The sequence below is a fragment of the Dendrobates tinctorius genome, unplaced genomic scaffold (genome assembly GCF_039654945.1).
Source record: "Dendrobates tinctorius isolate UK_male_01 unplaced genomic scaffold, ASM3965494v1 ptg000065l, whole genome shotgun sequence".
Taxonomy (NCBI): domain Eukaryota; kingdom Metazoa; phylum Chordata; class Amphibia; order Anura; family Dendrobatidae; genus Dendrobates; species Dendrobates tinctorius.
Window position 1 is genome coordinate 26312460 of NW_027361733.1, and position 72089 is coordinate 26384548.

Here is a 72089-nt window from a genome sequence, read left to right on the forward strand (position 1 = left end):
TTTTGCATAATTGCCCCTATGTACAAGAATATAACTACAGTGCTGTGCAAATTAATTGGGACAAAGCATTTTTTTTAAGTAAAATCGTAAGTTGGTTACCAGTCAGTGATTCAAACCAGTTTTAACTGCATTGAACAGGCACTCACACCTGTTCAAAGCAGTTAAAACTGGTTTGAATCACTGACTGGTAACCAACTTACGATTTTACTTAAAAAAAAAAATGCTTTGTCCCAATTAATTTGCACATCACTGTACTATATTGCCGCTACGTACAAGACTATAAGGGTGTGTGCACACGATGCGGATTCTACTGTGAATCCGCTGCGGATTTGGCCCTGCGGATCTGCAGCAGAATCTCCTGCGTTGTACAGTACCATGTTATCCTATGTAAATTGAAAAACGCTGTGGAAAAATCCATGTGGAAATGCTGCGGGTTCATTTCCGCAGTATGTCAATTCTTTGTGCGGATCTGCGGTGTTTCTGCACCCATTGACTTGCATTGAGTCGGGCACTTCGCAGCAAAGCCGCAGGTCTAAAAAAGATCTGCGGTTTTGCCGCGGGTGAAACGCAGATCGAGAGGGGGTAAGAGTGTGGGCGGTGTGTGGACCTATGTGCGCGTGCGAGGGGTGATCAGGCCTCTGCAGTGGTGTGTGTGTGTGTGTGTGTGTGTGTGTGTGTGTGTGTGTGTGTATATATATATATATATATATATATATATATATATATATATGTTTGTATGTATGTTTTTGCAGGCATCGTCCGATGGGACTACAAGTCCCAACGGGCTATGCCTGCTACACTGTCAGTGAGTGACACATTAGCCAATGATGGGACAGTAGTAGAACATACATGTAACACTTAACATAGAGTACATATTCATAATATACACCTAATTCCCCGAAGCCATCAATCTCCTGTAATAAAGATAAAATAATAAACCAACCTATACTTACCTCTCTGCCGTAGTCCAGGTAATAACGAGGGTCCCAAGACGATCTCCCGTGGAGAGCTGCCACATCAGCTTTTTGCTCTGCCGGGAAACAGGTCCCATAACCCTTGCCCTAATTCTCACGCAGCATAGCGGTAAAGTGAGACCCTGAACTCGGGTAACCTCAGTGATGGACTGCAGGAGGCATTGTCTCCTGTCACTTCACTGGGAGGCCCTATAGAGCAGTCACATCGCTTGATGTCACTGTTCTATAGGGGAGATCGTCGTGGGACACTTGTTATTAATTGGACTGCGTTGGACAGGGAGTATACGGTTTAATTTTTTACTATTTATTACAGGAGACTGAGGGCGTCGCTGGGATCTGGGCGTGCAATAAAAAATATGAAAACCTTGTGTTTTATTTTGTTAAAATACTTTATTCTTATGTGTGTTTTTTTTAACCATTTATTACTATAAGATTAATAATGGATAGGTGTCTTATTGACGCCACTCCATTATTAACCGGGCTTAATGTCACCTTACAATAGCAAGGTGACATTAACCCCTTATTACTCCATATCCCACCACTACATGGGAGTGGGAAGAGAGGGTCTAAGTGCCAGAAATGGCGCATCTTAGAGATGCGCCGTTTCTGGGGCAGCTGCAGGCTGGTGTTTGCAGCCGGGGGGTGTTAGCGGGCAGTATCCATGGCCTCTTCCTAGGCTATGAATATCAGCCCACAGCTGTTTGCGTAGCCTTTCTGGCTATAAAATATAGGGGGGGACGTCATTTTTTTTGAGTGGGTCTCCCTATTTTAATAGCCAGTAAAGGCTATGCAGACAGCTGTGGGCTGATATTCATAGTCTGGGAAGGGGTCATGGGTATTACCCCCTTCCCAGGCTGCAAATATTGGCCCTCGGCCGTCAGATTCCCCCCTCTGGCGCAGAAAATTGTGTGGGAGACCACGCAATTTTTTTTTAAACTTGTATGGCTAAAGATATAGATTTATCTATGGCTATATCTATAGATAGATGGATAGATTGATCTATCCATAGATCTATCCTTCTAGATATCTATCCTATTTAGCTATCCATCTATCTATTATCTGTCTGTGTGTAATGGAGTGTGGATTGGACCAATGTAAAAGAGGAGGTTGGACAGAAATGACATCACAAATTTTTTTTTTTTTTTTTTTTGCTAAATAACATCTTTATTTAGCTTACAAAAACGCAGACATCCGCAGGCAAAACCGCACCTGCGTTTTCTGCCAAGAACTGCGTTTTTTGTGCAGAAAAATCTGCGGGAGAATCCGCAATGCGTGCACACAGCCTTACTGCTATAATACTGCCCCCCCCCCCCCCCCCCTGTGTACAAGAATATAACACACATTCCGCCTCCTATGAAGAATGTTGATATCTGCTCTATAACATCAGGCAATGGTGCAGATTACATGTGAATTGCTGGAATTATAAAGTGTCAAGAATGCAAACAGTTTTTCAGGGGAGGCCTGGGGGCTGCTCTGAGATGATGAACCACCTTTCTATTCTGTATATTGCTGTGTGCATGATTTGTTACTGGGGTTGGTCGGATTGGTTCTGACAGCATCATAAGCCCAATTACTTCAGGACGGCTGCTCCTAAATGAAACTTGTCTGCTTCAGCAAGCGCATTCTGTAACTTTCCCACACCTGCGGTAGGACGGTATGTGCGCATGAGCTGCATGTACCACACCTGTAACTCGCTGCTCCTTGTGGCCTTGTACATGGAACCCCGTCCTTTCTAGCCCCTGCACCGAGACCCTGCTACAAACCTGTAATATGCTGGGACTGTTCTCACACATTTTGCGGAGTCAGCAGACTAAAGTTCCTGATCGCAGAAGCGTCGCCTTGTGAAAGGCTTTCATTGTGTCAGTGATGGTCCATTGTGTACATGGGAAGTCACAAATATCCTGCAGACAGGTCTCCGGACTGGAGGATGACAAAGGTGGTCTCCAACTCTGACCATATCCTGGTAACTACAGGCAATAACATACATTCTGGCTTGTAATGCACACCACAACTGCTGCAGAACCTCTTTTTAAAGAAAAATTCTTCATGTTAGCTCATTTTTGTAATGACATGAAAAATATTCTCAGCTACTGAATGATGCAAACCCAAGTTTTGCAGAACCTCTATATGAAGAGGATGGTGCAGCAGTTGATTGACAGGGAATGCAAGTTCTGTCACATATTTGCCTTAAAACCATATCCCTTATGTCCTGAATACTGTGCACATTATCACATCCATAATCACATTAATCCTATCGTGAAAAGCTGCAGCCACCACTAGGTGGAGCTCCGGAGTGAACTGCTTACTGTCTCCATAATACTACAGTCATGGCCAAAAGTTTTGAGAATGACACAAATATTAATTTTTACAAAGTCTACTGCTTCATTTTTTCTAATGGCAATTTGCATATACTCCAGAATGTTATAAAGAGTGATCAGCTTAACAGCAATTACTTGCAAAGTCAATATTTGCCTAGAAAATTAACTTTATCCCCCAAAACACATTTCAACATCATTGCAGCCCTGCCTTAAAAGGACCAGCTAACATCGTTTCAGTGATTGCTCCATTAACACAGGTGTGGGTGTTGATGAGGACAGGGCTGGAGATCAATCTGTCATGATTAAGTAAGAATGACACCACTGGACACTTTAAAAGGAGGCTGGTGCTTGGCATCATTGTTTCTCTTCTGTTAACCATGGTTATCGCTAAAGAAACACGTGCAGTCATCATTGCACTGCACAAAATGGCCTAACAGGGAAGAGTATCGCAGCTAGAAAGATTGCACCTCAGTCAACAATCTATCGCATCATCAAGAACTTCAAGAAGAGAGGTTCCCTTGTTGCCAAAAAGGCTTCAGGGCGCCCAAGAAAGACCAGTAAGCGCCAGGACCATCTCTTAAAAGTGTTTCAGCTGCGGGATCGGGCTACCAGCAGTGCAGAGCTTGCTCCGGAATGGCAGCAGGCAGGTGTGAGTGCATCTGCACGCACTGTGAGGCGGAGACTCTTGGAGCAAGGCCTGGTCTCAAGGAGGGCAGCAAAGAAGCCACTTCTCGCCAGGAAAAACATCATGGACAGACTGATATTCTGCAAGAGGTACAGGGAGTGGACTGCTGAGGACTGGGGTAAAGTCATTTTCTCTGATGAATCCCCTTTTCGATTGTTTGGGACATCTGGAAAACGGCTTATTCGGAGAAGACCAGGTGAGCGCTACCACCAGTCTTGTCTCATGCCAACTGTCAAGCATCCTGAAACCATTCATGTGTGGGGTTGCTTCTCAGCCAAGGGAATGGGCTCTCTCTCAGTCTTGCCTAAAAACACAGCCATGAATAAAGAATGGTACCAGAATGTCCTCCAAGAGCAACTTCTCCCAACCGTCCAAGAGCAGTTTGGCGATCAACAATGCCTTTTTCAACATGATGGAGCACCTTGCCATAAAGCAAAGGTGATAACTAAATGGCTCAGGGAACAAAACATAGAGATTTTGGGACCATGGCCTAGAAACTCCCCAGATCTTAATCCCATTGAGAACTTGTGGTAAATCATCAAGAGACGGGTGGACAAACAAAAACCTTCAAATTCAGACAAAATAAAAGCATTGATTTTGAAAGAATGGACAGCTATCAGTCAGGATTTAATCCAGAAGTTGATTGAGAACATGCCAGGGAGAATTGCTGAGGTCCTGAAGAAGAAGGGTCAACACTGCAAATATTGACTTGCTGCATTAACTCATTCTAACTGTCAATATAACCTTTTGCTACTCATAATATGATTGCAATTGTATTTCTGTATGTGATAAAAACATCTGACAAACACACATAAAAACCAGAGGCCAGCAGATCATGTGAAAATATAATATTTGTGTCATTCTCAAAACTTTTGGCCATGACTGTACACTTGGCTCCTAAACTCCCTCTAGTGGTGGCTGCAGATATTGATGTAGCGTCATACAATGGATTTGGAATCCTATTAAAAAATGGTGCTTTGACTACTATTAAAATATTTTAAGAATTTTTTTTTTGTTTCAGTTCACCATTATGGCTGGGGTTAAGGAAATGTTTTTTTTCCTGATTCATCATTTACAACTTTTCATAAAGTCGCAACATTTTTGCACCAATTTACTCACCCCCCCCCCCAACCCGCAGCAGTTTTCTGAGTGTCATCAATTTTTGCGTGATTTTGCAAAACGTGCGACTTTTCAAAAAGTCACAAAAAAGGGGTTGGAGAAAAAAAAAGAGAAGCCCACGTTTATCTTTTTGCAAAATTCATAACGTAAAAAGGAAAGGGACTTAAAACCCCCCTCCCCCTGTAAATGGTGAGTAAGCTTCCCGGTAACTTAAGGGGTTGCTCAATCTATAGGCTATGTGATAGGTGGGGGTCCTCCACTCATCAGCTGTCATTTGCTTGGGCTTCAGATGTAAACGCTTTGAACGGATCTGCAAAGCGCAGCGCCTCAGTGTGTAGTGGTCGCTGCCTGGTACTGCAGGTCATCTCGGAGTAATAACTGCTGATCGGTGGGAGTACGTGGTAGCAGATCCCCCGCCGACCTCATGTTGATGACCTATCCTGTGGGTGGGTTATCAATATTCTGTGACCAGCAAACACCTTAAGTCTAAGGCCGGAGTCACGCTATGGCATCCGATGTGAGACCATCAGATGCGACATGCTAATGACCCTCCTCAGTTCCAACTCTGCTGCGAGCGGGGGGCTAGTGTCATGCTACTGTCCTCCAATCCTCACACATGAGACAATCGCTGCACAGGTGCGGAGTTGATGGAGAAAGTCATTTCTCCATCTCCTCCATGGCCTGTCTCAGCGTATATCGGACTGCAGTGGGATGACATCCGAGTGCAGTCCAATGTTTCACACGCACCCATAGACTTGTATGGGCGCGAGTGAGCTGACGATCACTGACAATTGCACGATGTTGATTCGGCAAGAGAAAATTGTCCCAAGTGCGATGTTTTCTCGCCTAGCACCCGCCGTGTTATACGGTAGATTGACTCCAGCCGAAGGCAGAGATTTTGTTTTCAATGACTGTATCTCCATCAGGAGCTCATTATCTCATTATCTCTCTACAATTACCGACTTTTTACTCTAAAGCATTTTCTACAGCACAATAATTGATGAACCCAGGTTCTGTCTCCACTTTTTGCATAAAATTCAGTTAATTAATTTTTTAAAATGCTTTTTATTTCTTATATATGATTGTGTGGGATCACGCTTCTGGCCACTTCTTGGGGTAATGACTAAAGCAATTCTTATCTTGCAAGTTAATCTACCTATTCAGCAGCAGCTCTGCCAGGACCCATTTGTGCTGTGTAATCCTTGGGTATGGGATAAGTAATGTAATGTATGTACACAGTGACTCCACCAGCAAAATAGTGAGTGCAGCTCTGGAGTATAATACAGGATGTAACTCAGGATCAGTACAGGATAAGTAATGTAATGTATGTACACAGTGACTGCACCAGCAGAATAGTGAGTGTAGCTCTGGGGTATAATACAGGATGTAACTCAGGGTCAGTACAGGATAAGTAATGTAATGTATGTACACAGTGACTGCACCAGCAGAATAGTGAGTGCAGCTCTGGAGGATAATACAGGATGTAACTCAGGATCAGTACAGGATAAGTAATGTAATGTATGTACACAGTGACTGCACCAGCAGAATAGTGAGTGCAGCTCTGGAGTATAATACAGGATGTAACTCAGGATCAGTACAGGATAAGTAATGTAATGTATGTACACAGTGACTCCACCAGCAGAATAGTGAGTGCAGCTCTGGAGTTTAATACAGGATGTAACTCAGGATCAGTACAGGATAAGTAATGTAATGTATGTACACAGTGACTGGACCAGCAGAATAGTGAGTGCAGCTCTGGAGTATAATACAGGATGTAACTCAGGATCAGTACAGGATAAGTAATGTAATGTATGTACACAGTGACCCCACCAGCAGAATAGTGAGTGCAGCTCTGGAGTATAATACAGGATGTAACTCAGGATCAGTACAGGATCAGTAATGTAATGTATGTACACAGTGACTCCACCAGCAGAATAGTGAGTGCAGCTCTGGAGTATAATACAGGGTGTAACTCAGGATCAGTGCAGGATAAGTAATGTAATGTATGTACACAGTGACTCCACCAGCAGAATAGAGAGTGCAGCTCTGGAGTATAATACAGGACGTAACTCAGGATCAGTACAGGATAAGTAATGTAATGTATGTACACAGTGACTGCACCAGCAGAATAGTGAGTGCAGCTCTGGAGTATAATACAGGGTGTAACTCAGGATCAGTGCAGGATAAGTAATGTAATGCATGTACACAGTGACTCCACCAGCAGAATAGTGAGTGCAGCTCTGGAGTATAATACAGGATGTAACTCAGGATCAGTACAGGATATGTAATGTTTGGACGCAGTGACTCCACCAGCAGAATACTGAGTGCAGCTCTGGAGTATAATACAGGATGTAACTCAGGATCAGTACAGGATATGTAATGTATGTACACAGTAACTCCACCAGCAGAATAGTGAGTGCAGCTCTGGGGTATAATACAGGATGTAACTCAGGATCAGTACAGGATAAGTAATGTAATGTATGTACACAGTGACTGGACCAGCAGAATAGTGAGTGGAGCTCTGGGGTATAACACAGAAGGATAAGTAATGTATGCACACAGTGGTATTTATATGTGGGATGCAGAATCATTATGACATCGCCTGCTATAGCCACACTGTTCGGGGTGCACTGCTGCCATATACCTATGGATTGTTTTGAATCTTTTTGTGCTGCGGGTCACTCGGGGCTGACATGAACTTCCAGTGAGGACACATTAGACTGATTGGGATTTAGTGTTTAGCAGCGGTGGAGGCGGATGGTGGGGAGGATGCTGGGATCTTTCTCTAATGGGTCCTAGATCATCCCTGGCTCAGAATCAGGTACTGTATGTTCTGTGCAGTCTGTGGAAAAGCTAAAACCCAAATGTGCAGCCACCATGAAAGACCTGTGTACCCCACTAAACCTGGCCTAACATGGCGTGCTGACCCACATACATACCTAAATTTAAACCTCACACTGCTAGACTGTCACATACAGCTACTGCCAGGGCATTGACCTATTTACAGACCTATCACTGCTTAAACTTTGCTGACCTCTGCTGGCCACACAGTAGAATGCATCCAGACCTGCTATGTACAACCCATGTATTATCTAGTATCTAATATTGCAAAGATGTCCTATCATTCACTGATCTGCTGGGGTCTCATCACCCCCTCTGATCACTACTATTGAGCGCTTACTGATGCACTGCTGCCCCTTCATTTTCTCTAGTTTCGGTACAAATCCCAATCGGCCACTGTGCAAGATACTGAAGCTCCGTTCCATTAATTTGCATTGGGTTCTGCTGCAATTTGCTACACACATGGGATCCGGATGATTATTAGTTTTTACGCTTCCGTTTTACATTCCCCTTGTTCCAAAAGTCATATTTTTTTTTTTTATTGTTCAGTTGACATGGCCGTGTTAGGGCTCGTTTCTTGGGGATGAGTTGTAGTTTTGAAAGACACCTTTCATTTTTTCATTTTACCATGCAATAATACTGGAAAACAGGAAAAAATCCAAGGGCGGTGAAATTATGTAAAAAAAAAAAAGAAAAACCATGATTCCACCATTGTTTTTATGGGTTTTGTTTCTACCAAGTTCAATGTCCGGTGCTCCTTCACTCGTAAGTGATTAGAATTTTTATAGATTTTTCTTTTACAATTAAATGTTGCTGTCGGTGATGGACTGTGGCCTTTAAATTGTTAAACAGCAGCGAGCAGAGCTAGCTTTGGTTGCTGCAGGTATAGATAGATGCTGGCTGCGTAACACAGCATCTGCCAGGTATGGCACAGGCTCAGCTGTCACACATCAAGAAGGGGTTAAATAAAGAATTAAATACAATTTTAAAGAGAACCTGTCAGCACAATTTAGCAATGTAAAGACATGGCCATAATGGCGCTGTTATACTACTTAAATTAATATGGTGAAGAAATCCGCATTTTGGCCCCATGTATTTGGCACTCCTGTGGGCCATTATTAGGTCCCTGGTTGACTGACAACCCATAACAGTGGGCATTTGAAGGGTTAAATGTCCACGATTAGTGTAAAATCCAGTTACAGCAAGGTGTTACCTGTATGTCAGTGCAGATATTTGCTGCAGATTATGTGGCTCCTAAACCTGCGTTGTAACAGGACAGAAAAGTCACAACATTTTTGCACAACTCGGAGTAAAGTAGAAAAAAAATTGCGACTTTTGGTGTTTTTATGCTAGTTTCCCCAACTGTCACCAAATTGGGCAGAGATGAGGTGCGGAGGTGACGTGACGCCGTGGCTTGTCTAATTCATGATGAGCTGTGACATTTCCTACGCTAGAGATCTTACTCCGGTCAGGGACCAGAGTATAATTTCTGTCATGGTGCACAGAGCTCACACCACTCGCCAGACACTTCTGAATTATTAAGAGGCATGCACACATTCATGAATCAGGAGCATCTGACGCCCAAATGCCCCCTCATTAAGAGCGGGAAAAAAATTGTCCGTATTGATGAGTCGGGGCCATAGTGCGTGGGTGATACATTGGGGTGGATTCACGACTGGCATAGAGCACACCCGCACTATACCAGTCTTGCTAGAGTACATGGCACCTTTTTCTTTTCCATGCGCTGTTCCAGAAGTGCTACTCTAGTCAGAGACTGGAGTAGGATTTCTGGAGTACAAATTTCTGATACCTTTGATTGCACATTTTTGAAGCTTTTACACCACTTTTCTAGCGTAAAAACGTTGATGAATTGGCCCGATAGAGTTTATTTGTAGTCTGCAACCTTAGTGATACACAGATCTACAGGAGAACTTTAAACACAAAACAATAGGATATTTTTAATTAAGACTATACATTTTCCTTTTCCTTGCAGAGGATGTAATACCAGGGACTATATGGTTATATATTAAGGTGAGAGAAATAAGGCGGCACATTTCGGTGACAATACTGATCAAATGACGACAGATATTGCAGCAAAATCACATTTAATTTACAATTAATCCTGGTTAAAATTACAAACATTGTTCCAATTTATAAAACATAATTAAAAAGATTAAAAAAACAAACACTGACAATGTATTTGTACCGCCCATAGATCTGTCCGGAAACAGAAAAGGCTCAGAAAATCTTAAAGGAATACACCAGTCCAAACACAGTGCTATGCCTACTGCAGGCCACAAGGGGGCAGATATACATGCCACCATGTATCATTTTTGTTTGGACTGTTCCTTTAAATCTATTCCTTACCCCATCCTAAAAGGCAAATAAAACATTACAATCTCTTAATAGTTTAAAAATGTATAAAATTTCTTCATAAATAGATAAAAATGTTAAAAAAGTGGCGAGGCAGTTAGCAAATATCAGTGAGGAGCTAGCAATCTAATGCTAGATACGTACAGATCCTGAATGTGCTGGTGACCATTGGGTAATGGAATGTTTTACGCAAGAATAAAAAGCTTCGAAAAACTGTAAGGAGACGACTAGCTGCTGGTAACATTATTTTTTGGTCCAAATCTGAAAAGTGCTTCATCTACCCCCATTCTTCTGGTCCACATATGAACACAATGAATGGCAGGGGTGTGGAGGGTAAAAAAAAAAGTCAGAAAGTGTAAAAAAAAAAAAATAATTTAAAACCTGCAGTTCCGTGTATGACCACAGAGTAGCAGCACATATCACTCCATTTCATGCTATCAGTGCCTGCACCGAGTTACATGTATAAAGTTTATCACTGAAGCCCCTATAGTTACCCCTCGGTCTGCCCCCATGGAAGGTTTATTACTAGAATATTGAGGAAGCAGTTACATCGGCTGGTGGGCTACTAAGGAATATTCCACTATTTCTGGAATATTTACATCCAAGATACATTAGTTCATTTCTAAAGTGGTTGGCGATTGTGTTCTCAACCAGTCCGGAGACTCTCAGTGACGTCGCGGAGCTCGAACATTGATGTCAGTACAATCTACGACTACCGCTTTCTGACTGTAGTGCTGGAGCAGCTGATCCCAGAGGCGAGAACATCTCAGGAGGAGAGGATTTCCTGCAGCGAGATAAGGTATGCAATAATGATTAAAAGGCAAAGAAATAGAAGACATGTTCTGCTCTATATACTGTGTAATCGGTGATGTGCTCCGCGCCGTATACTGTGTGATCGATGACATGCTCCGCACTGTATACTGTGTGATCGTTGACGTACTCAGCGCCGTATACTGTGTGATCGGTGATGTGCTCCGCACCGTATACTGTGTGATCGATGACATGCTCCGCACTGTATACTGTGTGATCGGTGACGTGCTCAGCACTGTATACTGTGTGATCGGTGACGTACTCAGCGCCGTATACTGTGTGATCGGTGATGTGCTCCGCACCGTATACTGTGTGATCGATGACGTGCTCCGCACTGTATACTGTGTGATCGATGACGTGCTCTGCACTGTATACTGTGTGATCGGTGACGTACTCAGCGCCGTATACTGTGTGATCGGTGATGTGCTCCGCACCGTATACTGTGTGATCGATGACGTGCTCCGCACTGTATACTGTGTGATCGATGACGTGCTCTGCACTGTATACTGTGTGATCGGTGACGTACTCAGCGCCGTATACTGTGTGATCGGTGATGTGCTCCGCGCCGTATACTGTGTGATCGATGACATGCTCCGCACTGTATACTGTGTGATTGATGACATGCTCCGCACTGTATACTGTGTGATTGATGACGTGCTCTGCACTGTATACTGTGTGATCGGTGATGTGCTCCGCGCCGTATACTGTGTGATCGATGACATGCTCCGCACTGTATACTGTGTGATCGATGACATGCTCCGCACTGTATACTGTGTGATCGGTGACGTGCTCAGCACTGTATACTGTGTGATCGGTGACGTACTCAGCGCCGTATACTGTGTGATCGGTGATGTGCTCAGCACTGTATACTGTGTGATCGGTGACGTACTCAGCGCCGTATACTGTGTGATCGGTGATGTGCTCCGCACCGTATACTGTGTGATCGATGACGTGCTCCGCACTGTATACTGTGTGATCGATGACGTGCTCTGCACTGTATACTGTGTGATCGGTGACGTACTCAGCGCCGTATACTGTGTGATCGGTGATGTGCTCCGCACCGTATACTGTGTGATCGATGACGTGCTCCGCACTGTATACTGTGTGATCGATGACGTGCTCTGCACTGTATACTGTGTGATCGGTGACGTACTCAGCGCCGTATACTGTGTGATCGGTGATGTGCTCCGCGCCGTATACTGTGTGATCGATGACATGCTCCGCACTGTATACTGTGTGATTGATGACATGCTCCGCACTGTATACTGTGTGATTGATGACGTGCTCTGCACTGTATACTGTGTGATCGGTGACGTACTCAGCGCCGTATACTGTGTGATCGGTGATGTGCTCCGCGCCGTATACTGTGTGATCGATGACATGCTCCGCACTGTATACTGTGTGATTGATGACATGCTCCGCACTGTATACTGTGTGATTGATGACGTGCTCTGCACTGTATACTGTGTGATCGATGACGTGCTCCGCACTGTATACTGTGTGATCGATGACGTGCTCTGCACTGTATACTGTGTGATCGGTGACGTACTCAGCGCCGTATACTGTGTGATCGGTGATGTGCTCCGCGCCGTATACTGTGTGATCGATGACGTGCTCCGCACTGTATACTGTGTGATCGATGACGTGCTCTGCACTGTATACTGTGTGATCGGTGACGTACTCAGCGCCGTATACTGTGTGATCGGTGATGTGCTCCGCGCCGTATACTGTGTGATCGATGACATGCTCCGCACTGTATACTGTGTGATTGATGACATGCTCCGCACTGTATACTGTGTGATTGATGACGTGCTCTGCACTGTATACTGTGTGATCGGTGATGTGCTCCGCACCGTATACTGTGTGATCGGTGACGTGCTCCGCACCATATACTGTGTGATCGGTGACGTGCTCCACGCCGTATACTGTGTGATCGATGACATGCTGCGCACTGTATACTGTGTGATCGATGACGTGCTCTGCACTGTATACTGTGTGATCGGTGATGTGCTCTGCACTGCATACTGTGATCGGTGGTGTGCTCCGCACTGTATACTGTGTGATCGGTGACGTGCTCCGTGCCGTATACTGTGTGATCGATGACATGCTCCGCACTGTATACTGTGTGATCGATGACGTGCTCCGCACTGTATACTGTGTGATCGGTGACGTGCTCCGCACCGTATACCGTGTGATCGATGAGGTGCTCCGCGCCGTATACTTTGTGATCAATGACGTGCTCAGCGCCGTATACTGTGAGATCGCTGATATGCTCCGTGCCGTATACTGTGCAATCGGTGACGTGCTCCACACTGTGTACTGTGTGATCGGTGACGTGCTTCGCACTGTGTACTGTGTGATCGATGACGTGCTCCGCACTGTATACTGTGTGATCGCTAATGTGTTCCGCACTGTATACTGTGATTGGTGACGTGCTCCGCACCGTATACTGTGTGATCGGTGACGTGCTCAGCGCCGTATACTGTGTGCTCGCTGATGTGCTCCGCGCCGTATACTCTGCAATCGGTGACGTGCTCCACTCTGTGTATGGTGTGATCGATGACGTGTTTCCCACTGTGTACTGTGTGGTCGATGACGTGCTCCGCACGGTATACTGTATGATTGATGACGTGCTCTGCACTGTGTACTGTGTGATCGATGACGTGCTCCGAGCTGTATACTGTGTGATCGGTGACGTGCTCCGAGCTGTATACTGTGTGATTGGTGACGTGCTCCGAGCTGTATACTGTGTGATCGGTGACGTGCGCCGCACCGTATACTGAGGGATAGGTGACGTGGGCCGCACAGTATACTGTGGAATCGGTGACATGCTCCGCACTGTATACTGTGGGATCGGTCACGTGCTCCGCGCTATATACTGTGGGATCGGTGACGTGCTCTGCGCCGTATACTGTGGGATCGGTGACGTGCTCCGCCATGTATGCATTTTCCTTACCTAGGACACACAGTCCCTCCTTTGCTCTTGTAAGCGCAACGTTTATCTGGTTTGGGTCTGAAAGAAAACCAAGATAGAGCCGCAGCCAACTGTACGTAGGTCGAGAATCAAACTCCTCAGCCGAAGTCGTACGGACGGTGGAAAAGATGACATATCGCCACTCACTCCCTGCAGGTGGAGGAAAGGCATATGTAATACCACTAATATAATACCCATATAATGGGCTAATAGTAAGACACCAATAATATAATACTCATATAATGGGCTAATAGTAACCTTGGCTCTTCATGATGGTGCAGGCGGTGACCCCGCTCAGTCCCTGTTCTTGCAGTTTCTTGGTGATCAATGCCACCTGGGCATTGTAAGGGGTCAGGATAACGATGTCTTTGGCAGAAACAGACCGACTGACCAGAAGTTTTGCCAAACGCACCTGAAAAAGTAATTGAGAAAATTAGTGCCTTTCCCCTGAATGGTCTAATTCTCCATTTGTGGTTTTAAGGTTTAGAGTTTGGGTTAGGCCATTCACATTCTTCAGAAGCACATTTAGTTTAATGTATTGCAGAACAAAAAGCCACCGGCTTCCTGCACCACAACAGTTAAAATCACCACCAGCCTATCAGAGGCTGGCAGCTGACATGGTGCGGTCGCCAGCATATGATGTCACTGCCATGTGCCAGCCCGTCCATGCAGTATATGGAGCAGAAAGAAAATTCTGTGAGCCCGAAGACAGGAAAAAAGAACCTTTTTGTTTGTTTTGTTACAAAAGACCGGCAATATTGGGGACATATGGGGGGGACATGGGGACCAAGATGAGGGACATTATAACAGGAAGGGATCCAGGATGAGGGATATTATAACAGGAAGGGGCCCAGGATGGTGGATACTACTGTAAGGGCCAATTAAGGGACATTATTACTGTGGTAATATATTTGACTTTTGAGGATACTGTTTTCAGTGGGGGAAGAGAGGTCCTGTTAGTGTGCAGGGCAGCACTATGTTGTATTTTTTCTTCCATTTAGTGACGTGTCGAAGTTGGGGGGGGAAAAGTGGGGAATGTGTCTCAGAAACGATCAGCTATAGATGAAAAAGTGATACCCATCTGTGCCAGATGAAGAAGAAAAGTGATGATAAATTACTTCAACTAGACATGTCACTGGTGAGTCACTGTATTACCTGTACACTTACACTATACAGTATTTAGTATATACAATGCTCCTGTGCACACTATACACTATATACAGAGCTCCTGTGTATAATATCACCAGAGATTACTGCATTACCTGTACACTCACACTATATACAACGCTCCTGTGTATAATGTCACTGGTGAGCACTGTATTACCTGTACACTATATACAGAGCTCCTGTGTATGTCACTGGTGATCACTGTATTACCTGTACACTATATACAGAGCTCCTGTGTATAATGTCACCGTAGATCACTGTATTACCTGTTCACTATATAGTGTATACAGCGCTCCTATGCAAAATGTTACCTTAGACCACTGTATTACCTGTACACTGGCACTATATACAGAGCTCCTGTGTATAATTTCACTGGTGATCCCTGTATTACCTGTACACTGACAATATGTACAGAGCTCCTGTGTATAATGTCACTGGTGATCACTATATTACCTATATACGGTATACAGACCTGTGCCTAGTGGTGGCTCAAGTGTGAACAAATTCTATAATTTAACTCTGCGTGAAGCCTGGCTCTTATAAAGATATGCAATGAGTCTAGTAAAGACCAAATTATGGATTAGAAATGTAATAGCCCTGGGTCTAATCCTATTTACTCCATTCAGGTCACCATTATATTGCACAGACCTGTGAAGAAGCAGTTTTATTGTATATGGGCTGTATACGGTAGTGGTGGCTACAGGATGACCACTTTAGGCAGCGAAGTAAAGGGACAGGGGGCGATGTATACATACCGCCTGCTCAGCCTCCTTAATGTTTGCTTTTGAGTTAATATTCCCTTCTTCACTGGTCACTGTCAGACTCTGCTCCTGCCCAAACACCTTTCCAAACAGCAGGGGGCAGCAGTAGTTTTGGTAGTAGAACAGACTGGGCTGTAGGTTGATTGAGGTTGAAGTGTGCAAGCGACCATCGTAGAACTGATTGGACGGGAATTCACAGATATCCGAATGCTGGAGACAGAGAGAAAGCAGAGGAGACATGAGCTTTATTACAATCCGCTACTTACAATGTGTCACCTGCTCAAGGCTAAAAATCTATTAAAAGGGTTGTCAACTCCTCGGACAACCACTTCTTCATCTAAACATTTGGCCCCAATAAAATAATAAAGCCTATACTCACCTCTCATGCCGACGCCATTCCCGCCGTGTCAGCACTCAAATTCTCGGGGCACTCGTGCGGTTGTTATGACACATGAGCCTGACGCCTAATCAGCGCTGGCATCACTGTCTCCACCTTTGGATGAATCGAACATCAAGAGGAAGTCAGGTCAGCCGCAGCCCGGACTTCCTCTTGATGTTCGATTCGTCCGAAGGCGGGGCCAATGATGCCAGAACTGATTGGGTGATAAGTCACATGTCATTCCACAGCACGAGAGCCTTGGGAACATGAGTGCCGACACCGCTGTTTACAGGAAGCGGGGACCTGAGCGGTACGACCAGGGAGGTAGGGCCCTGAAAGGTGCCGCAAATGAGGCCCTGAGCCGTTCCACTGAGGAGGTGGGGCCCTTAGCTGATCAAAAGATGAGATGGGGCTCTGAGTGGTGCCACCGAGAAGGCAGGTCCCTGAACAGTGCCATCGAGGAGGCTCTGAGCCGCACCATCGAGGAGGCGGGGTCCTGAGCTGCGCCACAGATGATTGTCACGACTCAGGGCCCCACCTCAAGTATTAAGTGATCTGCTCAAGCATCATTTCGCCAATTTGCTAGTGGCCCATCTAAGTGAGTAGCCTGGGGCAGCCATCCCCTTCGCTAGATACAACTCTGATTTATTTAAATTGAGCTGCAATATCAGACACTCCTTTTGGATAAGGTGGCGCTGTTCTGGGAGCAGCCATGTTATTCTAATCCTGGCAGCTGGTACGGAGAGCAGTATGACTCTGCTTTAGTGAACTCCCCCTAGTGGTGACTACAGGTAAAGTTTATAACACTTCGCTGTTTTGCAGTAGTGAGATCCGCCTCTACGGTAGGTAAAAGCCACTCACCATGCGGTACTGTGTGTCCAGCAACAGCGCCCTCTCCTGGTATCTCTCAAACAGTGATCGATCCATTTTCAGAGTACGGCAAACTTCATTCTTGATCACGGGCCGCAGCTGGCGGTGGTCTCCAATCAGAACAATCTGTGGTAAAGAAAGTCTATGAGTGACAATCACACCATAAGGCTTGGAAAGCGATGGGCAGCAGCTATAGGCTCACTTACGGATTGTGCATTCTTGTGGCTGACAATAGGAACCAGCGTCTCTGGCTCCGTGCACATCGCACTCTCATCTATAATAATCTGAGACACCGGCAAATTTGTCAGGGTTTTGCTGGATGAGGTAACGCAGGTGCACAGAATGATGTCGTGACGGTCAAGTTCCCATTTTCGAGCATCGCCCAGTAGTTTTTTGTACCTATTTCAGAAAATATAGATGAATGAAAAGGAAAGGAGTGATGGGCAGGTGCATACTGAGGGGACGGATGATGGGCAGGTGACTACTGAGGGGAGGAGTGATGGGCAGGTGCCTACTGAGGGGAGGAATGATGGGCAGGTGCCTACTGAAGGGAGGAGTAATGGGCAGGTGCATACTCAGGGGAGGAGTGATGGACAGGTGCGTACTGAGGGGAGGAGTGATGGGCAGGTGATTACTGAGGGGAGGAGTGATGGGCAGGTGATTACTGAGGGGAGGAGTGATGGGCAGGTGCCTACTGAAGGGAGGAGTAATGGGCAGGTGCATACTCAGGGAGGAGTGATGGACAGGTGCGTACTGAGGGGAGGAGTGATGGGCAGGTGATTACTGAGGGGAGGAGTGATGGGCAGGTGATTACTGAGGGGAGGAGTGATGGGCAGGTGATTACTGAGGGGAGGAGTGATGGGCAGGTGCCTACTGAGGGGAAGAGTTATGAGCAGGTGCGTACTGAGGGGAGGAGTGATGGGCAGGTGCCTACTGAGGGGAAGAGTTAAGGGCAGGTGATTACTGAGGGGAAGAGTTAAGGGCAGGTGCCTACTGAGCGGAAGAGTTAAGGGCAGGTGACTACTGAGGGGAAGAGTTATGGGCAGGTGACTACTGAGGGGAAGAGTTATGGGTAGGTGACTACTGAGGGGAAGAGTTATGGGCAGGTGACTACTGAGGGGAGGAATTATAGACAGATGTAAACATAAAGACGGGGATACAAAGATAATAAAGGTACGAGAGAAGGTTTAAGGAGAGGTAACAGATACAACAGATGAGAACATAGGGGAGGGGTTACATGGATATTTAAGCAGTAGGGTATAAAGGTGAGAAAGGGAAAGGATACACTGCTGTGTAAAGAAGAAGCTACACAGACTGATAAAAATGTAAGGGTAGAAGTACAGGACAGAAGAACATAGAAAAGCAAATAGAAGTGAATAAAGGTGAGGCGCTAGACCAGTTTGCTAAATACAGACAGGTGAGTGCAGGAGAGAGGAGATACAGACAGGTGCGTGCAAGAGAGAGGAGATACAGACAGGTGCGTGCAAGGGGAGAGGAGATACACAGAGGTGAGTGCAGGAGAGAGGAGATACAGACAGGTGCGTGCAAAGGGAGAGGAGATACACAGAGATGAGTGCAGGAGAGAGGAGATACACACAGGTGAGTGCAGGAGAGAGGAGATACAGACAGGTGCGTGCAAGAGAGAGGAGATACAGGCAGGTGAGTGCAAGGGAAGAGGAGATACACAGAGGTGAGTGCAGGAGAGAGGAGATACACAGAGGTGAGTGCAGGAGAGAGGAGATACAGACAGGTGCGTGCAAAGGGAGAGGAGATACACAGAGATGAGTGCAGGAGAGAGGAGATACACACAGGTGAGTGCAGGAGAGAGGAGATACAGACAGGTGCGTGCAAGAGAGAGGAGATACAGGCAGGTGAGTGCAAGGGGAGAGGAGATACACAGAGGTGAGTGCAGGAGAGAGGAGATACACAGAGGTGAGTGCAGGAGAGAGGAGATACACACAGGTGAGTGCAGGAGAGAGGAGATACACACAGGTGAGTGCAGGAGAGAGGAGATACACACAGGTGAGTGCAGGAGAGAGGAGATACACACAGGTGAGTGCAGGAGAGAGGAGATACAGACAGATGAGTGCAGGGGAGAGAAGATACAGGCAGGGGAGAGGAGATACACAGAGGTGAATGCAAGAGAGAGGAGATACAGACAGGTGAGTGCAGGGGAGAGAAGATACACAGAGGTGAGTGCAGGGTAAAGGACATACAGACAGGGGAGAGGAGATACAGACAAGTGATAAGAGAAGGGAGACAACCCAGGTGACGAGGCCTCCCCTTCCTTCTTACTTAGCCACATTTTCCGGTGATATCTCCTCCCTTCTCTGAATTTGTGCATCCATTTCTTGAATTTGCTTGGAATACGGATTTAAAGGCTGGCGGATCCGGTGATGCAAGGTGATCGGTCTGTGAGAGACAACATGCACTTAGTACTGTATGAGACTACTCCTCCTATCATCTGCCTGTACCATGACTAGAAGTCTATGCGTGCGTTACCTGAGACCTTCCTGTGGTTTACCCTCCCTGAGGTATCCGGATACTCTGAGGTTGCTCCCGGGGTAAGGAAATTCAGACAGCTCCATTTGCTCACTATAGACGCGCAGTAGGCGGAGTTTGTTACGAAGTGGGAGGAGCTTTTCTAGAAAGAATAATACCAATATGAGGATTGTCCCGTTCTGTCACCCCCGCCCTGACCCCATCTCCAGCTGTTCACACTTGTACTAAAATGAAGCATTGCCCATAGTGGCACCTGCCTGGTGAATTAGGCAACATCCTCACGTTTCCTGTTATATAAGCTCCTAACTTACCGGCTACGACGTCCACAGACTTATTGGAGGGGCCACAATACATGAGCACCTGCCGGTTGCCCACTTTCCCTTCCTCCTCTTCTGTTGTCACAATCTCTAGATCTTGATTCGCTTCATTGAACCAGTACACCAGGTGAGCGCCAACTATAGTTTTCCCAGTTCCTGATGGAAGGTAAGAGCCCATAGGTTACCTCTATGTACCCGGCACACCCTAGATACAGCAGCTCAGCAGACAGTATCACACATGATAGGCTTAGATACAAAAAGTAATCAGTCAGTATCACATAGGATAGGCTTAGAAATCAGTATTATACATGAGCTGCTTAGATACATGCCTGATCAGACGGTATCACACATGACAAGCTTAAATACACAGCTCAACAGACCGTATCATACATGGCTCACTATACAGTATGGCACATGACTGGATTAGATACACAGCTCAGCAGTTTCATATATGATAGGCTTAGACACATGGCTCCACAGACAGTATCACACATTATAGGCTTAGATGCATAAGCTCAGCAGACAAAATCACACATGATAGGATTAAATACAGAAGCTCAACAAACAGAATCTCACATGATGGGCTTAGATACAGAAGCTCAGCAGACAGTGTCACACGTGATCGGCTTACATACATGGCTCAGCACACAGAATTACACATGATAGGCCAGATACAGAATCTCAGCGCATAGAATCGCACAAGATAGGCTTAGATTCAGAAGCTCAGCACACGTATCACACAGGATGGGCTTAGATACAGAAGCTCAGCAGACAGTGTCACACAGGATGGGTTTAGATACAGAAGCCCAGCAGACATTATCACATGATAGGCTTAGATGCACTAACCTGGGGGTCCCTGTATGAGAGTGAAGGGCTGCATCAGGGCTTTGCTTACAGCTGTAGTCTGACTGACATTCAACCCAGCGGAGAGTTCGGGGACGGTGAAAGAGTTTTGCTTCTTGAACTTCATGTTCAGATCTACAATACAAGAAATCGGGAATGAATTTCTGTATCTGACTCGTGACGATACCATCACAGCGCACAGTCACCCCTGCCCTGATCTCCCGTCCATCCACACGTCCTCATCTTGTCTCCCCTCCTGCCGGTCATGACGCACCTTTATCAGGAACCTGCTTTCCCAGGACGATAGATTTCGCCAGGTCTGAGGCGCCATTTAGCTGATTCACTGCCTCCTCCTTACGTCTGAAGGAATAAACAACAGATATGACGCACATAGAAAAAGATTATGTGTATAAATATATATATAATATTAAAATTAAGGCATTAATTGTTAAAAGGAATCCTGTTCGGCACAGCTGTGGCTCACCGAGGCCTCATTCTGTAAGGCTGTGTTCACACTGTGAGCTTTTGGTGAGTCTTTGATGCTCCAGAATTTCTGCACCTATTATTTAAATTAGGATACTTGCTTTATTTTCATGAAGTTTTCATCGCGTTTTTGTTACGTTTCTGCAACGGAAACGCATATTCATTTTTTTTTACCTGTGGATGTTCCGCATCTAATATAAGTTTATAGGGAAAATCTGCATGGAAACCTCAGCGTACCCGCAAGAGAAATTCTCATGCTGTGGATATGAAACTCGCACCGCAGGTCAGTTTACGCAGAGTCAAATAAAAGCGCAAATGGCAGTAGATTTCTAGAAATCCCATTACTGGAACTGTAAGACTCAGCAAAAATATGAAAGATCAAAACCGCACCAAAATCTCATAGTGGGAATGTAGCCCAAATTGCAGAACAAGTATAACACGGGATTTGGGGCTGCGTTTTTGTGCAATTCAACAGTTGTGTTAAGCCGTCCTAATGAGGCCTTTAGAACCAGCCATAAAGGGGTTTCCAGGATATTGATGGTCTGTATTGTTTCTGCTGCTCAGCTCCTATTGAAATGGATATGTGTTATTGTGCAGTACTCAGGAACGGCCACTACACAGTGAATGGCGCTGTGCTAGTCAACTTCCTTCATTGCCCAACTGACAAAGCCATGAACAGTCTATCATTTTAAGGGTAGGTTAATTTTAACATTGAGACAGAATATCAAAAATAAAATCCAGAAAATCACATCGTATAAATTATATAAATTTATTTACATTTTGCAGTGAAAACTAAGTATTTGATCCCTCTGGCAAACAAGACGTAATACATGGTGGCAAAACCATTGTTGGCAAGCACAGCAGTCAGACATTTTTTGGAGTTAATGACGAGGTTTGCTACATGTCAGAAGGAATTTTGTCCACTCCTCTTTGCAGATCATCTCGAAATCATTAAGAATCATGCAAAACTCATCATCAACTACAAAAAAACGTCTGACTGCTGTGCTTGCCAACAAGGGTTGTCAGTGGGCAAACTTACAAAATCAGCAAGGGATCAAATACTTATTTCCTACACTGTATACAGCCCCATCAAGAGCTAATAATAGCTTATTGGTGGTTGTGACGGGTGTCGGACCACCAGGTCATCAATATGATAAGCCTGGAAAACCCCTTTAAGTGCCTTACAGATATTGACATCCGTACAACTGTACTCTTCAGCTCACATTCATTAAATGTTATTCATTATAGGAGTTAATCTTGGTACAAAAATATTCTGCAACTTTCCAATATACTTTGTGCTTCGAATTTTTAGTAATTTTCAGGTTCTCTGCTTGATTTCAGTGAGGGAAGACATTCCGATTACTTCCGGGAGCTGAAAACCAGCCCTGAACCAATACTTCTCATAGCTGTAGGTTTGTTACAATATATCCATTCTAGACAGTCCCGTCTAGGAGCGAACAGATCAGCAGCAGAAGTACAGATAAAATGTGTCATTCTGGGGACACAAGGGATGGTGTAAACTGGATACAACTGTAACATACCGTCAGACATGAGATAGATCAGGTCTCTACAGCATATATTGGAAGATTTACCATTTAGAAGTTTAGGATTAGGATTTTTGTACTTACATGTCTGGTAGCAGCTTTGGTATGATTTCCACAGTAAATCTGGCTTCCTGTCCGAAGGCTGCTTTGGGAACTTCCTTCATGGTGGCCTGGTGTATATAGAAGGTCACTCTGCCACCTTCCTCTTTGGAAATATCGTTCCTGCCTTTAGTCAGGCCGTGTGCGACCCATGTGTAGGTGTCATATTCTGAGGGGTCTGAGGTGATGCATCTCTTCAACCCTTCCATCCGAATGCAAAGGTAGCAATTACGAAAGTCCATGTCAAGGTCGCAGTCTTTAACTATATGAGAAGACAGTTTAAAGGATCCAGTCAGTCCCACCGCTTCCATGCTACCACCCATTTTTGTCCAGTTCACAGGGACATCTCTCAAGATTATTCCACCACCTTCACCGACAGCTGAATCCACTGCTTCCATGGCACATAGTGGTAACCACACTGACTGGTATTCTTTAATGGTTCGGTATCGTTGAAGAGGCGCTTGTTTGGCCAGACTAGAGAAACAGTCAATGGGTCGAGATGTATGTTCCAAGCAAAGTTCTATTCCTGGTGCAGGAGAGCAGAGCTGAGGCCTGGGCAAAGGTAACCCGCGGTCAACAACGCTGCACAGCTGTATAGGGAAACAGTTCCCCGGGTGCAAATTGAGTGTAACTTCCAAGTAGTGACCACAGGGACTGTGGTCCACAAAACTCATGGGGTCAAATTTTTTGATACCTTGTTTTAATGCATTTATTGCCTGAATTGACTTCCCCTGGCTTATTGCGGAGACTGCTTCATGCCAGGCTTTGGGATTAAAGGAGATCATGTCTTTCCGTACATTTTGTTTCAGAGGTTTTTCTCGGTAGGTTGAGTAGGAATATACCCTGCGTCTCCAAGTCAAACTGGAGCCATTTTCTATGGATGTTGGTTGACCTACTGGCTGCAAACTGCTATAATCTATTGACATTGGACTCGACAAGGAATCTCCATTTAGTGGGAAAGCTACCTTAACACTTTTATTCCAGGCATCGGCATTAATGATCACTGCCATCTTTTGCTGCACTTCTTTGTGGAGGGATATTGCCAATTTGAGTGTGTGCCCCCTCTTTTCATAGGATGACTGCTTTTTAACCCTCAAATCAAAGTCAAGGCAGACTAAGTCCATCTCCTTAGGGGAAATGAGGGATGTTGACATTTTTGCTAGATCTCCTCGAAGCAATCTCTGTACCACAATATCCATGTAACGTCGAAGAGGTGATGAAGCCCAGGTATAGGCACATAGTTGGAGGGAGTAATGACCACTGGCATTTGGTGAGCCCGCCTGGATGAAAAAAGAGCGGCCCAGTTGGGTTCTAAATTCTCGAACGGCATAGCTCAGCTGAGGGTGCAGGTCTTCAGTGGCTAGAAGGTTAGTGATTCTGACATGGTCTTTCTTTTCTGCTGCATCTTGCAGCTGATTCCAGACTGAGGTCAGCATGTTGACTTTATGTTTAGATGAAGGACTTGGTAATTCGGGAACATCCAGCAGATGGTGTGACAAGAACGGAGAAAATGGTAAAAGGTGCTGAAACTTGGTTCGTAGCTCTTCAATCTTTGAAAAGCTTGGCCCATTCTGGCATCGTACTGGTGTGAGATTCATCAGTTTGTCTTTGCTGGTTAGATAGTCTGCCACCCAGCTGTTATACATTATCATCAATTCCTCAATCATCAGCTGAGATTTCCTAAAACCCATGGGAAGATCTTCATCAGGCTGTTTGTAATTGGAAGCTTTCTCAAGACGGAACAAGCGATGGACATCTGAAAACTTCCCAGCAATACACAAGCATCCTTCTACTGTGCTAAATATTTGAGGATCTCCTGCCTTAGCTTGCAGAATGGAATTGGCCTCCTCATAGGATAATTGACGTTTAGAGCAGATAATGGTGTGACAAAAATATCCATTCATCATTTCATCAGTGTCCTTCTTCACTTTCACAAATAGCGATATTGCCAGCCGGTCCACATTTGGCTTAAGGCTACATAGATCTGAACACAATTTATGTGGTAGCATATGAACGGCATCATGTATGGCAGAGTAGAAGGTGACTCCTCGTCTTCTGGCTTCAGTGTCTAAAGCACTACCCTGGGGAATCACAGCAGCCAGGTCCGTGATATGGACACCAATCTCATAGTGGTCACCTAAGTCTTGTACAGAGATAGCATCGTCTAAGTCTGTGGCATGTGCAGGGTCCACAGTGAAGGTAAGAATCTTTCTGCAGTCCTTTCTGTCTTTGTCATTGTTGAAATAAATAATTTTTTTTACTTCTGCCATGACCTCGTCAGGGTAATTACTGCCATTTTCAATCCCATATTCCAGGTTTAGGATGTTAAGGCCTTGTTCTAAACTTAGCACAGGAGGTAAAATGCTGTTTACAATGCCAAAGGGATAGTAGAAACCTTCCCGCCAACTTACGACTTCCACAAGGAACAATTGGTCCATTCCCATTTCCTTGGTCAGCTTCTGAAAACGTTCTGTAACAATTTGACTACCTTTCAAGTTACGAATTGGGATTAGATTTGGGTCTTCTTTACAAGGTGGACAAAAAATCTTGGTGACTGATCTGTCAATGGGAATCATAATCTTATGATCCCTAGGGTCCATGACACATACATAGCGGCGATTTTCTTCTCCTGCAGCTAAGATTCCAACCACTTTTCCAGCTGGATTATTAGTGTTTGGAAACAACTGGACAACCACTTTGTCCCCACTAAATGCGAGTCCACAGTTGAGGCGGCCAGTAATATTTATGCGTCGAGGTGGACGTTCTTCAAGAGTGACAGCATAGCCACGGTCAAAGTTTTCCTTGATCAATTGACAAACTTTGTAGGTATTGGGTTGCAACTTCAGGTACTGCTCAAGTTTATGAGTAGAAAAGTGGGTATATTGGTCTCTTTTTTGTACTACATTGGTTCTTGGCTCAATTTCCACCATTCCTTCCTCTGTCACACTGACAAAAGTCTCTGATTTAATATCTAGCAATTCCTGAAGAATGGCATCTTCAGCACTGACGTCCAAGTCAGATAGCCAAGAGTCGATGTCTTCATCAGTGTATTCTTCTCCTTGCGGTAGCCTCCAGGCTTCCAGGTCACACACAACCTGTTTTATTTTCTCCACATTAAGGTCTGTCGGTACAGCGCTCCCTGCCTTCACACAATCCCGCAGGTAGTTCCTCCAGATACGGCTGCACCTACCAAATGAACACAAGGCCACTACATCTCCAACAACTATGACCTGGGCACGAGCACGTGTCAGAATCGTGTTCAAAACTCGAGGATCGCAGAAAAAGTCTAAGCTGAAGGTAGATGTCGATGGAGGTTGAACAGGCAGACCGTCCCGAGACCGAACAGTGCTAAGAATGATGACAAAGTATTCATAACCTGCAAAGGAGAATTGTAAAGAAGGTTAGTACATTTAAAGGCGAAAGCTGAATAAAATGTACTATAAAATAAAACACAAGTAATTGATCAAAATTGCCATATGTTGAACAATTGGGCAGTAGGTTGTTACAGGGGATCTGCATTTAAATATAAGTAGAGCAACATTAGCTTGGAGTTCACATGGTAACTCTTTGGTTATATAGTTTTCAGTGAAACTAACCCTACACCTGTCACTTAGGAACTTAAAGGGGTATTCTCCTGACTTCCTGGTTTCTAGAAGGGCAGCCTATCCTCCTCGAGTGACAGCTCTGGTGAATAGAACTGTAGTATTAGTAGATCTATAAAGCTCAGCACATGTTTTGCTGTAACACATTCAGCTATTAGTGGTTTGTTCTGAGTCTACACCGTTATACCTGCATTTACACATAGCGATAACAAAGCATTTAAACAATCATACAGCTCTCAGAAGTGGAGACTTGCTCTGGAAGCTGCCGACAGGTGATTTACAACTATATCTCACCAAAAGATGAAAGAGGTGGATAGAGGTGAGCAGCTAACTGAAATAAATGGTCTGGAGAAAGGTGGCTGGTATGTTAGGAGCTAACTTCTCTCCTGGGATGTAGCTACTGTGTACTCTCCAGGCAATAGAAGCCGAGCTAAGTGCAAGAGAATGATAGCAGATAGAAAAAGCAAGTCAAAGGCAAACTTGCTTATTTTCACACAGTCTAACTAATTAAAGCAATTTAAAAACTTCTGAAGAGCCATTTAAACAGTTGAAATTTTCATTATAGGGAAGGCATACCAATAATGTTGCTGTAGTTTGTTACTATGACATCAGATAGCTTTAATTTACGAAGCTCCTGTCGGATCACCTTCACCTTAGAGTGAGAAAAAAAGAGAAAGACACAATTTAAAACATCCACTATAATACTGCCCCTATATACAAGAATAGCTACTATAATCCTGTCCCCTATCTACAAGTATAAAACTAATACTGCCCCTATGTTCAAAAATGTAATTACTATGATACTGCCTCTTATTTACAACTTATAACTACTATAATACTGCTTCTATGTACAAGAATACAATGACAATAATACTTCTGCTATGTACAAGAATATAATTAATATAATACTGCCCCCTATGTGTAAGAATATAACTACTATAATACTGCTCCATATGTACAAGAATATAACTACTATAATACTGCCCTTATGTACAAGAATATAACTATTATAATACTGCCCCAATGTACAAGAACATAACTACTATAATACTGCCCCTATGTACAAGAATATAACTACTATAATACTGCCCCATATGTACAAGAATATAACTACTATAATACTGCTCCATATGTTCAAGAATATAACTACTATAATACTGCCCCTATGTACAATAATATAACTATTATAATACTGCCCCTATGTACAAGAATATAACTACTATAATACTGCCCCCTATGTACAAGACTATAACTACTATAATACTGCTCCATATGTCCAAGAATATAACCACTGTAATACTGCCCTTATGTACAAGAATATAACTATTATAATACTGTCAAAATGTACAAGAATATAACTACTATAATACTGCCCCTATGTACAAGAATATAACTACTATATTACTGCCCCCTATGTACAAGAATATAAGTACTATAATACTGCTCCATATGTACAAGAATATAACCACTGTAATACTGCCCTTATGTACAAGAATATAACTATTATAATACTGCCAAAATGTACAAGAATATAACTACTATAATACTGCTCCATATGTACAAGAATATAACTACTATAATAGTGCCCACTATATACAAGAATATAACTACTATAATACTGACCCTATGTACAAGAATATAACTACTATAATACTGCCCCCTATGTACAAGAATATAACTACTATAATACTGCTCCATATGTAAAGGAATATAACCACTTTAATACTGCCCTTATGTACAAGAATATAACTATTATAATACTGCCAAAATGTACAAGAATATAACTACTATAATAGTGCCCCCTATGTACAAGAATATAACTACTATAATACTGCTCCATATGTACAAGAATATAACTACTATAATAGTGCCCACTATATACAAGAATATAACTACTATAATACTGACCCTATGTACAGGAATATAACTACTATAATACTGCCCCCTATGTACAATATAACTACTATAATACTGCTCCATATGTAAAGGAATATAACCACTGTAAATACTGCCCTTATGTACAAGAATATAACTATTATAATACTGCCAAAATGTACAAGAACATTACTAAAATACTGCCCCTATGTACCAGAATATCACTAGTATAATACTGCCCCAATGTACAATATAACTATTATAATACTGCCCCTATGTACAGGAATATAACTACTATAATAAAGCCCGCTATGTACAAGAATATAACTGCTATAATACTGCCCCCTATGTACAAGAATATAACTACTATAATACTGCCCCTATGTACAAGAATATAACTGCTATAATACTGCCCCTATGTACCAGAATATAACTATTATACTACTGCACCTATGTACAGGACTATAACTACTATAATAGTGCCTGCTATGAACAAGAATATAACTACTATAATACTGCCCTCTATGTACAGGAATATAACTACTATAATAGTGTCCCGTATGTACAAGAACATAACTACTATAACACTGCCCTTATGTACAAGAATATAACTACTATAATACTGCTCCATATGTACAAGAATATAACCACTGTAATACTGCCCTTATGTACAAGAATATAACTATTATAATACTGCCAAAATGTACAAGAATATAACTACTATAATACTGCTCCATATGTACAAGAATATAACTACTATAATAGTGCCCACTATATACAAGAATATAACTACTATAATACTGACCCTATGTACAGGAATATAACTACTATAATACTGCCCCCTATGTACAATATAACTACTATAATACTGCTCCATATGTAAAGGAATATAACCACTTTAATACTGTCCTTATGTACAAGAATATAACTATTATAATACTGCCAAAATGTACAAGAATATAACTACTATAATAGTGCCCCCTATGTACAAGAATATCACTACTATAATACTGCCACCTATGTACAAGAATATAACTACTATAATATTGCTCCATATGTAAAGGAATATAACCACTTTAATACTGCCCTTATGTACAAGAATATAACTATTATAATACTGCCAAAATGTACAAGAATATAACTACTATAATAGTGCCCCCTATGTACAAGAATATAACTACTATAATACTGCCCCCCTATGTACAAGAATATAACTACTATAATACTGCTCCATATGTACAAGAATATAACCACTGTAATACTGCCCTTATGTACAAGAATATAACTATTATAATACTGCCAAAATGTACAAGAATATAACTACTATAATACTGCTCCATATGTACAAGAATATAACTACTATAATAGTGCCCACTATATACAAGAATATAACTACTATAATACTGACCCTATGTACAGGAATATAACTACTATAATACTGCCCCCTATGTACAATATAACTACTATAATACTGCTCCATATGTACAAGAATATAACCACTGTAAATACTGCCCTTATGTACAAGAATATAACTATTATAATACTGCCAAAATGTACAAGAACATTACTAAAATACTGCCCCTATGTACCAGAATATCACTAGTATAATACTGCCCCAATGTACAATATAACTATTATAATACTGCCCCTATGTACAGGAATATAACTACTATAATAAAGCCCGCTATGTACAAGAATATAACTGCTATAATACTGCCCCCTATGTACAAGAATATAACTACTATAATACTGCCCCTATGTACAAGAATATAACTGCTATAATACTGCCCCTATGTACCAGAATATAACTATTATACTACTGCACCTATGTACAGGAATATAACTACTATAATAGTGCCTGCTATGAACAAGAATATAACTACTATAATACTGCCCTCTATGTACAGGAATATAACTACTATAATAGTGTCCCGTATGTACAAGAACATAACTACTATAACACTGCCCTTATGTACAAGAATATAACTACTATAATACTGCTCCATATGTACAAGAATATAACTACTATAATAGTGCCCACTATATACAAGAATATAACTACTATAATACTGACCCTATGTACAGGAATATAACTACTATAATACTGCCCCCTATGTACAATATAACTACTATAATACTGCTCCATATGTAAAGGAATATAACCACTTTAATACTGCCCTTATGTACAAGAATATAACTATTATAATACTGCCAAAATGTACAAGAATATAACTACTATAATAGTGCCCCCTATGTACAAGAATATCACTACTATAATACTGCCACCTATGTACAAGAATATAACTACTATAATATTGCTCCATATGTAAAGGAATATAACCACTTTAATACTGCCCTTATGTACAAGAATATAACTATTATAATACTGCCAAAATGTACAAGAATATAACTACTATAATAGTGCCCCCTATGTACAAGAATATAACTACTATAATACTGCCCCCCTATGTACAAGAATATAACTACTATAATACTGCTCCATATGTACAAGAATATAACCACTGTAATACTGCCCTTCTGTACAAGAATATAACTACTATAATAGTGCCCACTATATACAAGAATATAACTACTATAATACTGCCTCTATGTACAAGAATATAACTACTATAATACTGCTCCATATGTACAAGAATATAACCACTGTAATACTGCCCTTATGTACAAGAATATAACTATTATAATACTGCCAAAATGTACAAGAATATAACTACTATAATACTGCTCCATATGTACAAGAATATAACTACTATAATAGTGCCCACTATATACAAGAATATAACTACTATAATACTGACCCTATGTACAGGAATATAACTACTATAATACTGCCCCCTATGTACAATATAACTACTATAATACTGCTCCATATGTACAAGAATATAACCACTGTAAATACTGCCCTTATGTACAAGAATATAACTATTATAATACTGCCAAAATGTACAAGAACATTACTAAAATACTGCCCCTATGTACCAGAATATCACTAGTATAATACTGCCCCAATGTACAATATAACTATTATAATACTGCCCCTATGTACAGGAATATAACTACTATAATAAAGCCAGCTATGTACAAGAATATAACTGCTATAATACTGCCCCCTATGTACAAGAATATAACTACTATAATACTGCCCCTATGTACAAGAATATAACTGCTATAATACTGCCCCTATGTACCAGAATATAACTATTATAATACTGCACCTATGTACAGGAATATAACTACTATAATAGTGCCTGCTATGAACAAGAATATAACTACTATAATACTGCCCTCTATGTACAGGAATATAACTACTATAATAGTGTCCCGTATGTACAAGAACATAACTACTATAACACTGCCCTTATGTACAAGAATATAACTACTATAATACTGCTCCATATGTACAAGAATATAACCACTGTAATACTGCCCTTATGTACAAGAATATAACTATTATAATACTGCCAAAATGTACAAGAATATAACTACTATAATACTGCTCCATATGTACAAGAATATAACTACTATAATAGTGCCCACTATATACAAGAATATAACTACTATAATACTGACCCTATGTACAGGAATATAACTACTATAATACTGCCCCCTATGTACAATATAACTACTATAATACTGCTCCATATGTACAAGAATATAACCACTGTAAATACTGCCCTTATGTACAAGAATATCACTAGTATAATACTGCCCCAATGTACAATATAACTATTATAATACTGCCCCTATGTACAGGAATATAACTACTATAATAAAGCCCGCTATGTACAAGAATATAACTACTATAATACTGCCCCTATGTACAAGAATATAACTGCTATAATACTGCCCCTATGTACCAGAATATAACTATTATAATACTGCACCTATGTACAGGAATATAACTACTATAATAGTGCCTGCTATGAACAAGAATATAACTACTATAATACTGCCCTCTATGTACAGGAATATAACTACTATAATAGAGTCCCGTATGTACAAGAACATAACTACTATAACACTGCCCTTAAGTACAAGAATATAACTATTATAATACTGCCCCAATGTACAAGAATATAACTACTATAATACTGCTCCATATGTACAAGAATATAACCACTGTAATACTGCCCTTATGTACAAGAATATAACTATTATAATACTGCCAAAATGTACAAGAATATAACTACTATAATAGTGCCCCCTATGTACAAGAATATCACTACTATAATACTGCCACCTATGTACAAGAATATAACTACTATAATACTGCTCCATATGTAAAGGAATATAACCACTTTAATACTGCCCTTATGTACAAGAATATAACTATTATAATACTGCCAAAATGTACAAGAATATAACTACTATAATAGTGCCCCCTATGTACAAGAATATAACTACTATAATACTGCCCCCTATGTACAAGAATATAACTACTATAATACTGCTCCATATGTACAAGAATATAACCACTGTAATACTGCCCTTCTGTACAAGAATATAACTACTATAATAGTGCCCACTATATACAAGAATATAACTACTATAATACTGCCTCTATGTACAAGAATATAACTACTATAATACTGCTCCATATGTACAAGAATATAACCACTGTAATACTGCCCTTATGTACAAGAATATAACTATTATAATACTGCCAAAATGTACAAGAATATAACTACTATAATACTGCTCCATATGTACAAGAATATAACTACTATAATAGTGCCCACTATATACAAGAATATAACTACTATAATACTGACCCTATGTACAGGAATATAACTACTATAATACTGCCCCCTATGTACAATATAACTACTATAATACTGCTCCATATGTACAAGAATATAACCACTGTAAATACTGCCCTTATGTACAAGAATATAACTATTATAATACTGCCAAAATGTACAAGAACATTACTAAAATACTGCCCCTATGTACCAGAATATCACTAGTATAATACTGCCCCAATGTACAATATAACTATTATAATACTGCCCCTATGTACAGGAATATAACTACTATAATAAAGCCCGCTATGTACAAGAATATAACTGCTATAATACTGCCCCCTATGTACATGAATATAACTACTATAATACTGCCCCTATGTACAAGAATATAACTGCTATAATACTGCCCCTATGTACCAGAATATAACTATTATAATACTGCACCTATGTACAGGAATATAACTACTATAATAGTGCCTGCTATGAACAAGAATATAACTACTATAATACTGCCCTCTATGTACAGGAATATAACTACTATAATAGTGTCCCGTATGTACAAGAACATAACTACTATAACACTGCCCTTATGTACAAGAATATAACTACTATAATACTGCTCCATATGTACAAGAATATAACCACTGTAATACTGCCCTTATGTACAAGAATATAACTATTATAATACTGCCAAAATGTACAAGAATATAACTACTATAATACTGCTCCATATGTACAAGAATATAACTACTATAATAGTGCCCACTATATACAAGAATATAACTACTATAATACTGACCCTATGTACAGGAATATAACTACTATAATACTGCCCCCTATGTACAATATAACTACTATAATACTGCTCCATATGTACAAGAATATAACCACTGTAAATACTGCCCTTATGTACAAGAATATAACTATTATAATACTGCCCTCTATGTACAGGAATATAACTACTATAATAGTGTCCCGTATGTACAAGAACATAACTACTATAACACTGCCCTTAAGTACAAGAATATAACTATTATAATACTGCCCCAATGTACAAGAATATAACTACTATAATACTGGCCCAATGTACAAGAATATAATTACTATAATATTGCCCCTATGTACAAGAATATAACTACTATATTACTGCCACTATGTACCAGAATATCACTACTATAATACTGCCCCAATGTACAATATAACTATTATAATACTGCCCCTATGTACAGGAATATAACTACTATAATAGTGCCAACTATGTACAAGAATATAACTACTATAATACTGTCCCTATGTATAAGAATATGACTACTATAATACTGCCCCCTATGTACAAGAATATAACTACTATAATACTGCCCCTATGTACAAGAATATAACTACTATAATACTACCCCTATGTACAAGAATATAACTACTATATTACTGCCACCTATGTACAAGAATATAACTACTATAATAGTGCCCACTATATACAAGAATATAACTACTATAATACTGCCCCTATGTACAAGAATATAACTACTATAATACTGCCCCCTATGTACAACAATATAGCTACTATAATACTGCTCCATATGTACAAGAATATAACCACTGTAATACTGCCCTTATGTACAAGAATATAACTATTATAATACTGCCAAAATGTACAAGAACATAACTACTATAATACTGCCCCTATGTACCAGAATATCACTACTATACTACTGCCCCTATGTACAATATAACTATTATATTACTGCCCCTATGTACAGGAATATAACTACTATAATACTGCCCCTACATACAAGAATATAACTACTATAATACTGCCTCCTATGTACTAGAATATAACTACTATAATACTGCCCCTATGTACAAGAATATAACTATTATAATACTGCCTCCTATGTACAAGAATATAACTACTATAATACTGCCCCTAAGTACAAGAATATAACTGCTATAATACTGCCCCTATGTACAAGAATATAACTACTATAATACTGCCCCCTATGTACAAGAATATAACTACTATAATACTGGCCCTATGTACAAGAATATAACTACTATAATACTGGCCCTATGTACAAGAATATAACTGCTATAATACTGCCCCTATGTACAAGAATATAACTACTATAATACTGCCCCCTATGTACAAGAATATAACTACTATAATACTGGCCCTATGTACAAGAATATAACTGCTATAATACTGCCCCTAAGTACAAGAATATAACTACTATAATACTGCCCCTATGTACAAGAATATAACTACTATAATACTGCTCCTATGTACAAGAATATAACTACTATAATACTGCTCCTATGTACAAGAATATAACCACTGTAATACTGCCCCCTATGTACAAGAATTTAACTACTATAATACTGCCCCCTATCTACAAGAATATAACTACTATAATACTGCCCCCTATCTACAAGAATATAACTACTATAATACTGCCCCTATGTACCAGAATATCACTACTATACTACTGCCCCTATGTACAATATAACTATTATATTACTGCCCCTATGTACAGGAATATAACTACTATAATACTGCCCCTACATACAAGAATATAACTACTATAATACTGCCTCCTATGTACTAGAATATAACTACTATAATACTGCCCCTATGTACAAGAATATAACTATTATAATACTGCCTCCTATGTACAAGAATATAACTACTATAATACTGCCCCTAAGTACAAGAATATAACTGCTATAATACTGCCCCTATGTACAAGAATATAACTACTATAATACTGCCCCCTATGTACAAGAATATAACTACTATAATACTGGCCCTATGTACAAGAATATAACTACTATAATACTGGCCCTATGTACAAGAATATAACTGCTATAATACTGCCCCTATGTACAAGAATATAACTACTATAATACTGCCCCCTATGTACAAGAATATAACTACTATAATACTGGCCCTATGTACAAGAATATAACTGCTATAATACTGCCCCTAAGTACAAGAATATAACTACTATAATACTGCCCCTATGTACAAGAATATAACTACTATAATACTGCTCCTATGTACAAGAATATAACCACTGTAATACTGCCCCCTATGTACAAGAATATAACTACTATAATACTGCCCCCTATCTACAAGAATATAACTACTATAATACTGCCCCCTATCTACAAGAATATAACTGCTATAATACTGCCCCTAAGTACAAGAATATAACTACTATAATACTGCCCCTATGTACAAGAATATAACTACTATAATACTTCCCCCATGTACAAGAATATAACTACTGTAATACTGCCCCTATGTACCAGAATATAACTATTATAATACTGCCCCCTATGTACAAGAATATAACTACTATAATACTGCCCCTATGTACAAGAATATAACTACTTTAAACACCCTTCAATGAGACGAAATCTAGAAAAGGAAGAAAATACTTTTTCCACACTACCTGACTTCCATGGGACACCACACAAATTTTCGTTCCATCCACTCTTCCCCACTGCTCAGGCCATCGTTGGAGAATTTCTTGGACAATCTCAATCACTTGATACATTTCTGAATGATTCACCCATGAATTTCCTTCACGTGAACAAGTGCCATGACAATGGTAAAGCCCCAGCGCGTGGCTGCCTTTTGTGGGTTCCATTGGTTTGTCCGAGCAAGCTTCAATAGCATCCTTGCAGCCAACATAGAAGCATCGTGACACAAAAGAGATGATGTCGGGGACGGAGCGGTAGTTTTGGTGGAAAATTATACGCCCACTTTTGGCCACTTGAGAGTCTTTACCTTGGTAATGGGAGAACAGACGGGTGAGTATGGTGTGCTCCTCTTCAGCTCTTTTATTAAAGAACCGTGGGGTCTCCTGCATGTGGTCTCCAGCCACGACCACACGTGTATGATAGTTTGCCAAAGCCAACGGGATCAAAGCCTCACTCTCCATCATTTGTGCCGCCTCATCTATTAGGATATGGCTGAAGTAACCCCGCGGCACATTCAGATCCCGGGAGGTGACGGCGGTTGTCACGATAATGCGATAATTGTCAAGAGTGTCCCGAAGGGGGATGACAAAGGTAGAACTATTGGAGCTGAGATGGCAGTACTGGCGTGTGATATGATCTGTTCTACGTACGGGACTACCAATGGATTTCACTCTCAAAGGCGTAGCTTCAGGGTGGCCTTTCTCAACATATGGATGGAAATGTTCCTGGATATACAGGTCAGCGGCACTATGAAGACAAAGGAAAAGAAAAGGAGTAATATGAATGTGCAAGTCGACTGTCCATCAATGTCCTCAGACCCAGACTCCAAAGCCACCTTTCCAATAACAAGGGGAATTGTTATAGTACTGCCCCCCCATTAGTCTAACCCAAAAGTGGACACACCTTTAAAGCACTAGCACCCCAAAGGACAAGCCAAGTAAAGTATATACATTACTTTAGGGCAATTAGAGTGTCAAAAGTTGACCTCTACTGAGATATAGTTAAGAAAATCTATTTAGGAGTTCCTTAGTTATATTTTACAGTTACAGAGTATTAATGCCTGCTCCTGAATTCCTCTGTTATTAGTCCTGCAAATTATTTTACTATCACCATAGACGGTGTCATAGTAGATTCTCCACTTATTTTTTGAGGAATTTCAATTATGGAATCCATGCTAATACATTTTCAAATCTGCAGAGTTCTAAGTAAGGATGCTCCAGAATGATTTAATTCAAGTATTACCCAAACTAACACATTCCCTGTAAAGCACGCAAAGACCTCGCTGGTACCTGTTGTTATGGGTGCAGATCAGCACTCTGGTGTGCGGTTGTCTTATCACGTGTAAAGCAGCCTGGGCCAAAGTAGATGTTTTTCCTGTACCGAATGGTCCATAGATAATGAGAGGGGCCACTGGTTTATCCCCCGTCACTGATCCTGCTATGTAAGAGATTGCCAACTGCTGTTTCTTGTTGCCCCATGACATGTTCTCCTGGTAGACTGGTAATTGGCACTTGGACAGATCTGGTAGTATTAATGTTTCATCCAACAAGTGGTCAACGGCTTCATGGCAAATGCAGAAATTGTGACGATCGATCTGGAACTGGATCTCCAGCTTTGCAGACGCATTTAGCTCTAAAGACAGCTCTTTGCAACATCTCTCGGTTAATGTCAGTAAAACACTGCCCTCTAACTCGACGTTGTGATCCATGAGGACTTCATAGACTTTCTCATTTTGCATAGGGCAAGGGGCAATGATGGCCGTGGACACAGATCTTTGCAGTAAATACCCTTCTTCAGTATCTTGGGTCATCCCAGTAGGTAGAGGAACCTTTGCAAGGAGCTCACCGGGAGCCGCAATCTTCATTTCATTTTGAGCATTCACCATTTTCATGACGGTTACTGAGACTTTTAAGTTTAACCTATAAAAAAAGGACACATGGCTATGGTTAGTGGTGCTACTCTTCACAATCCAACTGGAGTTCCACTCTACAAATCACAGCACCAAATTCCCAGCAAGGACATTCAGTTCTATAATAAATTGTTAGCTGCCTGCAGTTACCACTACAGGGAACTCAATGAAATATGTCAGCAGGTTTTTTTTTTGCTATGCAATCTGACAGCAGCATGATGTAGGACCCGAGACCCCGATTCCAGCAATGTTTCACTTACTAGGATGTGTGTTACTGATTCAATAAAATAAGTGTTTTATCAGCTAGAGATTATCACTGCAGCGCTAAAGTGTCCTGTGCCTCCTAATCCAAACACATACCCGTCACTGATTCACAACTTTCTGCCTATGCACAGTGTACACAAAAAGCTGCCTATCAGTGGTATGGGCGCAGTTATACAGGGCTCAGCATTCTGAGCACTGCTAGATCTGCAGTAGAGAAAACTGTGATTATATCAAAGTGACAGCATGTTACCAGCAAGTGACACATCACTGGAATCAGAGTCTCAGTCCCTACACCAGGCTGCTCTCAAATGACTTAGCAAAAACTTGGTGACAAATTCCCTTTAAATTAATTCTGAGCTGTGTAAATCTATATGTACTATGATCCCACTAATGATGACTGCAGAAAGAATGTGATTATCTACCACTATGAGAGGAAGAGAGGCGTTAATGCAAGGTCCCCGCTACTGATGGAGCTTTGTTGTACTAGATCTCACCTGGATATCACCTGTTCTCTTGCTGCTTCCTCCTGGAGAAGACCACCATGCATCATATGGCGGTAGTTTTCCACAGTTAGTGGCAACTTATCAGCAGTTGATGGAACATAATAAGGATTTATGGAAGGAGGTGTGTACATTTCAAGAAGATTCTTTTCCTCAAGTTTCCTCTCCTTGCATGGGATGCAGAGGATCTTGTCTGGGTTCCAACGTTCTGAGGATGACATTGGTCTTTCATGTTGGTCGGAGTTTTCAACCTGGCAGCTGACGATTTCTTCTTGACCACCAACCTGCACATAGATCTTCTGAAGCAAAACTGGACGAATTCCAAAATCCAAAGTCAACCACTGCTCGAAAACTCCAAAGGCCAAGGATTGGAAGTGTATGGTCAGTTTATATTGTGTTCGAGACCCTTTAACCAGGAAACAACGCCCTCCGGCATAATGGCAGGGTTTTTGATGACCCTCAGCACTCAAAGAAAAGATGGCTCCAGGATCAGTCTTCAACAAGGCAACATGGAGTAGTGGCATCTACAGTAATAATAAGTTATATATTAGGGCAGGCACAAATAGCATAGATTACATCATTAAAGTAACTCTCACTGCACAGTAACGGCTGTTTAGACATCACAAAAGTTACCTTTGATTGAAAAGTGAAATCCCATGTTCTTTGCACATCCTTATCTTTGGAATGGATTTTTAGAGGTTGGTTACATATTATTTTAACGCCTTCTACTTTTTCCGAAAGCTGAAATGAAAGAATTCGAAACGTATTCAGATCAAACTCTAGAAGTTCGGATCATTAGGAGACTGAAAATAACCCCTGAACACAAAGAAATTGCAAATTTTAATTGTTCACTGCAATACGTCAATAAAGCTGGTTGTACAAAATGCAACAACGGTTTCAATTATTAACACAAAACACTCATAGGTGCAATATACATCTACTGAGGGTAGACTGTGTATAACTCACCACTTCCATTTCACTGCTGTAGAGCTGATATTCCTGAACAAGGCGGTCCTGATAAGACTGGAGACCCTCTTCCACCACCAACTGCTTAGTTCGCCTGCTGACTTTAACTCTGAGAATCCATTCCTGCAACTCTTCCTGGCTGTGAGCTTTCTGACAAGCATGCCCATATATACACTGCAAAGGGCTTAACATAACAAAAAGTAAAAAAAAACACATTCCAATTAAAAATTACTCAATATATTTCCAGTAGAAGACTACAATACATTATTGGTATGTTAACGTTTAAGGCACCGTAATGGAATCAAACCATATGCTTTAGGCTCATTTGCATTCAATGTTATGTTTTGTGAAATACAGTCTGCTAATTACGCAATTCATTTTTAAATGCTGGCAGAATATAAAGTCAGCTCCCCCAATATTCTTCAGCTATATTCAACATTGACTAAACTAAATGGGGTAGTGTATACCCCCATTATGGTTCTGTAACTCTCAGTCAAAAACACCAAGAGAACATGTAAAAGTGCCCTAGGCAAATAATGCCTGATGAGTCATCAATGACAAAGGGTAAAAGAAGAGAACAAGAATAGGACATGTTGACTCCCATCTCCCTCTCTACTACTAAGTTTATAATTATTAGGAATAGCTGTGGTACATGTTTCCCATGTTTATCTGCACCCTCTCTTAGGCACCACAGCCCCTTTATGCTGCAGATTGGTAGTAATCTTCTATTTTCAAGACAGGACATCAAGTCCTAAAAACACCTTTAAAGGCGATGTATAGAAATAGAATATGGCTCTTTTGTGATATTACAGCACTGCTCTATTACAGTGAATGAACTGACCTGCTATACCACACAAAACCTGTGGCCATGTGTGGCACAGAAAGCAGTTATGTTTTTCTAAATTTGTAACACTCTTTAAATATTTACATGTCGGAGGCAGAAAATCTATATGAATTTGAACTTTTTTAACCGAATGTACGGTTTTGTGAAACCAATTTTTACCAAACACCACAGCAGTAGAGGCATCTATTCTTTGACAGCTATTTTTTTGTTAAATGAGACTCACCTTTCACAGAGAGAAAATTGACTGATGCCATATGGTGGGGCTCGGTGATTCCATCCTGACAGAGAATCAGCTGCCATCATGCGCCCATGTTCCAAAGAAGCACAGTGTACCTCAAAACTTTCTTGAGTGTGGGCACTAACCAGGCACAGACGACAGTAAAAACCCATATTCAACTCCTGGTCCTCCTTAATCTTTCCACGGGTGAGTCCACAGTTCTGTTCTGCTTTCCAAACAGCAAGCTCTACCTCGCTGTGGGCATTTGGGCACTGTCCTTTTTCGGTTGAGCACAGAAGTCCACGTGAACGCTGGCTACATAAGCGGATGTGGTGTGAAGAAGATGGCAATGGACGAATGATGTCACACTGCTTCTTAGTGTCGTCAATCACAATGTGAGCGAGAAGTGGCATCGGGCGAGGATGACATTGGCATAAATCAGTAAGGATGACCTTTGGTGGGCTTTGATAGAAGCATTGCTCACAAACATCCTGAAATTGGCCCCCAAATTGACTCAAAATATCTTTCAAGGTCTCAGGTTTCTTAGCAGCAGTGGCAGGTAATGGTGTTGGAAGTAACATGGACCTGAGTTGCCGACTTTCAAGATTATTTTCCCTCTCGTAAGACCAAACAAGAATTTCTTCTTTCGACCAAGCAAATGTGCAATACTGTTGATGCCTAATGCAACCCTTTTCAGGTCGATAGTGCCAGCACAAATCATAGCGGGCGGGCAGTGGGTACGATGGGCGCTGTCTCACCTCATACCAATCATTTTCACTACTACGTTCCTTACTTCTTGCAAGGAGAAACTGAGCAAAACAGCTGTGCTGCAAGGGTTGGTAGATGTACGTGATTATTTGCTTTTTTCTGCTGCAAATGACACAAGCCATGCGTAATTCCACCTTTTCTAGAAGTTTTGTCAGATTGGGGAGATCTGGCACCGGAGACTGCCCCATGGTTGTTCCTAGAACAATAATAAAGATTCCATTAAATACCGTAGTTATTATCTCAGATACTGATATTTACTGAATTATGGGGCAAGCAACTAGGATTTGTTACATTGGTCATCACTGTGTAGTCCCTCGAATGTTGTTGTGTTATTGTCATGTATCCCATGTGTCACTGTCCTGTACCCCAAATGTCAGTGTCATTATCATTTACCCCTACCAAGTGTCAGTGTCATTGTCCTATGCACTAAGAGTCATTGTCCTATAAACCAAGTGTCAGTGTGTCATTATCCTGTACCCCAAGTGTCATTATCCTATAATCCAAGTGTCAGTGTCATTGTTCTATACCCCAAGTATTAATGTCCTATAATCCAAGAGTCAGTGTCATTGTCCTGTACCCCAAGTGCCAGTGTCATTATCATGTACTCCAAGTCAGTGTCATTATCCTGTACCCCAAGTGTCAGTGTCATTATCCTGTACCACTAGAGTCACTGTCACTATCCTGTACTCCACATATAAACATTATACTGTACTCCAAGTGTCACTGTCCTATAATCCAAGTGTCAATGTCCTGTACCCTATGGCTATGTGCACACGATGCAGAAATGCTGCAGAAAAGTCTGCAGCATTTCCACAACTTCTGCCGCCGGTTTTCCAGCAAAACACAAGTGTTTTTAGCTTGCAGAATGCTTGCGCTTTCCAAGCGATTTGGAGCATCACTTGGAAAAGTGATTGACAGGTTGGTACTTGTCAAGCATAGTGCTTGACAAGTGTGACCAACTTTTTACAATTGATGCTGCCTATGCAGCATCAGTAGTAAAAGATAGGATGTTAAAAATAATAAAAAATAAAAAATTTGGTTATCCTCACCTTCTGACGGCCACCGATCTCCTCAGCCACGCTGCCAGCATCTTCCGTTCCCAGGGATGCTTTGCGCGAAGGACCGGAGATGAAGTCACGCTCGCGAGACCGCTACGTCATGTCAGGTGATTCGCGCAATGCATCCCTGGGAACGGAAGATGCTGGCGGCATGGCTGAGAGGCGGAAAGGATTTCAGGGGCCATCAGAAGGTGAGTATATCACTATTTTTTATTTGAATTCTATTTTTTTGCAGGAGTATGGTACCCAGGGCCTGGAGGAGAGTCTCCTCTCCTCCAGACCTTGGGTACCATCCGCACATGAAGCGCTCACTTCACGCATGGTGGGCATAGCCCCATGCGGAATGTGAGCGTTTCAATGCAATCCTATGTGAGCTGAATCGCCGCGATTCCGCTCAAAGAATGAACACGCTGCAGATTTTACTGCTATGCGATTCCCCTGCGGAAAAATCCGCAGCATTAGCACAGCAATGCTATTTTTGCTGCGATTTTCCGCTGCGCTTTTTGCAGCGGGAAATCGTGGCAAAAACGCTTACAATCCACAACGTGTGCGCATAGCCTAAATGTCAGTGTCATTATCATGTACTCCACGAGTCAGTGTCTTTATCCCGTACCCCAAGTGCCAGTGTCATTGTCCTGTACCCCAAGTGCCAGTGTCATTGTCCTGTATCCCAAGTGTCAGTGTCATTGTCCTGTACCCCAAGTGTCAGTATGTCTCTGTCCTGTACCCCAAGTGTCAGTGTCATTGCCCTGTACTCCAAGAGTCAGTGTCACTGTCCTGTACCCCAAATGCCAGTGTCATTGTCCTGTACCCCAGGTGTCAGTGTCATTGTCCTGTACCCCAGGTGTCAGTGTCATTGTCCTGTATCCCAAGTGTCAGTGTCATTCTCCTGTACTCCAAGGGTCGGTGTCATTTTCCTGTAGCCCATTTATTAGAGTCAATGTCTTGTCCCTTAAATATTAATGTGCTATTATCCTGTACAAAGAGGCAGTGTCATTAGTACCCCAAATACCACTGCAATTATTTTGAACCCCAAATATAAATGTCCTGTACCTCGAGAATCATTGTTGTGTACCCAAAGTGTCAGTGGCATTGTCCTGTACCTCAAGTACCATGGTGTCATTATCTTGCACTCCAAGTACCATTGTCATTATTTTGTACAACAAATATCAATGTGCTGTTATCCTGTACACCAAGTATCAGTGTCATATACCCCAAATATCAATGCCCTGTACCCAGAGTGTCAGCGTCTTTATCCTGTACCCCAAGTGCCAGTGTCCTGTACCCTGTGTCAGTGTCTTTATCCTGTACAGTGAATGAATACTCTGTACCCCAATTATCAGTGTCCAGCACCCCAAGTATCAGTATCACTGTTCTGTACCCCAAGTGTCAGTGTTATTGTCCTGTACCCACTTTCAAAAAATTATGCCAGCAAATTACAATCATATAGTGAACATAAATCTCCATTAAAAACCAAATAGTTAATTCAATTCTTTTTAAAACCACCTAGCCCAGTGTAGAAAGGTACATAAACCAACAGATACAAAATATAACTGGCCACACACCAGCCAGCCAAGACCCTGCAAGATACCTAATCTCGCTCCTTCCTTGCTGTGAAGGTTGGCGCCCCCACTCAACGTGGACTATCCCTCTCTCCCCTGATATAACCCTAGCAATATAGGTGGGAAAATAATATAGTGAAGGAAAGAAATGAAAGCAATAGATCCTTATGCAATATATAACATCTCGTAGGTTACTTTATGGAGATAGCAGAACAGGAGCAAAAACAAACAAAACATCTCAAAAACATGCCCAGAATCTGCCTGCTCAATGGTAATGGAAACAAAAGCCATTAAAGGGAATCTGTCACCCTTTTTTGAGATATCTCACATAAGGATTCTCTTAGTACTTTTGCTTCCCCCTGACCCCGCACCTTTCATGCATAAATTTACTTTATATCGGTTCAGATGTATGTAAACTGCCGCAGTCCGGTCCGCTGGGCGGGGCTTATTCACCTGCTCCCCCCCTCCCTGGGGGAGCAGGTGAATAAGCTCCGCCCAGTGGACCGGACAGCGGCAGTTTACATACATCTGAACCGATATAAAAAGGTATTTATGCATGAAAGGTGCGGGGTCAGGGGGAAGCAAAAGTACTAAGAGAATCCTTATGTGACACACAATTGAATGAGATCATTATATGATATCTCAAAAAAGGGCTGACAGATTCCCTTTAAGGCAATTGTAATAAATTAATTACATAACATACATTGAAATATAGTCATATATAATGGGTTTGCCTATGGACATGAGAGGACAATCGCAAAAAACATCAGAAATATCAGAAAAAAGAGGCGATCAAAAAAGTCCCAAACCACATATTTAGAAAAATATGAAATACAATTTTTATCATGATTTGACAGGAAAACAATGGGATAGGAGTCAAATGACCATAAGAGCACATGAGCAAAAAATGGGGCACACAGGGTAGAAAAGACCACAGGGATAGAGGTAGCATTAGCTATAGTAACCTAGTTCATATGTATATTGCACTTATCCCAAATACAAATAAGTATGGCCAGACAGGATATACAAAAATATCATAATCACAAGGAATAGCTAGAGAGTAAAGGTCATTACCTGTCCGGGCATTAAATGGCGGTCCACCCTGGCATGCCCCCACCAACGCACGTTTCGGCGGGATGGCCTTTATCAAGGGGTGATTATGATGGTTTTTTGTATATCCTGTCTGGCCATACTATTTGTATTTGGGATAAGTGCAATATACATATGAACTAGGTTACTATAGCTAATGCTACCTCTATCTCTGTGGTCTTTTCTACCCTGTGTGCCCCATTTTTTGCTCATGTGCTCTTATGGTCATTTGACTCCTATCCCATTGTTTTCCTGTCAAATCATAATAAAAATTGTATTTCATATTTTTCTAAATATGTGGTTTGGGACTTTTTTGATCGCCTCTTTTTTCTGATATTTCAATGGCTAACTGGCAGATCTTAATACATTAGTCCTACACAGAGAGACATTATAGCATCAATAGAAAGTATAGCCCAAAATCAGTAGAGCTTCACATATACTGAGGATAACCCATAATGGTCACTCAATAAGTCAGTGTCCTGCACCCCAAGTATCAATGTCATTGTCCTGCACCCCAAGTATCAGTGTCCTACACCCCTAGTATCAGTGTCCTGTACCCCAAGTATCAGTGTCCTGTACCCCAAGCATCAGTGTCCTGCACCCCTAGTATCAGTGTCCTGTACCCCAAGTATCAGTGTCCTGCACCCCTAGTATCAGTGTCCTGCACCCCAAGTATCAGTGTCCTGCACCCCTAGTATCAGTGTCCTGTACCCCTAGTATCAGTGTCCTGCACCCCTAGTATCAGTGTCCTGTACCCCAAGTATCAGTGTCCTGTACCCCAAGCATCAGTGTCCTGCACCCCTAGTATCAGTGTCCTGCACCCCAAGTATCAGTGTCCTGTACCCCAAGCATCAGTGTCCTGCACCCCTAGTATCAGTGTCCTGTACCCCAAGTATCAGTGTCCTGCACCCCTAGTATCAGTGTCCTGCACCCCTAGTATCAGTGTCCTGTACCCCAAGTATCAGTGTCCTGCACCCCTAGTATCAGTGTCCTGCACCCCTAGTATCAGTGTCCTGCACCCCTAGTATCAGTGTCCTGTACCCCAAGCATCAGTGTCCTGCACCCCAAGTATCAGTGTCCTGCACCCCTAGTATCAGTGTCCTGCACCCCTAGTATCAGTGTCCTGTACCCCAAGCATCAGTGTCCTGCACCCCAAGTATCAGTGTCCTGCACCCCTAGTATCAGTGTCCTGTACCCCAAGCATCAGTGTCCTGCACCCCTAGTATCAGTGTCCTGCACCCCTAGTATCAGTGTCCTGTACCCCTAGTATCAGTGTCCAGTACCCCTAGTATCAGTGTCCTGCACCCCTAGTATCAGTGTCCTGTACCCCAAGTATCAGTGTCCTGTACCCCAAGCATCAGTGTCCTGCACCCCTAGTATCAGTGTCCTGCACCCCAAGTATCAGTGTCCTGTACCCCAAGCATCAGTGTCCTGCACCCCTAGTATCAGTGTCCTGTACCCCAAGTATCAGTGTCCTGTACCCCAAGCATCAGTGTCCTGCACCCCTAGTATCAGTGTCCTGTACCCCAAGCATCAGTGTCCTGCACCCCTAGTATCAGTGTCCTGTACCCCAAGTATCAGTGTCCTGCACCCCTAGTATCAGTGTCCTGTACCCCAAGCATCAGTGTCCTGCACCCCTAGTATCAGTGTCCTGCACCCCTAGTATCAGTGTCCTGTACCCCAAGTATCAGTGTCCTGTACCCCTAGTATCAGTGTCCTGCACCCCTAGTATCAGTGTCCTGTACCCCTAGTATCAGTGTCCTGCACCCCTAGTATCAGTGTCCTGCACCCCTAGTATCAGTGTCCTGCACCCCAAGTATCAGTGTCCTGTACCCCTAGTATCAGTGTCCTGCACCCCTAGTATCAGTGTCCTGCACCCCTAGTATCAGTGTCCTGCACCCCAAGTATCAGTGTCCTGCACCCCAAGTATCAGTGTCCTGTACCCCTAGTATCAGTGTCCTGCACCCCTAGTATCAGTGTCCTGCACCCCTAGTATCAGTGTCCTGTACCCCAAGCATCAGTGTCCTGCACCCCAAGTATCAGTGTCCTGTACCCCAAGCATCAGTGTCCTGTACCCCTAGTATCAGTGTCCTGCACCCCAAGTATCAGTGTCCTGCACCCCTAGTATCAGTGTCCTGCACCCCTAGTATCAGTGTCCTGCACCCCAAGTATCAGTGTCCTGCACCCCTAGTATCAGTGTCCTGCACCCCAAGTATCAGTGTCCTGCACCCCTAGTATCAGTGTCCGGTGGCTGATCCCCTGTGTCGGTGCGGTTGTGGCTGCTGTAGTGTACACAGGGCTCTGTTGCTATTCTCAGTGCCGTCCCTGGATGTCTCTCTCTATAATGAGCGGTCTCCGCTTCCCCTTCTCCCCGCGGTTACAGGATCTCTCTTCTCCCGTGTTTGCCCCTCTCTCTCTCACCTGAGTAGTCTCCGGCGGTCGGGGTGTCTCTCCCGCAGCCCCGGTGATGTCCGTCTCTTCTCTCCCTGTGATCTCGGCTCCGGCAGTCTCTCGTGATTCGCGGCTGTAGTTTCGTTTCCTCTCTCTGGGCTCTGACTTCTCGGTATCGTCACCGCGGCCCCGCCCGGGAGTCGGTATCCTGAAAGCGGCGAGACCGGGGTGATGGTGAGGAGCGGGGGCGGTGTGTGCGGGAGACCGGAGAACCGAGCCTGAGCCCGGGGGAGCGGGAGACTGTAGAGGGGGTGGGGAGGAGTTCGGGGGAAGAGCGGGCACAGGGGTTATGGGGGAGAGGGGGCACTGGTGTAATGGGGGAGAGGGGGCACTGGTGTAATGGGGGAGAGGGGGCACTGGTGTAATGGGGGAGAGGGGGCACTGGTGTAATGGGGGAGAGGGGGCACTGGTGTAATGGGGGAGAGGGGGCACTGGTGTAATGGGGGAGAGGGGGCACTGGTGTAATGGGGGAGAGGGGGCACTGGTGTAATGGGGGAGAGGGGGCACTGGTGTAATGGGGGAGAGGGGGCACTGATGTAATGGGGGAGAGGGGGCACTGGTGTAATGGGGAGAGGGGGCACTGGTGTAATGGGGGAGAGGGGGCACTGGTGTAATGGGGGAGAGGGGGCACTGATGTAATGGGGGAGAGGGGGCACTGGTGTTATGGGGGAGAGGGGGCACTGGTGTAATGGGGGAGAGGGGGCACTGGTGTAATGGGGGAGAGGGGGCACTGGTGTAATGGGGGAGAGGGGGCACTGGTGTAATGGGGGAGAGGGGGCACTGATGTAATGGGGGAGAGGGGGCACTGGTGTAATGGGGAGAGGGGGCACTGGTGTAATGGGGGAGAGGGGGCACTGGTGTAATGGGGGAGAGGGGGCACTGGTGTTATGGGGGAGAGGGGGCACTGGTGTAATGGGGGAGAGAGCTCAGATGTAATGGGGGGATGAAGGGGCACAGAAATGTAATGAGAGCTCAGGGGGACAGCAGAGGACCAGGTGTAGTGGGGTGTGGGAGCTCAGGGGTAGTGGCAGAAGTGTAGTGTGATAGTCTGATAGCTCCGGCGGGTGATGATCCCCAATCTCCTACAGTCCATACACTGGCACCACGATCTGACTTCAGCAAGAGATGCTCAACCTTCGAAGACTCAAGGTAAAACACCCTCCCAAACATGTGTCAGCTCCTTTTTACCCCTTTCTTAGGATCAGCCCCTTGGGTGGGCAGAGCCTCACACTCCCCCCCCCCAAACATCAGATCAAATTAACTCAAGGTGTGAAAGTCAATGGAGTGGTGTCTCCAGTCAGTCTACAGTCCTGTATGTAGGGAAGCCCCCAGCAGAGAGGAACAAAGGCGCAGAGGCCCTACAAGATGTGGACACAGACCTGTAAACAGACTGTTGGTTTCACACCTCCAGCAGGTACAGTCAGGCACTGTCCTCCTCACACTCTGCACATGAATAGCCATGGAGGGGCCATCAGCCAACACTGGCCCATTGTATTCAGCACCTGCCTCCCCTGTACATCACAATGATGGGGCAGCACAGACAACATGCAGGAGGGAGCGACATAATGGCAGTGTGTTCCCCACCATGAGTTCATCACAACATTTTTATACAGTTTCCAGCACTGGGAACACTGCACACTGCTTTCTAATTCAAAACATGGAGAATTGTATAGAATTTTAAACTACTCTCCAGAAAAAATACACAACAAAAATGTGAGCACTAAATCTAAAGAGTAAGGAAGAAATAAGGTCACCATAAAAAGATGTCAATCAATAGTACAACATGTATTAGACAAATACTAACACTATATATAAGAATAGATCATTCCAATAACTGTGAGCGCTGATACATAGTGCAGACCACATAACAGGAAGAGCTGGGGCTATCGGGCAGGAGCATCACCCTACTGGGGATCAATAGAAAGCGCAATGTGACTGGTTACTGGCCACTCTGTATAGTAAAAAGATCCAGATCGATAAATAGAAACCCGGACACCAGGACGATCCTGAGAGGATATTACAATACCAGAAATATATAACATAGACGGATGTGGCTGCATCACGATCTAAACCGGACTATCTATCCGTTAGTATTTGTCTAATACACTTTGTACTATTGATTAACATCTTTTTATGGTGACCTTATTTCTCTGAAGCTTCCTTACTCTTTAGATTAAAGGGGGCTTTACACATAGCAATATCGCTATGTGTGATACTTACCTCCGAACGCTCCCCCACTGTCCATCACTGATCGCACAGCTACATTTCTCGTCGGGCGCTTCCTGCTGGCACCGATGAGTGACGCGTGGACGCAGGCGGGAAGACGTCAGCATTGCTGCGTCTGAAAGGTAAGTAACGACCGCTGCTGCGTCGCTGGTGAGTCTGCCTGTTTGGCAGCTCACTAGCAACCACTTAGCGATGCACCAGCGATCCTGACTGGGTCGTATCGTTGTCGGGATCGCTGGTGCATCGCTAAGTGTAAAGGGGCCTTTAGTGTTCACCTTTTGGTTGTATAATTACCACTTTTGTAGTGTTCATGAAGCTATAGCTTCAGATTTAGAGGATTAGCTTTGTTGGTGTATTTCCAGAAAGAATGAACATTGGGCTGTTCTAAAACATATCAGTGTCTGCGTTTGTCTTTACACCCTTTTTGAGGCTTTATCATTCCTGTGAATCACTAACCTAATATTTAGTTGTACACCCACAATTTTTTTAGAACGGCTTCCCATCAACGTTGCATAGATTCAACCAAATTCTGTCCCCTGTCACCAGTTATTCCAGCCCAGGATGCTCGGACTACATCCAACAATGTTTTACAAAGCTGAAGTTGGTCTCTTATTCGTCAGTTTCTTGTTCGGTAATTTTTTCTTTTCTGTTTTTTTTTTATAGGTTTAACAACAAAAAATAACCATCACAATAATAACATACACTGCAGCGAGGCGCCCTGATGTGAATACACTTTAAATCAGCGACAAAATTTATAAAACTTACACAAATATGGGCACCAAAAGGCATTCATGAAAGGGTTAAATGACGTTGGACCACTGATATCACATTGCAGACGTATAGAACAAGGAGCCCCACATCAAACCCAGGTCCCTCCAGCCTGGCCCATATGGGTTCTGGGCATCAGAATTGGCATCAAAGTGGGCAAACAGCCAATTTTCACAGATTTGAATAAGTAACTGATGATTTTAAGGGGTTAAATGACTTTGGGCCACCAATATCACACTATGAATACACAGGAAGTGATGCCACGCATCAAACCCAGGTCCCTCCAGCCTGGCCCAAATGGGATCTTGGCATCAGAATTGGCATCAAAGTGGGCAAACAGCCAATTTTCACAGATTTGAATAAGTAACTGATGATTTTAAGGGGTTAAATGACTTTGGGCCACCAATCTCACACTATGAATACACAGGAAGTGATGCCCTGCATCAAACCCAGGTCCCTCTAGCCTGGCCCAAATGGGTTCTGGACATCAGAATTGGCATCAAAGTGGGCAAACAGCCAATTTTCACAGATTTGAGTAAGTGACTGATGTTTTTAAGGGGTTAAATGACCTTGGGTCACTGATCTCACACCACCATTATATACACAGTAAGGCTGGAGACACACTAGCGATTTAAAATTCGATCTGATTTTGATGCAGGAGATTGGTAGGAGTGAAACGCAATTGTCATGTGAGTGTCATTTTTATGGGAGTACAATCTGATTTTTCACACCTAGCATCCGATTTACATCCGAATGCAGTGGGATTGCTATCAGACTGCAATGCAATTTTAACATGAGCTTTTACATAGAGAAATGTTCTAAATCATTTACAGTTTTAAAATGAAACATTCTTCAAAACACACACACACACACACATATATATAGAAAAATAGAAAAAAACAGACAGCACCACAAACTTGAGCAGATTTTGGGTGCAATACTTCCTGAGTAATGCGGTTGTTCAACGCAAAAATATAAATAGAAAAAAATCAGGCAGCACTCCAGTTCAAGGAAGAATTGTGGACTTTAATCCAGCACCAAGTGGTGCTGGATTAAAGTCCACAATTTTTCCTTGAACTGGAGTGCTGCCTGATTTTTTTCTATTATATATATAAATACAGTGCCTTGCGAAAGTATTCGGCCCCCTGGAACTTTTCAACCTTTTCCCACATATCATGCTTCAAACATAAAGATACCAAATGTAAATTTTTGGTGAAAAATCAACAACAAGTGGGACACAATTGTGAAGTTGAACAAAATTTATTAGTTATTTTACATTTCTGTGGAATTTCTAAAAGTACGGCGTGTAATATTGTTCGGCCTCTTTAACTTAATACTTTGTTGCGCCACCTTTTGCTGCGATTACAGCTGCTAGTCGCTTGGGGTATGTCTCTATCAGTTTTGTACATCGAGAGACTGAAATTCTTGCCCATTCTTCCTTGGCAAACTGCTCGAGCTCAGTGAGGTTTGATGGAGATTGTTTGAACAGCAGTTTTCAGCTCTTTCCACAGATTCTCGATTGGATTCAGGTCTGGACTTTGACTTGGCCATTCTAACACCTGGATACATTTATTTGTAAACCATTCCATTGTAGATTTTGCTTTATGTATGTGATCATTGTCTTGTTGGAAGACAAATCTCAGTCCCAGTCTCAGATCTTTTGCAGACACCAACAGATTTTCTTCAAGAATGGTCCTGTATTTGGCTCCATCCATCTTCCCATCAATTTTAACCATCTTCTCTGTCCCTGCTGAAGAAAATCAGGCCCAAACCATGATGCTGCCACCACTATGTTTGACAGTGGGGATGGTGTGTTCAGGGTGATGAGCTGTGTTGCCTTTACGCCAAACATATCGTTTGGCATTGTTGCCAAAAAGTTCGATTTTGGTTTCATCGCAAGAAACGACCTGGAAACCATCTGCAGAGACTTTGAAAACTTAGGCAAGAAAGTGAAAGAACTGGGAGCGCAGGTGGTCTTCTCTTCCATCCTCCCAGTGGATGGCCATGGAACAAGGAGGTGGAATAAGATTCTGCCGGTGAACAACTGGCTACGTCGATGGTGCCATCAGCAACTATTTGGATTTCTGGATCACGGAGTGAATTACCTATACGATGGACTACTTGCTAGAGATGGGGTGCACCTTACGAAGACTGGAAAACATGTATTTGGAAGTCGCCTTGCTGCACTCATAAGGAGAGCTTTAAACTAGAACAATGCGGGAAGGGAAGCAAAAGGCCAGAAAAAGCCATACACCTGACAAATGCTATTGAGAACTCTGCTACTAGAAGTGGAAAGGAAGAACAAAGACAAAAGAATCTAATTAATAAAAATATTGGAGAAAAAGAAACCAGTCACAAACTAAAATGTTTCTATACTAATGCACAAAGCATGGGCAACAAACAAGGAGAATTGGAACTACTAACGCAGGAAAAGAAATATGATGTCATTGGAATCATTGAAACTTGGTGGGACAATACACATGATTGGAATACAAGGCTAGAAGGATACAACTTATTTGCAAGAAACAGACTTGATAAACGAGAAGGAGGTGTCGCATTGTATGTTAGAAATGCGTATATCTGCACAGAGATTGAAGCTTCAGAGACTGGGAGTTCTGTGGAAACTGGGTAAAAATACAAGGACAGAACAATGGAAAGGACACGATTGTAGGCATTTACTACAGGCTGCCTGTGCAAGCTGAAGATATGGATGAACTCTTTATGCATCAAATGGCCAAGTTCTCCAAAAAATATGACATAGTTGTCATGGGAGATTTCAACTATCCAGACATTTGTTGGGAATCTCTCTCAGGCAAAACTAACAGGTCAAGGAAATTCTTATCCTCTCTTGCTGACAACTTTATCTTCCAAAAGGTAGGGGAGAAAACAAGGGGATCTGCTACCTTGGATCTAATCCTTATAAACAGGGAGGAAATGATTGAGGATGTAAGAGTGGCTGGGACCCTAGGAGGTAGCAACCATGCTATTTTAGAATTTTGGATAACTAGAGGAGGAAGACCTGTGAAGACTCAGACTTCAAGGTCAGATTTCAGAAAGGCAGATTTTAAGGGATTCAGAAAGAGAATTGGAGGGATCCAATGGCTGGATATCCTTAAAGACAAAAATGTCCAGGAAGGATGGGAAATCTTGAAAAATGAAATTCTCAAAGCACAATTGTTAACAATTCTGAAAAGAGGGAAGAATAGGAAGCATTTAAGGAAACCAGGATGGATGAACACAGAACTTAAGCACATGCTAAAAAGGAAGAAAAAAATGTTTATAAAATGGAAAGAGGGAGGCATATCTAAAGAAGAATATAATGCTGTCTGCAGAACCTGCAGGGCACAAATCAGATTATCTAAAGCTGACAATGAAATGAGGCTTGCAAGAGATGTCAAAAGCAATAATAAAGGATTTTGGGGATATGTCAAAAGTAAAAGAAAAGTCAAAGATGCTATAGGATTTTTACAGGATGAAAATGATGAAATGGTAAGACAGGATGTTGAGTAGGCCGAACTTTTAAATTCCTATTTTGCATTTGTTTTCTCTCAGAAAGGAAATGTAACATCAACTGTTCTTCACGGTCCTATTAAGGGAATAGAAGAATCCAGGATATCTATAAACAGAAAGATAGTGAGGAAACACTTAGCTAACCTAAATGAATTCAAGTCTCCAGGTCCCGATGAATTACACCCCAGAGTACTGAAGGAGATAGCAGAAGAAATTTTTGAACCCCTCTCCATAATCTTTGAAAATTCTTGGAGAACAGGAGAAACCCAGAAGACTGGAGAAGAGAAAATGTTCCTATCTTCAAAAAGGGGAAGAAGGTGGACCCAGGCAACTATAGGCCGGTGTGTAAGAGAATGGTCAGCCATATTATACTGAGCGGCCATGTTGTCTCTAGCAGCCATCTTGTCGAATGTTAGAGAAGATTCAAATTTTACAAAAGAGCTAATAAAATGTATTAAATGGAGGATGGAAAATGAGATCATTTCTCCTACCAACCTCAGTAGATGTGCATAGAGGAAGATTGGATCAATAGGGGAATAGGGTCACCAAATATATGGTCAATGTGTGTTTATGTGATATTGTTGGTAGAGAGAAGAATCATTAAGATGTCAAATGCATGAATTTATGGATCAAGTCTGAAAGCAGTGATAAGATTTTAGGACAGTAGCCATAGATACCAATGACTTATGGGTTTTAGTGTTGCTTGGAGAAACGTTAATTAATATCTTCGTATTATGTCATTATATTCTCTGTTCTAAACCACGTTTCTGTAGATTACCATGAAAACGTCTTAGAATTATAATGTTAACGCTCTCTGCGGCAAAATGCAGCTTTCTTTGTTCTCATAATGTATAAGAAGCTACTGGTACTGTTGCTTGTTGCCATTCCATCGGCATCATGCCGTCGTGCCACACCATGATCTAGCACGAGGCCTTATCACCGCCAGACTTCCTAGCGAATCTCTGCCCGTCTGCATCCCTGTTTTTGTCCGCATATTCCGACTCCTCTGTTATTCTGTATCTGTTTTGCTGTGCATCTCCAATAAACTTCAACCTCAGCTTTGAGAAGAATTGTCTGCAATTTTGTCCGGCTCTTCCAACTCTCCCGATAAGAACATTTTCTTACACGGTGAGTCTGACTTCTATACCAGGAAAGATCTTTGAACAAATTATTAAACAACATGTATGTCAGTACCTGGATAAGAATGAAGTGATTAAACAGAGTCGGCATGGGTTTGAAACTAATAAGTCATGTCAGACTAACTTAATTTCCTTCTATGACGGAATCACTGATTGGGTGGATCAAGGAAATGCTGTAGATATAGTATATCTTGACTTCAGCAAAGCATTTGACAAAGTATCTCATACAATCCTTATTGAAAAAATGGAATGGACAAGGCAACTGTTAGGTGGATTCATAACTGGTTTAGTGATTGGACCCAAAGAGTGGTCGTAAATGGCTGCACATCCAGTTGGAAGAATGTCTCAAGTGGGGGACCACAGGGCTCTGTCCTGGGCCCTGTATTGTTCAACATCTTTATCAACGATTTAGATGAAGGAATTGAGGGTAAACTGATTAAATTTGCTGATAACACAAAGCTAGGAGGGATAGCTAATACTAGAGAAGAGAGAGAGAGGATTCAAAAAGATAAATAAACTGGAGCAGTGGGCAGCAACTAACAGAATGGTTTTTAACAGGGAAAAATGCAAAGTACTACATCTGGGCAATAAAAATGAAAAAAGCATATACAGAATGGGAGGAATAGGGCTAAGCAACAGCACATGTGAAAAAGACTTGGGAATACTAATAGATCACAGACTGAATATGAGTCAACAGTGTGATGCAGCAGCAAAAAAGGCAAATGCATTTCTAGGATGTATTAACAGAAGCATCCAGTCTAGATCATGTGAAGTCATTATTTCCCTCTACTCCTCTTTGGTCAGACCTCATCTGGAATATTGTGTCCAGTTTTGGGCACCACATTTTAAAAAAGACATCAACAAACTGGAGCAAGTTAAGAAAAGAGCGACCAGAATGGTGACCGATCTGCAAACCCTGTCTTATGAGGAAAGGTTGCAGGATTTGGGAATGTTTAGTTTGCAAAAGAGAAGACTGAGAGGAGACTTAATAGCTGTCTACAAATATCTCAAGGGCTGTCACATTGTAGAAGGATCATCTTTATTCTCACTCGCACAAGGAAAGACTAGAAGCAATGGGATGAAACTGAATGGGAGGAGACACAGATTAGATATTAGAAAAAACTTTTTGACAGAGTGATCAATGAGTGGAACAGGCTGCCGCGAGAAGTGGTGAGTTCTCCTTCAATGGAAGTCTTCAAACAGAGCCTGGACAGACATCTGACTTGGATGATTTAGCGAATCCTGCTTTGAGCAGGGGGTTGGACCAGATGGCCCAGGAGGTCCCTTCCAACTCTACGATTCTATGATTCTATGATTCTATTCTCAGTGTAAGATCAGTGGCCCAAAGTCGTTTAACCCCTTAAAAACATCAATTATTCAAATCTGTGAAAATTGGCTGTTTGCCCACTTGAATGCCAATTCTGATACCCAGAAACCATTTGGGCCAGACAGGAGGGAGCTGGGATTTCATCCATTTTAAGTTTATGCTTAGAACATACAACGCTGCCCTTCACCTCTCCAAACAAATCTATTTCAACACCCTCATCACCTCACTGTCCAATAACCCGAAACGTCTCTTTGACACTTTTCATTCTCTACTCAATCCAAGAGTACAGGCCCCAACCACGGAGCTCCGAGCTGACGATCTGGCCAATTACTTCAAAGAAAAAATTGACCAGATTCGACAGGAAATTATCTCCCAATCGCCTCATACCATGCACTGTGTTAGGCATCGGATTCCTGGCACTGCACAGCGGGAATCCAGAGCCAGACATCCTGTGGTCTCCCATTCCTCTCCGACCGCACAGACTCTTGCTCAGCAATCTCAGCGGGCCAGGCATCTCCCTCTGACTCATTCTGTGTGCCTGGATGTTGTTGCCACCTCTGGTGCAGCAATGGTGACGCAACCTGCTTTGCAGGGAACTGCTCCCGAGGCTAAGTCCTCATGCCGTGCTACTAGGCATGCCCACAACTTATCCTCTCAGTGGAGAGCAGGGGTCACATGTGCAGGTCCTATGTCGGATCTGATTGGTCCTTCCTATAGTACTGGAAGGTCCCGGAAGCGCATGGCTATAAAAAGCCCGCATGGCGGCTCGGCCATGCGCTAGTGTAGCATATTATGCTGTGTGTGTATGATGATGGATGCATGGACTGGTGACTGACTCATTTGAAACCCCTTCCCTCGGTTATTACGAATGGTGACAGATTGTTGGGTAGTCAGCTACAGGTTGTGGCCAGCTACACGACACTGTGCCTCCTGCACGACACACTAGCGTCCGACGGTGCTCGGTCGTTCCGGCGCCGTCGCTCAGCAGCGATAGTTATTGCCGCGCTGCGGTTGCAGCGTTCTTGGCGTCTGCGGTTGCAGCGTCATTCGCTGGGTATCCTGTGAAGTAAACAGGGCCAGCGTCCTCATACAACTCTGTTGTTTTAGCGACTCTGTGTGTGAACAGAGCCGTACTTAGCGTTCGGGTGACGTTAACCCGAGCGCAGTACCTCACCTTTCGGTGCATCCGCCATTACTCAGCAGCGGTCTTGTCACCTACCGCACGGTGGACCCCGGGCGGCGAACGCACCTCCTATTATTTATATCTGGTGCGTTCCGCCGACCCTAACACACTGTCCTCCCTCCCCCACTGCATCTAGCTCACGCTCTGATTTTGAACCAGTCACAGAAGAAGAAGTAAGCAGGCTCCTTGCATCTTCTCGCCCAACTACTTGCACCAGTGACCCATTTCTGTCACATCTCCTCCAGTTCCTGTCCCCTGCTGTCACCCCTCGCCTAACTAAAATATTTAACCTCTCTCTCTCTTCTGGTATTTTTCCCTCCTCATTTAAGCATGCCATCATATATCCACTACTTAAAAAACCATCCATCGACCAAAACTGTGCCGCTAACTATAGACCTGTCTCTAATCTTCCCTTCATCTCTAAACTCCTGGAACGTCTGGTCCACTCCCGTCTTATCCGCTATCTCTCAGAAAACTCTGTTCTCGACCCTCTCCAATCCGGTTTCCGCTCTTTACACTCCACTGAAACTGCCCTCACCAAAGTCTCTAATGATCTGCTAACAGCTAAATCAAATGGTCATTACTCCATGCTAATTCTCTTGGATCTCTCTGCAGCATTCAACACTGTGGATCATCAGCTCCTCCTCACTATGCTCCGTTCCATTGGCCTCAAGGACACCGTTCTCTCCTGGTTCTCCTCCTATCTCTCCGACCGCTCCTTTACTGCATCTTTTGCCGGTTCCTCCTCCTCTCACCTTCCCCTTACTGTTGGGGTCCCCCAAGGATCGGTTCTAGGCCCCCTCCTCTTCTCCTTGTACACTGCCCCTATTGGTCAAACAACCAGTAGATTTGGTTTCCAGTACCATCTCTATGCTGATGACACCCAATTATACGCTTCTCCTGACATCACGCCAGCCTTTCTAGAAAACACGGGCGATTGTCTAAACGCTGTGTCTAACATCATGTCCTCACTATATCTGAAACTGAACCTGTCAAAGACTGAACTCCTGGTGTTTCCTCCCGCTACTAATGTACCTACACCCGACATTGCCATTTCTGTGTGTGGTTCCACTATTACTCCCCAGCAACAGGCCCGCTGTCTTGGGGTCATACTTGATTCCGAGCTTTCCTTTGCCCCCCACATTCGATCAGTGGCTCGCTCTTGTCATCTGCACCTCAAAAACATTTCTAGAATTCGACCTTTTCTTACTTTTGACTCTGCAAAAACTCTTACTGTTTCTCTTATTCATTCTCGTCTGGACTATTGTAACTCTCTTCTAATCGGTCTCCCTCTTACCAAACTCTCCCCTCTCCAATCTGTCTTGAATGCTGCAGCCAGGATCATATTCCTCACCAATCGTTACACCGATGCCTCTACCTTGTGTCAGTCATTACACTGGCTACCCATCCACTCCAGAATTCAGTATAAACTTATTACCCTCACCCACAAAGCCCTCCATGGCTCAGCACCACCCTACATCTCCTCCGTTGTTTCAGTATACCATCCTACCCGTGCCCTCCGTTCTGCTGATGACCTGAGGTTAGCATCCTCAATAGTCAGAACCTCCCACTCCCGTCTCCAAGACTTTACATGTGCTGCGCCAATTCTTTGGAATGCACTTCCCAGGTCAATACGATTAGTCCCCAATCCCCAAAATTTTAAGCGTGCCCTGAAAACACATTTATTCAGACTGGCCTATCCCCTCAACACATTAACCTAATCTATCCCTGTGTGGCACAGCCAAAAGTTTTACCATAACCAGATTTCCCGCATCATGTTCCCACATGCTTTATGCATCCATTAGCCCTCTGTGTCTGTACTGTTACACACTTAACATTATGGCTGGTCCATACAATCAGGGCAATTGTTACCACCCACCTTTCGTGTCTACCTCTTTCCTCATAGACTGTAAGCTTGCGAGCAGGGCCCTCTTTCCTCTTGGTATTTGTTGTAATCTACTGTATGTGATTATTGTTATGCTGTAATGTCTATTGTCTGTAGAAATCCCCTCTGAAATGTAAAGTGCTGCGGAATATGTCGGCGCTATAAAAATAAAATTTATTATTATTATTGATGCGGGGCCTCACTTTTTGTGTATTCACAGTGTGACATCAGTGGCCCAAAGTCATTTAACCCCCTTAAAAGCAACAGTTACTTATTCAAATCTGTGTAAATTGGTTGTTTGCCCACTTTGATGCCAATTCTGATGCCCAGAACCCATTTGGGCCAGGCTTGAGGGACCTGTTTTTGATGTGGGGCTCCCTGTTCTATACGTCTGCAGTGTGATATCAGTGGCCCAAAGTCATTTAACCTTTTCATTAACGCCCTTTGGTGCCCACTTTGACGCCTTTTTTGTGTCAGTTTTATAAATTTTGTCCCTGATTTAAAGTGTATTCACATTAGGGCACCTCGCTGCATTTTTTTTTATTATTGTGATGGTTATTTTTTGTTAAACCTATAAAAAACAGAAAAGAAAAAATTGCCGAGTAAGAAACTGACGAATAAGAAACCAACTTCAGCTCCAAATAAGAAATTGGACGAATAAGAAACCAACTTCAGCCTCGTGAATTTTTTGGTGTTTGCTGGCTTTGCCTCAGAAACAACATTTTTTAATGTCACCTCACAAGTATTCTAACACCCATTTCACGGGCATATCCTCTTCAGTGTAAGGCAACATGACCTCTTCAAGTATTTTAATATATGCAAACTGGTTCATGATCCCTGGTATAGGTAAATAGGTCAGGCACCATAGTAAGAGAAATATGCCCATATCATGAAGGCAGAGTTTGGGGATCATCTGATCAGAGGCGTATCTAAAGGTACCGTTACACTTAGCGATGCACCAGCGATCCCGACAACGATATGGATCGCTGGTGCATCGCTAAGTGGTCGCTAGTGAGCTGCCACACAGGCAGATCTCACCAGCGACATAGCAGGGGTCGCTATTTACCTGTCAGACGCGGCGATCCTGACGTCCTCCCGCCCGCATCCACGCGTCGCTTGTCGGCGCCGCAGGAAGCGCCCGACGAGAAATGGTCCAGGACGTTCTCGCGCGATCAGTGATAACCAGCGGGGAGTCGGTCGGAGGTAAGTATCACATGTAGCGATATCGCTAGCAATATCGCTGCTGCGTCACAAAACCAGTGACGTTACAGCGATATTGCTAGAAATATCGCTATGTGTAACGGGCCCATAAGGGGGCAGCCGGGGCATGTGCCCCAGGCGCAGCCGGCAGGGGGGCACAGTCAGGCCGCCTAATGCGGCGGTCTGCAGTGTCTCCCCCTGGTGGTGGCATTCTGGACTGGGAGTCGGCCATTCTTGTACGTGAATACAACTGAAGCTCTGACCGCTGGGTAAGATCGACGCCAGCAGCGTGATCAGGTCATGTCATCACGCTGCCGACATCACTCGCCAGCGCTGCAGAGATGCAGGATGGGTGGTAAGTGCTCCAGTGGAGCTGAAGACACTGAAGATAAGTGCATGGGGGAGATTTGGAGTGAGGATAGATTTGGAGTGGAGATGGGGTTATTTATTTTGTGGGGGGAGATTTGGAGTAGGGATGGGGGTGTTTAATGTGTGAGAAATTTGGAGTGGGGATGGGGGAATTTATTGTGGGGAGGGAGATTTGGAGGGGGATGGGGGATTTATTGAGTGGGGATGGGGGATTTAATGTGTGGGGATAGATTTGTGGACACAAAATGAGGAGCAAATAGGGAGATGCAAGGCATGCATGAGCAAACAGTATGAGAGACATGTATGAGGAAACAGTACAGGGGTATGGGGGACATGTATGAGGAAATGGTACTGAAAACTGGGGGGCATGTATGAGGAAATGGTACGGGGGGAATGGGCATGTACAGTATGAGGAAACAGTACTGGGAAATGGGGGTCATGTATGAGGAAACGGTACGGGGGAATGGGGGGGCATGTATGAGGAAACAGTACATGGGATGGGGGACATGTATGAGGAAACAGTATGGGAGGATGGGTGCAAACACAGTAGGGTGAGTGGGGATGGGTACACACAGTATGGGGAGCGAACAGGGGAATGTATGCGGACACAGAATGAGTAGCGATGGGGAAAAATGTATGTGGACAGAGAACAGGGAGTGAGGGTGATGGGATATGTGCAGACACAGTAAGTGGAATTGGGGTATATGTGAGCAGGCAGAATAGAAAGTGAGGGGGTAAATATATGAGGAGACAGTATGGTGAACAGGGGGTATGTGAGAGGAGACAGTATGAGGAGGGAGGGGAATAGTGTGAGGTGACAGTATTGGGGGGAGAAAAGTGAATGGGCACAGAATAGAAACTAAGTAGTGGGGGCATAGCATGGCGGGACAGTGTAAGGGCATAGCCAGGAGGGGACAGTGTACCAAGGAGGGGGAGTGTGATGAGAGAGTACAGTATAAAGATTGGGCCCTATAGGGGGACAAAGTGTGAGAGGACAGTGTGAAGACGGGGGCCGGTATGCAAAGGAGAGGTCATTGTAAACAGCATGTACCATAAGAGGGACAATGTGGGGTCATGTTTTGTACAGACAATATAGTGACGTGCAATTATTTATTCAGGGGCTCAGTGTACTGTAGATAATTTTATTCAGGAGCATTATAATGACACTGCTCTCTATAAGGGCATCATGTGGAGATTTGCTGCACAAGAACAGAGAAGATGGAAGTCTGCAGAGACGAGATGTGGGTGAGAAAAATCATGGGGTCTGGACAAGAAGAAAAGGAGAACAACTCCAAAGACGCCATCTATAAGGTACCTGGATGTAAATGTTATTTGTGATACTGACTTATTCTCATGTTTTTATTTTTTAGGAACATTAAAGGGGTTGTCCAGGTTTGTACGGAGTCTGCATTCTATGTGACTGCAGACTTCTGAATTCTCACAGTGCTCACTGAACGCTGTTAGGATTCTCTTGTGCCGGTAATTTACATACATGCGGTCACATGCTGACTAGACATGTGTGGCCTCACTCAATGAAAATGAACGGAGCGAGGCCGGGCACGTCTAGTCGGAATGTGGCCAGAAGTATATAAATCACATGCTTGTGCTGACATGACCGTGTACTCTTGCCACCGGTACGAGAGAATCCTAAAAGTGTGCAGTGCATTCGTTGTGAGAATTCAGAAGCTGCAATGTCAGGATTCAGCTCTGTGGGTTCCAGTAGTCATCACATGGACACTTCACTCATATGCGATTTTCATAGTTATGGTCCTGTGACAACGAGCTTCTCTTCCTGCTTCTCTCAGTATTTCACTGAACATTGAGAGCATTAGGGAGAGCAGCTCGTCGGTACATGACAAAGTGTGCAAATCGCATGCGTGCTGGGGGGGGGGGGGGGGGCAAACCAAATTCTTGCCCCGGGTGCCAGAAAGCCTAGATACACCTCTGGGTCTGATGAACTGTCTGCGGCCCTTGGACTCAAAAAGAACAATTTTACTTTCATCAGTCCACAAAATGTTTCTCCATTTCTCTTTAGGGGGTTTTACACTGAGCGATATCGCTAGCAATATCGCTAAAACGTCACTGGTTTTGTGACGTTATAGCGATATTGCTAGCGATATCGCTATGTGTGATACTTACCAACGACCGGCTCCCCCGCTGTCCATCGCTGATCGAGCGAGAATGTCCGGCTCCATTTGTCGTCAGGCGCTTCCTGCTGAGACTTCCTGCTGTGACGTCCAGCGACGCGTGGAGGCGGGCGGGAGGACGCAGGATCGCTGTGTGTGAATGGTAAGTATCGTGCGCTGCGTCGCTGCTGCATCGCTGTGAGATCTTTCTGTATGAAAGCTCACTAGTGATCATTTAGCGATGCACCAGCGATCCTGACCGGGTCGGATCGCTGGTTGGATCGCTGGTGCATCGCTAAATGTAAAAGGCCTTTTAGGCCAGTTCATGTGTTCTTTGGCAAATTGCATCTGCTTCAGTACATGTATTATTTGAACAGTGGGACTTTGTGGGGACTTCTTGATAATAGATTATCTTCACACAGGCGTCTTCTGTCACAGTACTAGGCAGTAAATTGAGACTGTCATCCTGGAGCTGATCATTGGCTGAGCATTTGCCATTCTGGCTGTTCTTCTATCCATTTGAATGATAGTCTTCCATGTCTCTCTCAGGATCAGTACAGGATCAGTAATGTAATGTATGTACACAGTGACTGCACCAGCAGAATAGTGAGTGCAGCTCTGGAGTATAATACAGGATGTAACTCAGGATCAGTACAGGATAAGTAATGTATGTATGTATGTATATACACAGTGACTGCACCAGCAGAATAGGGAGTACAGCTCTGGAGTATAATACAGGATGTAACTCAGGATCAGTACAGGATAAGTAATGTAATGTATGTACACAGTGACTCCACCAGCAGAATAGTGAGTGGAGCTCTGGAGTATAATACAGGATGTAACTCAGGATCAGTACAGGATAAATAATGTAAGTACACAGTGATTCCACCAGCAGAATAGTGAGTGCAGCTCTGGGGTATAATACAGGATATAGCTCAGGATCAGTACAGGATAAGTAATGTAATGTATGTACACAGTGACTCCACCAGCAGAATAGTGAGTGGAGCTCTGGAGTATAATACAGGATGTAACTCAGGATCAGTACAGGATAAGGAATGTAAGTACACAGTGATTCCACCAGCAGAATAGTGAGTGCAGCTCTGGAGTATAATACAGGATGTAACTCAGGATCAGTACAGGATATGTAATGTAATGTATGTACACAGCGACTGCACCAGCAGAATAGTGAGTGCAGCTCTGGAGTATAATACAGGATGTAACTCAGGATCAGTACAGGATAAGTAATGTATGTAAGTATGTATGTATGTACACAGTGACTCCACCAGCAGAATAGTGAGTGCAGCTCTGGGGTATAATACAGGATGTAACTCAGGGTCAGTACAGGATAAGTAATGTATGTATGTACACAGTGACTCCACCAGCAGAATAGTGAGTGCAGCTCTGGAGTATAATACAGGATGTAACTCAGGATCAGTACAGGATCAGTAATGTAATGTATGTACACAGTGACTCCACCAGCAGAATAGTGAGTGCAGCTCTGGAGTATAATACAGGATGTAACTCAAGATCAGAACAGGATAAGTAATGTAATGTATGTACACAGTGACTGGACCAGCAGAATAGTAAGTGGAGTGAGATTCTTAATGAATTTGGTGGATCTTATTCCTGAACGGTGCTGTACAACTTTCCAGTCTCAATAAATTAGGGTCAAATTATCACATTTCTTTCTCACTATTGCGGTCTCAGAATTATTCAATCCCCTGACTGAGGTCGTGGCCAAAAATTCTGAGACTAATAAAAAATTGGTATTTCACACAGCTTGCTGCTCTGTTGTTTTTAGATCTTTTAGTATGACGTCTGTACGGTTGCTGGAGCACAATTCTGTTTCTCCATACACCATGTCTCAAGGCCAAAGTGATAACTACTAAGTGGCTCCGTAAATAAAACATACATTTTGACTGTGTGACCTCGTTTTCGGCAGTATCCACCTTTTTTAGGCGGCTACAAAACCATGATTGACAAAACATACAAACAATTTGGGCCTGGTGTTTTGCATGCCAGGCTTTGTTAAGGCATCTGCTGTGAGCATCTGTCAGAGATCTTACAGCAGTCAGGGACTGGGGTAAGTTTCTGGCAAAAATTATGCCACTAAGGTGATGTAAATTTTGATGAATTTGCTGGGCAGGCTTCATCTTGCACAGTCCAAGCTCTGGTGGCTGTGACTGGTGTAAAAACTGCAAATGTAAAGATTTTGCAACATTTCGAAGTGTTTTATACCAGAAAACTGGCAAAAACTCCTTGTTGAAAAAGGCACTTTGGAGCTCAGTGCAAAGTGCAGCTCCATCCACTGTAGCAGCTGCTGCCAGGAACTGCAGAACACTGAATGGAGCTGGACTGTGTAGTTCACCTTACAATCTTTACATCCAGTGGCCGCCAGGGCAAATAACAGATGATCGGTGGAAATTCCAGGTGTTGGACCCCCATCCACCTCATACCGATGACTTACTTTGTGGATAGGTCATCGATATGTTGTGACCAGATAACCCCTTTAAGGAAAGAGATCATTGCTTTGTACAAAGTAAAGAATACAAAAAGAGACAAAGGCATTGAATGTTCCTAGAGACACAGTTGTAAAGAAACAATTTATAAGGTTAAAGTTACAGGAACACTTTCTGGATGTGGCCGAAAAATAGGAGTCCTCACCGGCTTCCACTGGATTCCTGAGGAGGCAGGTGGTCAAAAACCTTGTTGGAGCTGCAGCATGATCTGGTGTCAGCAGGTCCAGAGGTTTATACAGTTGGTATATACAATAAGGGGTCAACCAAACGCCATGCCTAGACTACAAGACATCTATACTGACCCAAAATCCCAAAGAAAGTCTGCTCTACTATGCTCAAAACTATATACTGTAGATGAGCCACAGTTTTGTGATTCTGTTCTGTGAAGCTATAGAACAAAGCTTGAACTTTACAGTCCTGTCAATCAGTATGTCTTTAGGAGAAAGAATGAAGCATCTGCTGACAAGAACACCCTGTTAACAGTGAAGCATGGTGGAGGCTCAGTGAGGCCTACAATAAACCAAGTGTCATGAAAATCTAATAGAAAACGTTCTGTCTTCTATGAGGAAGCTGAAACTTGGTCGTCATAGCACCTTCCAACAGGACAAAACTACCAAGGAGAACTCACAGTTCACCAAGGTTGACCTCAGAAGAAATCACAGAAGATTCTGGAGTGATCATCTCAGTCGCCCATCTTAAACCACATTGAAAAACTTTTTGGTGGGATGTGAAGGCAGATGCTGCAAGCATACTATGGAATATTAGTGACCTAGAATCAGTGGTCCATGAGCAATGGGCTGTAGTCCCTTAGAAATGCTGCCAGAAGCTGGTGTCTGGCTATGTATCACACTTGAGACAGGTTATAACAACCAGAGGGGCTCTAAGTACTAATAATGCTTGTCCTGAGGGGAAGGTTGGGGGGTTCGCGAATAAAGCCCCCGTTACACACTGCGATATCGCTAGCAATATCGCTGTAAAGTCACCGATTTTGTGACGTTGCAGCGATATTGTTGGCGATATCGCTGCATGTGATACCTCAGACCGGCTCCCCCGCTGGTTATCGCTGATCGCGCGAGAAGCTCCTGGACCGTTTCTCGTCGGCCACTTCCTGCTGGGCTTCCTGTGGAGAGACGAGCGACGTGCGTGGAGGCGGGCGGGAGGACGCAGGATCGCCTCGTCTGACAGGTAAGTAGCGATCCCCGTCCCCAGCGATGTCGCTGGTGAGATCTGCCAGTCAGATGTCTGTCCAGCCTCTGTTTGAAGACTTCCATTGAAGGAGAACTCACCACTTCTCGTGGCAGCCTGTTCCACTCATTGATCACTCTAACTGTCAAAAAGTTTTTTCTAATGTAACGCTGCAGGCAGTCATTGGCCTCACGGTTGACGTGCATAAACTGCCTATCACCGACAGGCCAGTGATTAGTCAGAGTGAATAATGGACGGAATAATATCGCTGCAGGACGGGCAGGGACCACCCCAGCAAGGATTGGACAGGTAAATGGTCATTCTTGGTTTTATAACTTTCCCCGCTCTTGGCGGACATTTCTAACATCCCAGAAACCCCATAAAGGAGTATGTCCAAGTTTGAACGTTATCCCCTGGCACATGGACTGTGAGTTTCCAGGGGTGATTCATCATTCCATTGATTGCATAGTGTGATTGATAGTTTTTGTTATTGGCCCCTACTGAAGACTGGCCCATTTGTTATTCAAGTGTCTCCAGGGCTGTTGATTAGGTGTGAATATGGAACCTTTCCCCACTTCTAGGATTGTATAATCTCTTTGAATGCTAATTCCGACATTTACAGTAGTCTGCCTTTAAATACATTTGCCCCCCTATGGCTGCACACAGTTTGCATGATTAAATGTTGTATTGGTGGTGACTGTTTATTCCCCTAGAGGGTTAAACACCAAGTCAGATACATTTGTAAATCTTTATATGCAGCTCTTTACTACTTGCATTACATTGTATATGTGCTATTGTTATTGTTTTCTCATTGGCCAATAATCAGCTAATGTTTATTTATGTTCAATGTGTTTATATGCACAATTGTCCCAGTAAAGCATTTAACCCTTTCACACCCAAAGCCTGATTTCACCCTCATAACCGGGCCAATTTGTACAATTCTGACCACTGTCACTTTATGTGGGAATAACTCCTGAAACGCTTCAACGGATCCCACTGATTCGGAGACTGTTTTCTCATGACAAATTGTATTTTATGATATTGGCATAAGTTGTAAAAATATCAGAAATTTGACCAAAAAAAGTTATTTTTTACGCCCTTAAATCAGAGTGTTATATCACACAAAATAGTTAATAAGTAACATTTCCCACATGTCTACTTTACATCAGCACAATTTTTGAAACTTTTTTTTTGTTAGGAAGTTATAAGGGTTAAAAGTTGACCAGCGATTTCTCATTTTTACAATACCATTTTTTTTTTTTAGGGACCACATCACCCAAAAGTGACACCATTCTAAAATCTGCACCCCTCAAGGTACTCAAAACCACATTCAAGAAGTTTATTAACCCTTCAGGTGCTTCACTGGAACTGAAGCAATGTGGAAGGAAAACTTAACATTTTTTTTCACAAAAATGTTACTTTAGCCCCACATTTTTTTTTTTTCACAAGGGTAACAAGAAAAAATGGACCCTAAAAATTGTTGTGAAATCCCTCCTGAGTACACCAATACCCCATATGTGGGATAAAACTACTATTTGGGTGCACGGCAGGGCTCAAAATGGAAGAAGTATGGTTTGACTTTTTGTACGCAAAATTGGCTGAAATCGAGATCGGACGCCATGTCGTGTTTGGAGAGGCCCTGATGTGCCTGACCCGTGGAAACCCCCCACAAGTGACACCATTTTGGAACCTTGATCCCTCAAAGAACTTATCTAGATGTGTGGTGAGCACCTTCAACCCCCAGGTGGCTTTACAGAAATTTATAACAAAAATGTGCTTTAGCCCCAATTTTTTTTTTTTTTTTTTAACAAGAGTAACAGGAGAAATGGACCCAAAAAGTTCATGGGCAATTTTTTCTGAGTACGTCGATACCGAATATGTGGGGGAAAACTACTGTTTGGGCACACAGCAAGGCTTGAAAGGGAAGGAGTGACTGCTAAACAATGGAAATACCCAATGTGTCCCCATTTTGGAAACTAGACCCCTTTGTAAACTTATCTAGATTTTTTATTTTAACAAGGGAAATAGGAAAAAAATGGACCTCAAAAATTGTTGTGCAACCCCCCTCCCCCCGTATGTGGTGAAAAACTACTGTTTGGGCGCATTCCATGGAAGGAGTGACTGTTTGGAGCGCAGATTTTGATGGAATGGTCTGTGCGCATCATGATTCATTTGGAGAGAACTTAATGTGCCCAAACAGAGTAAATCCCCCACAAGTGATTGTATTTTGGATACTAGACCCCAAAAGGAATTTATGTAGAGGCATCGTTTTATAGTAATGATTATAATGCTTTTGGTTTTACTGGTGTATGAATTTATAATGTGATGTTATGTGGAAGTTGTGCAGAGTACATCAGACTATAAGGGTGTGTGCACACGCTGCGGATTCTGCTGCGGTTCCGCAGCGGATGTGGCCGCTGCGGGTCCGCAGCAGTTTTTGCTGCGGTGTACAGTACCATTATTCCCTATGGGAATAAAAAACCGCAGTGCAGATGGTGCGGATTTTTCCGGGCGGTTTTTCTGCGGTTTTGAAACCGCAGAAAGAATTGACATGTCAATTCTTTCTGCGGATTCCGCTGCGGTTTGCCATCTCCTCCATTGAGGAGATGAAAAACCGCAGGGCAAAGCCGCAGAGCAATCCGCAGGTCTTTTGACCTGCGGATTTTACAAAATCCACGCGGCCAAATCCGCACCCCAATCCGCAGCGTGTGCACGTAGCCTAAAATAGATAATATCCGTCAAGAAATCTGCTCCCAACCACCAAGTGCTGTAACTCCCATCCCTTCCTGCATCTCCCCTGGCTCACTCTCCACATTTGATCCCATCACAGAAGAAGAATTCTCCAGACTCCTCTCTTCTTCTCGTCCGACTACATGCACTACCGACCCCATTCCCTCACATCTCCTCCAGTCGTCACAACCCACCTAACTACAATCTTTAATCTCTCCCTCTCCTCGGGCATTTTCCCATCCTCCTTCAAACACGCCATCGTTACTCCATTACTAAAGAAACCTGCTCTCGACCCATCCTGCACAAACAACTACAGACCAGTCTCCAATCTCCCCTTCATCTCTAAACTTTTGGAACGCCTAGTTTACTCCCGCCTTACCAGTTACCTCTCCATTCACTTCCTTCTAGACCCTTCACAGTCCGGCTTCCGCCCCCTACATTCGACTGAAACTGCGCTCATCAAAGTGACCAATGACCTTCTGACAGCAAAACGTAACGGTGACTACTCTCTGCTCATTCTTCTTGACCTATCTGCAGCTTTCGATACTGTTGACCACCATCTCCTACTCTCTAGGCTCCAGTCACTAGGCATTAAGGACACTGCACTCTCCTGGTTTTCTTCCTATCTCTCTGACCGCTCCTTCAGTGTTTTGTTCTCTGGCTCCACGTCATCTCCTCTTCCTCTTGCTGTCGGGGTACCTCAGGGCTCAGTCCTTGGCCCCCTTCTTTTCTCTCTCTACACAGCCCCAATTGGACAGACCATCAGCAGATTTGGCTTTCAGTACCATCTTTATGCTGATGACACACAACTATACACGTCTTCCCCCGACCTTACCCCCGCTGTACTACAGAACGCCAGTGACTGTCTGTCCGCAGTCTCCAATATCATGTCTGCTCTCTATCTGAAACTCAACCTTTCCAAAACTGAACTTCTTCTGCTCCCGCCGTCTACTAACCTCCCTAAATCTGACATTTCCCTCTCCGTGGGTGGTACCACAATAACACCCCGGCAGCAGGCGCGCTGTCTGGGTGTTATGTTTGACACCAATCTCTCCTTCACATCCCATATACAATCCCTTGCCCGCTCTTGCCGCTTACACCTAAAGAACATCTCTAGAATCCGCCCTTTTCTCACTACGGAAACAACAAAAACCCTCACTGTTGCATTGATCCACTCTCGCCTGGATTACTGCAACGCTCTATTAATTGGCCTCCCCGTCTCTCGACTATCCCCTCTCCAGTCCATACTTAATGCAGCGGCCAGGATCGTCCATCTGGCTAATGGGTACTCGGACGCGTCCGCTCTTCGCCAGTCCTTACATTGGCTGCCCATTCATTATAGGATCCAATTCAAAGTACTTGTTCTCACCCACAAAGCTCTCCACAGTGCGGCACCCCCTTACATCTCTTCTCTCATTTCTGTCTATCGGCCTAGCCGATCGCTGCGCTCTGCAAACGACTTTCGACTAACCTCTGCACTAATCCGTACCTCCCACTCCCGACTCCAAG

At 43.2% G+C, this 72089-nt stretch overlaps 1 protein-coding gene across 1 annotated transcript; it reads right to left on the minus strand.

The window, feature by feature from the left end:
• Positions 1–10025: 10025 nt before the first annotated feature.
• HELZ2 (helicase with zinc finger 2) lies at positions 10026–48618 on the minus strand. The gene is made up of 20 exons (XM_073580804.1): positions 48384–48618; positions 41492–42449; positions 40425–40608; positions 40092–40199; positions 39453–39982; positions 38075–38704; positions 36755–37532; positions 27238–27313; positions 23045–26435; positions 21208–21293; positions 20937–21068; positions 20085–20246; positions 19774–19915; positions 19567–19683; positions 17478–17670; positions 17263–17397; positions 16017–16232; positions 14353–14506; positions 14077–14244; positions 10026–11094 (listed from the first exon to the last, which is right to left on the minus strand). Exons 2-20 carry the CDS (start codon positions 42439–42441, stop codon positions 10976–10978), a joined length of 8271 nt encoding a protein of 2756 aa, XP_073436905.1. The 5' UTR covers positions 42442–42449; positions 48384–48618; the 3' UTR covers positions 10026–10975.
• Between the last annotated feature and the right edge of the window lie 23471 nt (positions 48619–72089).

Bases quoted from the DNA above. Each gene is read 5' to 3' on its own strand.
- HELZ2 (XM_073580804.1), bottom strand. From the start codon at position 42,441: ATGGGGCAGTCTCCGGTGCCAGATCTCCCCAATCTGACAAAACTTCTA. The intron at 26,436-27,237 runs GTATGCCTTCCC...TCTCCTTTGCAG, and splicing joins AAACTACAGCAACATTATTG to GTTATGAATACTTTGTCATC. The intron at 17,398-17,477 runs GTAAGTGAGCCT...TCTTTACCACAG, and splicing joins GCCACAAGAATGCACAATCC to ATTGTTCTGATTGGAGACCA.